General features: G+C 38.9%; 3 protein-coding genes and 1 long non-coding RNA gene across 4 annotated transcripts; all 4 read left to right on the top strand.

Annotated features, from left to right (window-relative positions):
- The first annotated feature begins 2,007 nt into the window (after positions 1-2,007).
- LOC140938434 (uncharacterized) lies at positions 2,008-23,362 on the top strand. The gene is made up of 7 exons (XM_073387913.1): positions 2,008-2,291; positions 5,230-5,301; positions 6,062-6,133; positions 8,235-8,300; positions 14,750-14,946; positions 21,687-21,806; positions 23,021-23,362. Exons 1-7 carry the CDS (start codon positions 2,008-2,010, stop codon positions 23,332-23,334), a joined length of 1,125 nt encoding a protein of 374 aa, XP_073244014.1. The 3' UTR covers positions 23,335-23,362.
- LOC140938652 (uncharacterized) lies at positions 15,520-20,882 on the top strand. Its single transcript, XM_073388152.1, has 3 exons — positions 15,520-15,858; positions 16,904-17,284; positions 19,575-20,882. The coding sequence occupies exons 2-3, from the start codon at positions 16,909-16,911 to the stop codon at positions 20,585-20,587; spliced, it is 1,389 nt and encodes a 462-aa protein (XP_073244253.1). The 5' UTR covers positions 15,520-15,858; positions 16,904-16,908; the 3' UTR covers positions 20,588-20,882.
- Positions 23,363-49,733: 26,371 nt separating the features above from the next.
- LOC140938593 (uncharacterized) lies at positions 49,734-52,298 on the top strand. The gene is made up of 3 exons (XR_012165546.1): positions 49,734-49,784; positions 51,224-51,295; positions 52,242-52,298. It is a non-coding gene; the product is annotated as an uncharacterized lncRNA (long non-coding RNA).
- A 1,955-nt stretch (positions 52,299-54,253) lies between these two features.
- LOC140938433 (putative leucine-rich repeat-containing protein DDB_G0281931) lies at positions 54,254-61,117 on the top strand. Its single transcript, XM_073387912.1, has 7 exons — positions 54,254-54,438; positions 55,330-55,401; positions 56,259-56,315; positions 56,713-56,933; positions 57,517-57,636; positions 58,496-60,001; positions 60,635-61,117. The coding sequence occupies exons 1-7, from the start codon at positions 54,254-54,256 to the stop codon at positions 60,823-60,825; spliced, it is 2,352 nt and encodes a 783-aa protein (XP_073244013.1). The 3' UTR covers positions 60,826-61,117.
- Positions 61,118-72,089: the final 10,972 nt, after the last annotated feature.

Raw genomic sequence — 72,089 nt, 5'->3', positions numbered from 1 at the left:
AAAACGCTGTTTTGAATAATTGGGAGTCTTTTCTTGCCTTTAAAAACATCAATCCATGGATTTTGTCGACTTTCGAAAGAAAGATCTTTCTCTACAAAAACTGGAAAAACACCGATTTTCATTTTCTCTAGCAATGAACTGACCTGTGGTAGCTCGTTGTGGTGACTGTTTTGCAAAAATCTTGTTAAATGGCGATGCTCAAACTTAAGAGGCATTCCCCCTAAAATATCCAGTCGAGTCAGAATAAATACTATACGCTTAGGTTGATAAAAGCATGTAACACAGTCTGACCTGCTTTTGTTTCAAGGATGATGATCCACAATAATTTGAAGGTTATTCCCGATTATGCCTTTGCCGAAACTCAACTGAAGTCTCTGTGAGTGTATTGAAACAATGGTAACTTAATGTTGATGTCACGTTCTTTGTTCAAGTATGTTGGTCGATATATTATTATTGAACATTATTTACAATTATATGAAAGAAGATCATCGCAGTTATAGACGCATCTTTTGGAGTTGCGAAAAGCCTGATTTTTTCAGGCTTTCGTTTCGCAAATGCAAAAGTTGCGTCTATAAAACAATTTTACTGTCACGCCATTAAAATGTAGTCAATGGAACGTGACGCTAGATATCAGTAACCCTTTCGTGGCGGTTCTTTTTTCAATAAAGCAGTTGTGTAGTCAAGTTGCCAAGGTCCGCAAGCTCTAAGATACCATGTATTCTAGCGTAGAACTTTACGGCCTTCTTGTCTTTAGCAGGCTAGTACGATCCACAGCATTGGCCAATTTTTGCAAAGCACTATTCATGGCTAAGAGTTCGCACGTGCAACGCTGAGTTGTCTTGTAGTACAGCCTTTTCTACTGACTATGCCAGCAGACGTTCGTCTAGCTATAAAAGCCTAGAACAACTGTTCAGAGTTCACTAAGGTTCTGTTGTTCAGCAAGGTTAGCGCTAAGTATATTATTCTTGTAAAATGTTTAACATGGCTCGCCCTCGTCGTACTATACCGTGCATCCACCCGAGGCGAACAGGGTCTCTCAGCGTCTCAATCTCCGAGATCTCTCAAACTCCGCCTTCAAGCCCTAAACCTTCCCATCACGGGATCCAAAGGGCAGCCGCTAAATCATCTCAAACTGAAAATTGGCCACGTCAACCACAGCGCAACCAAAGCGAGTTTCCAAGGCTAAAGCTGGAAAGAGGCGCCCCGCAACGAGATCCACCATGGCGACCGGGCGCTAGTCGGAAAGCCTTCCAGCCAACCTCGACAACGTTAATAACGAATTCAATGCCCTGTCAGACCATGGTTCGTTGTCCTCTATCGCGGAAATGATGGAGTCGGATCCTGAGCAGGACGAGTCAAGCTTCCAAAAGAACACCGGCTTCAGCCAATCTCAGCGTGCAGCCATCGAGGCCATCGTGACTGATTCAGTCCCCTCCGAAACGACAACGCTTCAAACTTCGCCAGCCGCTCATCTTCCTTCTGCCTCGACTCAAAACCTCTTTACTCCTGGCATGGCTTCCCCTCTAGGTCTTTCTAGGCCGGGAGACAAGACTTTTGAGGATAAAATACTCAGGGGTGAGTACATTGACTTTGCGTTACTTTTTCCCGGCACTTTATACCAGTCCCAGACCCCTGGAATTCAGCTCCGTTTGGACGACTCGTCCTCAGGCCCCATGGGTTCTCCGGTTACCACGGTCAGAAAGAAAAAACTGGTAATTGATATATTCCCCAAGTGGCTTGACGCTTACATGACCTACATGTTAGTACTTGTGAATGCCTACCCACGACGGGCGCTCAAGCTTATAAAATACCAGCAAATTATTAGCAGAGCAGTCGCTAAATTTAAGGGTTTGGCCTGGCTATCGTACGACTAGCAATTCCGTCGCTGTGCGGCCTATGACTTTTCCTTGAGCTGGGATAAGGTAGACCTTAAGCAATGGACAGTCACTTTCGCAGGCCTCGCTAAGCCCCGCTGCAATGTTTGCTTGAGTCGTTATCACGCTGAGGATGTCTGTCCTTCTGCTGACCTTAACAGAAAATCTCGCCTCCCCCAGACTGTGTGCTTCGACTTCAACAAGTCCTCCGGCTGCCGGCGCCGAAACTGCAGCTACCCCCACGTGTGCCGCCGCAGCTATTCCAGTACCCACACCCCTCCGGAATGCACCCAGCTGCAGCCCAGCAGCGCCAACAAGGCCCCAAGACCCAGCGACCGTCGCAAGAAGTAAAGTGGAGAAGCAACTGCATAATCACAAGCCAGTAGTATCCTCGCCTATTGACATTAAACGTTTAGAGTTAGAATTAGCCACTCATCCCGATATAATGTGTAAATATCTTATTATCCACTCCCCACAGGGCTTTTCAGGGATAATTTACAACACTGGTTGGGGGACTTTGCCAGACTGCTTAAGGTGCAGTTTACAAGTACTGAAGGAATGAGTGATGATGCCACCATACATGAGTGTGAAAGTGAGATAGACCACTACACAGGGCACTACGTGCCCTACTCTTTACGAAGAGTGTGTGGGTTCTTTAACGTCCAAAGATTTATTTCATGTGCAAGGGCTTGTGAGACGGGGCCTACGGTTTATCGTCCTTATCCGAGAAGACTAGAAAGTCTAACCATTTGTAGATGTTATTACAAAGGCAGCACTTTCTCCTCAGTTATTTAAAGACCCTGAGTGTTGGTCCGGCCTGGGTTTGAACCTACGGCCTCCCGCTCAGCAGACCAGCGCTCTCCCAACTGAGCTAACCGGGCGGCGGTGCATAATCTGCTTAGTAAGCTCAAGGAGGGTGCTCACATTGAATATACAAGGCTTCGTTCAGTACCGGGTCTCCCCGAACCTCATTTCGGCAGCACAGCACCCTGACGTTCCTTCCCTGGGAAGGGCAGCAGGTCCCTACCCCTCCTCACCCTTACCTAAGTTTCAATGTCATCCGGTAGGCGTTATCCCCAAAAAGTACTCACCTGAATGGCGCACTATCTACCACCTCTCCTTCCCCCAAGGTACTGGCAATAACGACCACATCCCTAAAGACCCCTATTCTCTAAGTTATGTACGAGTTGACGATGCCCTCCGTATCCTCCAGTCCCTGGGAAGGAGAGCTTTCACGACCAAGACTGATCTCGAATCAGCCTTTCGTCTGATACCCATTCATCCTAACGACTGGAACTTACTGGGCATTTATTGGCAATTACAACATTACGTAGATATGTACCTACCCTTCGGGATCCGTTCGGCCCCGTTCCTCTTTAATCAGCTGTCTGACGGCCTCGAGTGAGTCCTTAAAACAACTACGGCATCCAGCATGTTATTCACATCCTGGAACATTTTTTTACTGCCGAACGAAACAAATTAGACTCTTTAACCAGCTTTAGTACTCTTTTGAGGGTATTCACGTCACTTAAGGCCCCGGTGGTCGCTTCTAGGACGATAGGCCCCCTCCCAGGAGATTGAGTTCATGGGTATAACGCTTGCCCCAGGACAAACTCGTCAGGATCAATCAGCTGCTCAACTGCTTCAAAAATCGTCGGTCAGTGTGCCTGGTCGATCGGGACTCTCCAGTTTGCATGTAAAGTAGCGGTGCCGGGTAGGACCTTTCTATAGCGAGCGATTAATTTGACCAGGGGGGTCCCCAGTCGTTTTCACAATATGAGGCTTAATAAGGAATTCTTTAAGGACCTAGCCAAGCGGAAAATTTTTCTGTCCAAATGGAATGGGCGCTCCTTTTTTCTATGATCTGGGCCGCGTTTAACCTGGCCTTTTTCGCTTTCCTGCGCTGTAGCGAATATACCTACAGCGGGGTGCACAAATTTCTCCAACAATTCGATCTTTCTACTGAATGCATAACTTTTGAACACAGCCTGGCGCGCTCGTTTTGCATAACAGTATATCTAAAATCTTCTAAGACAAATATTGCTAGGGAAAGTCAGTCACTCACTACAGCTCACACCTTGTCGCCCCTTTGCGCCGTTGCTGCTATGCAAGAGTATTTTCTCTCAACTAGGCCGCAGCATGGACCTTTGTTTTATTTCGAATCAGGTCGTTACCTCACCCCGGGCATCGTATCTGACCTCCTTAGGGATAGTGCTAGGGTCGCTGGCCCACCTTATCAAAGCCTCAAAGAGCATAGCCTTCGCATCAGTGCGGCCTCCGTTGCAGCCGCCCCCGGCTTGCCAGATTGGCAAAAGTTCTTGGTCGCTGGTCCTCGGACTGTTGGCTGTATATCAGAACTCCGCAATTTACATAAGAGTCTGTGGCTCCCAGGATGGCTATTGTTCCTCGACGCTTCCAGCCAATCTAGCTTCCGTTTTTTCTACTTGTTTATTCGTTCTCTTGTTTGGGCTTGGGGGATGCTTTGCCTCGCATGCATCAGTAGCGGTTAAGTCTGCACAGCGACTTCCCCTAAGCTTGTTAACCGCGTTACCGTATACACCGAATGCAAATATGGCGGACCTCTCGGCCGGCCCGGGTCTAGTTGCGCGAAAGCGAGGCTAGTTAGGCCTCGAGAGTTTTGTTTTGACTGCGCGTCTTAGCGATCGAGTCGATCGATATGGTTTGCATCGAGTTGTTGCATGCCTGAGGGCCACCAAAAAGAAGATTTTACTCTAGCTGGAAAGGCCTTTACTTTCCCGAGATCTTTTCACAAAGAAACTTAAGGATTCATGCGATTCGGCGCGGCGATGGGAAGCACTTTACAGCGAAACTGTGCTCGCTCACTTGCTTTAGATGAGAATACTCACGAAAGTATTTGAATGAAATAATTTTCACAAGAGATGGTGCTGTTCCAAGATGTTTGCATGGTCTGTTATTTATCCAACAAAAGGTAAACATTCTCGAGAACGGGAGCATCCGCGGTGGACCGTAAGATCTTTTAGATTTCCCGCTGAAAACAGCTGCATTAAAATATAACAACAACAATAACAATCGCCTGTTAATCCTACAAGCGTGGCCTGTGAAACTATGTAAGAACCAGAAGAAAGCGACATATTTCAAGAACAGTCCTTGACCAAAATGCACTGAAAAAACTAACGGAGGAACCGTTGCCAACTAAGAAAGTAAGAAGAAAAAAAAAGGTTCTGGAAGAAAATGAGCGTGCAAGTATTCGAGCATAGTATTTGACCTTGCGCGTGATCTATTTTAGCAACTTGTCGAATAGTTTCGAGATAAACTAACAGCGATCGTCCAAAAATTGCTCCTTTAATGGCACTGCTCAAACTCTTGAACACAGGATCGTGAAGACTGTGAAAAAACATTCGCCCTTGTTGTTTGTCGTTGTGTCTCTGAGAGCGCCAAAAGATTGGTAAGTCGCGACGGCGGATTCACTCGTCCTCGAGGATATTTACCTTTCCTTGGTAAGAGAACGGACAAAGCAAACTTGAAACAGAACCATGAATCTTTCAGTTATTCACCCATTCTAATAATTTCGTGAGTCTTCTCTTCTGAAGTGAAGCGAGCACACTTTCGTTCTTTTAAAAAATAACTCCGTGATAGTAGAGTGCCTCCATTCGCGGCGCCGAATCGCTTGAATCCATTTCTTTCTTCGTAAAGAACTTTGGCAAAGCGAAGATAATCAACTTTCGTCTCTGCTGGAGTTAAATCTCCTATTTGATGGCTCTTAAGCACGTAACAACTCGAAGGAAACCATATTCATCGACTGAATCGCTAAGACGCGCAGTCAAAACAACACTATCGAGGCCTCACTAGCCTCGCTTTCGCGCAACTAGACCCGGGCCGACCGAGAGATCCGCCATATTTGCATTCGGTGTATAATATCGCCTGCAAACGGATACTCTTGTCCGATCCAGCACGTGTTGTATTGCATTCAGCTCGTAGTGCTGGGGAGATAAGTGAGTTAAGTCCCACAGGCTAACCTAGCGCAAGGCAGTGCTCCCTCATTAATGCTAGCTTGTCATTATTTGTTTTATAATTAAGTTAATTCGCGTTTAACATGCATAGTAACGGAACAGAGACATTAAACTGCGGTGATTTTCTTTCCTATTATTCTCCATGTGATGATTTTCATATATTTATAACTTCATTATTTACATTTGTCGTTGTAGGTTTCTTCACAACAATGAGATCAAGCGCTTCGGAAAAAAAGCTTTTTACGGCCTTCAAACCCTTAGTACATTGTAAGTGATGATCAAAAGTGAAAGTTTCACGTACAATTTATGCAGGTTGTTGTAAAGGATACATTACACGTTAATTTTTCAACTTGTATTACTTGGCTGTAAACTACAGTTCATCACCTGAAATGCAGCTTTAAACTTGATACCAAGTGTACCGGAAAACTCGGACATGAATCTAAGTACGGAGAAAACTTGAACAAAAAAAGAAGGCAAACTGTTAACCAAGTGTTTCCGACATTTTGGAAGTGATGATGAATCCGTACCGTGTGTCGGCAGCGCATTCAGGTACGGGACACGTAAGTTGCCATAATTATTTTAGTGTGACTCGACTGAGGGACCTCTGTCGAGTGTCACGTGAATTATACGTTCGAAGGATGGGAAGAATTTATTGCAAACTAACCTCTAAACAATGCAAGAGATGGTAACGTCCACCCTGCCACTCATTGAATTGATGGATACTTATACTACTACTACTACTACTACTACTACTACTACTACTACTTCTACTACTACTACTACTACTACTACTACTACTACTACTACTAATTATTATTATTATTATTATTATTATTATTATTATCTTTTTTTTTAAGCGAATTAATTGTAAATAGGATTTTAATAGTTAGCATTGTTGTTGATAAAATTTCTTCTTCTTCTTGAAATTAAAAAAATATATATTATTAAAATTATAACTACTTAATTATCTTTTCCTCTTATGGGTTTTTCAGGGATAATGAAAAAATAATTCAAATGGAACAAAAGTTGCTATTTACAAGGGTGGTCGAGGATTTCAACTCCGGGCTACCGAGAAAAAATCCAGCAAGCGACCAGGGCGGAACCCGAGCTAGGGGTTTTCGAATCATTGCTCTAACTGCTCCACTAAATGGAGTGATACTATCACTTAATAAACGTGACCTTTGGATACACATGAATTCCCAATCATTAGATCAGTTGCTTTGTTATAGATTTTCAGGCTGTTGCTCATAATTGTCACTAGATTTTTTTCGTGTTACTTAGAATTATCAAATTGAACATTTTTCTTCCAGGACACTTTCGACAACCCGTTAACAACATTGCCAAATGATCTGCTTGATTTATTAACAAACGCATCCAAAGTGTAAGTGAAAATAATAAAATTAAGTGATACAAACAATAAACTTTGTTTGGATAAGATACCAAATAACATACAAATATTTCCTTAGACAAATCAACAGAAATATCGATCAACAAGGAATTAAAAAAAAAACACAAACGACATCGCGAGTATAACTGGCAATCTACAAAGGCAACACCTTTATTCATGGTCGTTCACTATACACGTACAGTCGAACCTCTCTGTACCGACACCTCTCTAATACGGACACACCTCTATTACGGACACTTTCCAATTTCCCGAAAAAATTCTCATATATATTCTTTTAAAAAAAACTATAAAATACGGTGTCTCTAATACGGACAACGGACACTGAATCTCGGCCCCAGAGTAAAAATTCATATAAACTTAAATGTAACACTGCGGTGATCAGGTCGATCCCGAATCCCAATCAGGTGAATCCGCACAGGGTGAATCCCGTCTGGCTGATGAGCTATGCAAGGTGTTTTCAAAAGCCCAGTCGCTGAGTATATCAAACAACGATTTGCAAAAGGTGTACAGAGGAAGATAACCGACTTTTTTAAATAACTACAGAAAGCATAAAGATCTTTTCTATCACATTTTGTACTCAGTACTGTTTACTGACTTGCAAAATAACGCAAGATGCTTTCAGAATTGTGCTTTACGTTTTACAACTTTTTATTTGCAGCATTGCCCTGTAGCTCGTTTGGTTTTAAAAGTGATTTGTCCACTTTGTTGCTGAGATGTACAATTTTGTATGCTACTGTCTTTGAACTGTGAATTAATAAATTTAAATGCGGTTTAAAGATGAGTGTGAGCCTGGTTTTAGTTACTGAATACTTAAAACTGTAAGTGGAGTCATAAAAGTGACGTCATTGTAGTGACCTCTTTTATACGGACACCTTTCTAATACGGATACTTTGCTCTGTCCCTTCGGTGTCCGTATTAGAGAGGTTCGACTGTATAAGTGAGAATATATTTTTGTTCCAGGTCTGTAACATGTAGCAATCTTCATCGGCTGTCATTTCCACCCCATCTGGAATTCTCGTCAGTACTGTATGTATCTCTGTCCTGCGCGGGGTATTCCTGGGAATTCGCGGTGGGGGTGTGCCGCCGGTTCTCCAAATCCTGACCCTTTTTCAGACCAAAAAAATTGTCATTTTCCACACCTGATTTTAGACCTGGCCTCTAAAAATCCATTTCCGTTGTCAGACCTGGCGTAGGCAGAAATTATGTTATTATTACTTAGATTAGAACGCCAACAAAAAGATTTCTTAAAATCCATTTGGAATTTGCATATTACTCTTTCTTTCTTATTCATTTGGAATTGAAACGACAAATTAATACGTTTGTGCACTTCCGTATTCCCTTGAAAGCCATAACCAAATTCAGACCTCAATAGGTAAAGCCTATTTCCGTTTTCAGAGAAAAACGGCGCAAACACCACACCCTTTGGGGCGGCACATACCTACAAGGCAAATATAAGGGAGTACTCCTCCGGGATTTGTATCGATATGAACCATGTTCTCTTTAATAAATAAATGCCAGTCACGTGTGTGACAGATATAGCTATGTGAGCATGTTTGATTATTCCATGCATCGTTTTAGTAACCCGGCAAGAAAGTTGTTTTTTTTATTTTACTTACTAATTAAATTATTACTTATTAACTTAACAAAACTAAAGCGAGCTTTAACTGGTCAATGACCCATTTAAGAATTGGTTATGGTTAGCGTGTCTATATCGAGTTTTATTCATCTGTATACACACGGGACTGGACGCTTGTAGAGGGCAAGACTGACGCGTAACAATTCAAGCTGCTTCAAAAACTAGACATCCCCAGTGCCCAAAGCCGATTCCATAGCTTAATAGACTTAGTTAATAGAACCAAGTTTCTCTATCTGCTCCCTGCTATAGAGCCCAATCGTTACTGTGCTTTTCAAAAACACGCGAATTCTGAAGTTTTTATGCCGCCTTCGGGTAGTTGTCCCTTTCGTAAACGGTCGCTACCGTTTTTAAGACACAGAAAATTTTTGACCTATTTTTGAGAGTTTTGCTATTCAAAAGAAAAGAAATCGCAACCCAGGGTCGAACCAGGAACTCGGACTATTCGTAATCTCTCTCTCTCTCTCTCTCTAGAAGAAAAGTAGGGCACTTTTGTAACACTTTTCACTAATTAAGATAGCTTCAACAATTCTGTTTGCTGCAAATTCTTTCAAGGTCAGAAACGTACTTTAACACGTGTTCCCAATGAATGTCAGTGGTCACCAAATTCTAATTTAATATTTATGAGCTACGCTCCCAAATATACCCAGGAGGTTACAAATGCGCCCTATGTTGTGGTAACCGTCAATTTAAAGACTAAAAACCCCATTTCTTGGTCAAAATGGAGCTATTACTTTACCATTTATACGCCACATGATTCTCTTGATTACCACATTACTTGAAATTTGAGTTATAAAAGCTAGAAAAAATCTGCCGTGTAAGTATATGACTCTTCATGCCGATGACAAGAATCAAAGATCGGAAAAAGGCCATTTTTTGTTTTGCAAGATTGAAGAATCAATTTCATTAGTTATACTTGACCAAACTAGCTCAAACTGAAGTATGAGGAAGAGCAATCATTAGGCAATATACCAACGCAGAAAGTAAGGAGAAAATGCGCTCTTTCATTTTTTAATAAATTTTTAAAGTTATCAATGTGCGAAAAACGCCAACGTTACAAAAGTTCCCTATTTGCTAGATGTTCCAACGCTGTTCATGGGATATTTTTTTTGAGAGATAATAATCAATATTGTTGTCAAATTAAAGGCTATCAAGACAACAACAACTGACGTAAAACACTCGTCCATTCCTTTTAAGGAAAGGGAGTTACAGCTACGGAAAATGTTTGAAACACAAACGCAAGATAACCTTATGATCTGATGAACTAGTTTGACTTACTACGGGGGTATTTAACAGATATAAATTCATCAGTTGTATCCTTAACAACATGAAGAAATTCGCTCTCACTTGAAGCAATTCGCTCTTACCTTATGGATCACAACACAGCTTTTTTTTCGAAGATTGTGCTTAACAATCACTCACAGCAATTAATCGCTGGATAACACATTGAAGCACAATGTTAGTGCGGAACAACTAAACATTCCTTTCTCTAAAACAGTGCTTTGAGTTGTCTTTATAGACCATGCCATTGATCAACGTTGACGCCGATTTCCTCTACTAGCTACAACCAAAAAACATGCCGCATTTAATAACCGAACCAACGACGCTTTTTTAACGGATTTGAATAAAATAACACTCTTTTGAAAACTGCCTTGAGTTTTGTCTAAATGTTTCTCGCGCGGTAGCGTAAAGCAGTCTAGAGCTGGATAACTCAGTCATTTTCCCCCAAAAGTTCCCTGAAACGTAAAAGGGACAGGTATGTTTGTTGAGTATTCTAAGGTTCAAGATAGTGTATTTGGCAAGTTGTGAAAGGATCCGGCGATCATTGAGCTGCGAAGGGACCTCCCGATGACATCCACTTTTTTCGTTGGTAATGCTTTCCGTTCTACATATTTCTATACTCTCTGACTTCGCGCGCCCAAAATAGTCATAACAAGACTGTCCTAGCTTTGGACGTTACAGCGGAATACCCTGCCACTTCAACAATACTCTCCCCAGCCGGCTAGGCGGTACGTAGAAACTAATTTAATGAAGAACAAATTCAAAATGGCATCCTGTATTATTACTGGCTAAGAGTAATATTCCTCGTTCTTTAAACCCTGGAGGGAAACAAGAGCGCCACGTGTGTAGTACTCCTCGTTCTTTCAGCTCAAAAGCGAAACAAGCGTTCTGTTTGACTTGATGTCTTTAAGAGTATGGATCGGGGGTTAACTAAGATCCTAATCGAAAGGAGCTTCCAATCACATCAACCTTTACTCGTTCTAAAGTCGACTGATGTGTAAATAAAGTCGAGTATTCATAGGTGTTTTAAAGTTCACGACACCACCTAATGACCTACTTCACAACTATGTAGTTTTCAATGTGTATAGTTATCTTTGACAACCATTTTTATTAGTAGCTAGGCTTAAAACAATAGATCGCTGCCACTAAACTTTCCCGATCACTTTTCGAAGTTTTGGACCCGCCCAAAAACGCGTGCATTAATGCTTGATTGAACGCTCGCAATTTGTATATTGCGTTATGTAATGTGCACTAAATATTGATCACTTCTGTATTTTTTAGTTATGTATTTTTAGCAAGGAAACAGAAACACTATTATTTGCTCTGAATGGGATATCAGGCTGGGCATCTCATATCCACTTCTACTGAGAGAGGCTCGGAAGTGGCGGGCCTATGAGTGGGGTGTTGATCAGAAGTCCAAATTCTGTTTAGCAGACTGATTTTCGTGCAATTAAGTTGACTGACTGAATTCAAGCTATCAAAGAATACTGGGGCATTCCAGGAAAATGCAAAGTCATTTTCAAACCTGCCACCAACTGAAGACTGTTATCACCCCCTTCCACGCCCTACTTGCATTATTCGGACATTGACGATGTGACACTTCGGGCTCTCATACACAAGCTACCTATCAGACTACGTTCGTCGCCTTAAAATTATGAAAGGGGTGATATTCCCACGAACAATCACATAACTTGCATTGCTAAAAAACGATCGAGTTCTAATTCTTGGTTATCTGCAAGTCTGTCTAGATTGTGCTATTAAATAGCAACAAACTAGCTACAAATATATGCCTACAAAAAAAGGTGATTGGAATAAAAGAAACATGTTTCTGCCGAGTCTGAAACATTTCTTATAAAATTAAGTGTTTCTAGAGGAAAACCACAAAGTTGCATCTTTGTTAAGCAACAAAAAACTGCCAAGCGCAATCTAAATAGGACTGGTTAGTGAGCTATTCAGGATCTGCGGTGGATAACACCTTTCAAAGGTTTTTGCACCCAGAAGTGTTGTAAAATTATTTTCTGCCAATAATTTGCTGTTTATCCTGTTGATCATGTCTAAATCAGTGACGACAGAGTCCTTTTCAAAACTGTTACTAATTAAAACAACCTATAGTAGTACTGTACTGTACCTATAAACAGCGCTATGAACCACTGTCAACAATTAAATTAGTCTGTGTACATCCGCCCCCTCCCCTCCGATTTTTTCTGAGGGGTGGGGGCGGCTGTACTCAGGCTAAACAATTATTTGCTGAGGTTTTTGTGATATGCAGAATAATAATGGCCGAGGTAAGTGTCATCAGCCAAGCCGAAGGTCGAGGCTAATAACACTTACCTTGTTCGTTGTTGTTGTTTTGCAGCCAACCACGTTAATATGGACACTGAAGGGACCACAGAAAGTGTCCGTATTAACGGGGAGTGCGTATTAAGCGGCTCATGTTATTAAAGTCAAAAACCTCTCTTTACTAGAAAAAAAAATAGTAAAGAAATATAAGAGGACATAAGCTTCGTCAAATTAAACTTCTCTTACCTTCACAAGGCCGTCATAACGTGGTTTAAGTCCACGGAAACACTCAAAAATCCCTCGTTTATATATTACTCTATCAAAACCCTTCTCTGCGTAATTCGTTTGATGCCTAAAATCAGTGATGTCTAAAACCATCCTATCCGGAGTATTGTAGCGCTGGGAACATCGACATGCTGTCAACTGAAGAACTTTTTACCTTCAAAAGGGAACGGTCTGTTACAGCACACAGTTGATATTGAAGTGTCCCCATTAGCGAGGCTGGCTCTCTATGGGAATTCGTTGATTAGGCAGGAAATAAGTGTCTGTTGTCCACATAAACGGGTGTCGGTATTAAAAGGATTGAATTTAGAGAAAATGTAACGGCTTTCTTTCCCCGGGACAAAGAAAACTGTCCGTAATATCGTGGTGTCCGTATCAAGTGGGTGTCCGTAAAGCGGGTTTCGGACCGTATTTGCATGGAGCAAAAATAGTATTCGGTGATGTCCCATTAAGGCGTTTTGTCTAGAGAGATTGTTGGGTGTTTTTAAGCTCTTTCTTCACTTTCGTTAAAGTGGCCACGGAGCATTTTAACTCCGCAATAGCGACTCGACATTTAGACAAAACACTTTTGGCTGTTGGACTAAAAAAAATCACTTTTTGTAGCCGCGGGGTCAAAGGAATACCTGAAAATGTATAATAGTTTATGTATTTTGCCTTGCGTTCGAAAAAAAAAATGTTCACCGACTTCTTCACTTTAAGCATGGCGCATTATATAGAATTTGGACGACCGATAACACCCGCTCGTTTCTCATATCTAGTCGGCATCATGTTGTCCTTTATTCATCTTCATTAATATTAACATCAGTGACTTTGTAATGGCTCATTTTATTTTTAAATAAAGGACTGTGTTATATTCTTCCAGGTATATCAGCAACGGTAACTAAATTGAATTTTTTTCTTATGAGTCTTCCCGTGAAAAAGGCCTTTGTGAAATTATTCCTGTCCTTAAACTACAACTAAGTAAAGATCACACAGTAAACAAGTCCCATACCCCCACCCTGGGGTACTCACTATAATGGCCAAAACGAGGAAGCTGACCGCCCGAAAGGGCTTCCTTTTCCAGGCTTCAGGTATATGAAAGGGTAGTAATTTTACTAGTTGAAGTGTATAAAAGGGCAGGGAAATCTTTGATTACTACAATCACTGAAAGTATTTCTTTAAAAAAATCGTTAGTTACAAAAGTGCCAGATTGTTACAAAAGTGCCCCACTCGTTACAAAAGTTCCCTGTTGTCGTTACAAAAGTGCCCTAGTGACGTTACAAAAGTTCCCTTGGTTACAAAAGTTCCCCACCTTGGTTACAAAAGTTCCCTATCGCGTTACAAAAGTGCCCTTTTTTCGTTACAAAAGTTCCCGTTCTTATGGCTCTCTCTCTCTCTCTCTCTCTCTCTCTCTCTCTCTCTCTCTCTCTCTCTCTCTCTCTCTCTCTCTCTCTCTCTCTCTCTCTCTCTCTCTCTCTAAAAAGTATTATTTGCCCTACTGTAACTTAATCCAGGGAATATGTCACATCTATCATTACTAAGGCCATGGATACCAATGGTGGCATCGACCGTTAAAATTGGTAAGAACCGTTTACGAAAGGGGAATAGTGCCGCCTTCACAACTGCGTTTTTTGCTGCCGTCAATCATCATTACGATCACAAACAACGAACCTTGAAACAGAGAAACACACAAAACAGATCAGGATCCACCAATCACAAACAATGACCGTTTAAACGTGCTAAAGTAATCTTCTGTTTCTTGAGAGGTCCATTTAGATTATATACGGAAGAGAAAAACGCAAACGTCAGTTGGCTTTTGAATTTCAGAATTCACGTTTTATTTTTTTTTTGCGGGGGAGGGGAGGAAGGGGAGTGCAGTAACTAAAGAACGTGAAACCCTGACTATTATGGCTTGAAATGTGTCATATTCCTAACTGTATTCATTAGCCTCTACAATCAAACCCTACACGTGGTTTTTTCGACAGAGAATTTTCTGATCTCTTTTATTCTCTTATTTCAGGGACTGTGCTCCTTCCACCACTTTTTACACCATTGTAAAGGATGAAGTGGCTTATGATTTAAAGAGCTTTAGACAATCAGGGTTTATATGCCATCCATGTCCCCATTCTCATTTTTTAAACTCAATGTGCTGGAATTGTACGTTTTGCAAAGACGGATTGAAATCTCTGGATGACTCTTGCAAGGCGTGCCCTGCTGGTAAGTGAGATTACATTGCTATGAAATACAATACGTGTACTACGTACTTGTTTGCGGTTTACAGGGAAGACAAAGGCAGCACCTTCATTTTTCAGTTATTTTAAGAACCCGAGTATTAATCCTGCCCCAGAGATCGAACCCACGACCTCCCACTCTGCAGTCAAAGGCTCTACCAACTAAGCTAAGCCTGCCGCTGTTAAAAGAGAAAAAAACTTATCATGCACGGTTTTGGAAGCCCTTTTGACGAGTAGGCAACCGCGTGAGAAATTACTGCAACAGTGTTTGTATGTGAATCTAATGTCGAATAATTTTCCTTAAGCGGCTGTTCTGAAAAACACTTCACCCCTAACGATTCAACTGAAAAAACAAATTGAGGGCGTTAGATGCAGCTACACTAATGTATTTATCGCAGGCACAAACAGGTGACGTCCCACCCAGTATCGCTTTCCAAGGACACCATTATATTGCAGCACATATTTATAAAGAAAGGAATTTATTTGCCTGCAAATAAAAATGTTTATGTCACCTAGTCACGCAATTATTTATGTTAGTTTGCTTAGAGGTGCACTTATTACTAGTCACGCATTCACCTTTAACATAGGTAATCGGCAGGGAAGAACTGTGAGCAGGGTCGAATTTGACACAAAATAGTCAAGTATTGATCACACGATTATCACGAGATCAATCGGAAAATTACTAGCCGGGAAATCACTAGCTGGTAAATTACTTGCCGGAATATTACTTGCTGTAAAACTACTAGTCACGAGCTCGTTCGGAAAAGTACTGAGCCTCGACGTCATTTAAGGTTAGGGTATAAGACAAGCTGTGTTCGCCGAAGTCTTCCTCTTGGTCTCCAGACGTATCAAGCTTTGCGAATTTGACAGCCACCTACCTCCATCCTTCACTTCCAGAGTTGAGTATATCTTTCTTGTTGCTTTTTAAGTTAGTCATGTCTCCTAAACCCCATGTTCTCATTATGGGCCACTCCTTTGTCCGTCGTTTTGAATTATTTTTGTCTAAAGGCGTAGACGCAAGGGTACGACGGGATCTTAACTTGTCCCGTTCCGCGCAGATAAATTTTCTCGGAGTTGGCGGTCGCACTGTCGACAAGCTATCTAAATTTGATCTACATTTAGTAAGGCGCCTGCAACCCCAAATTGTGATTTTGGAGATAGGTTCCAACGACCTTTCCCCACCGGACGCTAGGCCCGAGGTGGTAGGTTCGAAGATCGAGACCCTCGTTCAGCGTTTACACGCTGAATGTCAAGTTGAAACAATAGTAGTTTGCCAGACCATTAACCGCGCTGCAGGTTTGAGGGATCCACCCTCCTTCACCGATCGTGTGGCCCTTCTCAACCAATATCTCAGCGTGGTGCTGGAGACCCTACCTTTTGCTGTTTTCTGGCGTCACAAAGGACTTCGACAACCCACCGTTCGCATTTTATGCAGAGACGGGGTACACCTTAATGCCAAAGGGCAATATGCTCTCTATCGGAGTTACAGGGGCGCTATTCTATCCGCTATTAAGCTCAGTTGCCTTTCCTCGGCGGGTCACGCTCCCAGCTTAAATTAGGTCCTTTTTTACACCCACATTTTCTTTTGTCTTACATGTCTAAATAGACTGTTTCTATATGTTTACTGAGAACTCTATGAGTTCCCAAGCTTTGCGGCACATAAGCATGTTCCTTGCGGCAGCTATCATTATTTGGGCTTGCCAAACATGTTGCCGTTTTTCTTATATATTACGGTTCGCTGGAACCGTTCTTTCTATTATTAACTTTTATTTAATTTTATTTACTTTTCGTTTTTCTTCTGTTTTGTTACGTGATCAAAAGTGGGGTATGGACCTGCTGGGCATAAGCGGTTTCTTTAGCCATCGCGCACATACCCGCAAGTTTTCTGGTTCGCATCCACGGGTTACTTTCCTTGCTACACATAAGCTGTTTTTGTTTTCCAGTCAATATGATGACTCGTCGGCAATCTCGTGCTGCCCCTACCGTACCTCCTGTACCACGCCCACAGAAGCGTGCTGCCCCGGCCACGCGAGAATCTCACAAAGCAAAGAGGTCAAAATCAGCTGCCCGGGCCACAGTTTCTAATAAGGACAGCCGTCCACCCGCCTCGGAACATCCCTCCCAATTGGTCACTGTTCCAATTGCCGGCAACGACGCAGCCCCTGCCCCGGTGGACATCGCTGCCATAGTCTCAGAAGCCGTGCTAGGAGGACTTCAAGCAGCCGGCATACTCCCTCAAGCTCAGAAGGAGCCAGATGGTTCGAACGCCACTCCGGCTGCTGCTGTACAGGGGTCAGTAGCGGCCGTAATCCAGGACATTACCGGTGAGAGACCTCCTCCTACGAACCCGTCGACTATAAGTACCAGCCCGCTATCAATAAATAGCATAGCTCAGTCTATTGACCGGCCCCAGCTGATTCATGAACAAATCGCTGTACCTCTCGCCTCCAGGGTGTCTGATAAAATTCAATCAAAAATTTGGGCAAACGAGTATATTGATTTAGGAACCCTATTGCAAATAGCATCCCCAAACCAGTCACAGTACAATTTTGTTGTTCAAACGCAACACTCTTCAGATCGGCCGATCATTAGCCTCGAGCCAGCACAGAAGCCTAAGAGAATTGCCAACATAGACCAATGGATATCAGCCTTTCAAACATTTGTAGCTATTTATACGGTCCGATCACCGACCGACGCCCCAGCTTTAATGAAATATTCCGAGACAGTGCGGGACCTAGCGGCTAAGAACACCCATTGGCGTTATTACGATGAAAACTTTCGCTTTTTGAGGCAAAAAACTCTTTTCCCCTGGGACCAGATCCATTGGGAACTGTGGTTGCAGGCGCACCACATGCAAAAGTCCCCTACGGTAGTTTCCTCGGACTCACGCAACAGGCCTACCAGGTCGCCCTTTCCGTCCGGCTATTGCTGGAGATTTCACAGAGGGGAAAAGTGTTCCGGCTGTAACTTTAAACACGACTGCTTTCGATGTGGATCTCATCATCCGGCCAACCAATGCCACTTTCCCAAGCAACAGGCAAACTCCACCAAAGCTGTACTCCGACCGAAATCCACAGCAGTCACCGCAAATAACTCAGCCCCTACCTCCCGCACTGTCTCGTCCATTGGCAACGCCAATCAAAATAGATAAATTACAGGCCTATCTGGAGGGCTACCCTCCTCGATCTCGGCAATACCTCATCGAAGGTTTCCGTTCTGGTTTTTCTATTGATTATGTTGGTCATCGCAGTAATTTTGTATCCAAAAATCTTTTGTCAGCCACCACTAATCCTAAGGCGGTAGACGAAAAATTAGCTAAAGAAATTCAGTTAGGAAGAATAGTTGGTCCTTTCGATGGACAGCCCTTTCCAGTCTTTCATGTTTCTCCTTTAGGCTTGATTCCTAAAAAGGTGCCGGGGGAATTCCGCCTAATTCATCACTTGTCCTTTCCAGAGGGGAAGTCAATTAATTCCCATATCCCGCAAATTGCTTCCAGCGTCCACTACGCTAATATTGACGATGCCATCAGGCTAATTCGACGCACAGGCAGGGGCTGTGCGCTAGCGAAGACCGATATCAAAAATGCTTTTCGGCTGATTCCGGTCAGCCCCTCTGATTACAATTTGCTGGGGATTTGCTGGCGTGATCGATTCTATGTTGATAGAAATCTTGCTATGGGGCTTTCCAGTTCTTGCAAAATATTTGAGTGTTTCAGTTCCGGTCTGGAATGGATTGCTCGTTTTAGGTTACATTATACCCGGTATATTACATTTGTTAGATGACTTTCTGATCGTCAGCAAATCGCTTGCATCGTGCGCTAATGATCTGCAAGTTTTTCTCAAAACTTGTGATGAATTGGGCGTTCCAATGGCTCCCGAGAAAACAGTAGGCCCTAACTTCGTGTTGTCATTTGCGGGTATTGAGCTTGATACACAGAACATGGAAGCACGGCTCCCTAGCGACAAACTTACTAAATGTCGTGCCTCTATTCAACACTTCCTTCGTCGGAAAAAGATAACTTTAAGAGAACTGCAATCCTTAATTGGTCTTTTCAATTTTACTTGTTCTGTCATAGTGCCCGGTCGAACTTTTTTACGCCGTTTAATTAACTTGACAGTCGGGGTTAAACGCCCTCGATATTTTATTCGTCTAAATCGGGAAACAAAATCTGACCTTAAATTATGGCTTAACTTTTTAGAATCATACAATGGCAAGTCTTTCTTTTTAGACTATAATTGGCTCTCGTCAGCCAAACTAGATCTTTACACTGATGCAGCAGGTTCTTTAGGTTACGGTGCAGTTTTCGGCTCGCATTGGCTTTATGGTCAATGGCCTTCAAACTGGCTACATCGTAACATTATAGTGCTAGAGATGTTTCCGATCGTTATAAGTCTTTCAATATGGGCGTCAGAACTGGCCAACAAATGCGTCCTTTTTCACACGGATAATCTAGGTCTAGTTGACGTTATTAACAAGAAAACTACGAAAGATAACAAGCTCATCGTCCTCTTGCGTGAACTAGTTTTACAATGTGTGAAACATAATATTTTATTTCGGGCGGTCCACGTGCCTGGGGTGCTAAATGTCAAGGCTTACGCTCTATCGCGCTTACAGGTCACGAAATTCAAGTCCCTGGGACAGGGCATGGACCACGAACAAACCTTAGTTCCACCACATCTTCTACCGGAGAGCTGGCTTCTGTAGCACAAACACTTCTGTCTGCTAGTCTCACTAAGTGTTCCAAGGAAGCTTACAAGCGCTCGTGGAGCTTATTCACGAGATGGGCTCAGTCCTTTTTAGGTAACGAAGTCTTATGCTTACCTTTACAGCCCGCGATTATAGTACTATTTGTTTCACATCTTTATTCGCATAATTATGCTTCCTCCACTGTGACTAGTTATTTATCTGCTATCGGCTATGCCCACAAGTTAGCAGGTGTGAATGATCCAACGGAAACTGCGATCATTCGTCAAATTCTTAAAGGTTATCGCAAGTTAGCACCGGTACGTGATGTACGTCTTCCTATTACACTACCAATCTTGCGGCAGCTTGTTGCCTCATTTCAGCACACTACAGAGTCAGCCTACCAGTTTAAGATGTTTTCAGCTATGTGCTATATAGCCTTTTTTGCATTTTTACGTATCGGCGAGATAACAGTTAACGGAAGTGATCAGAGTAATCTGATTAGGCTTAATCAGCTTTCACGTTTAATGACGACCCAAGGGCAGGTCGTAGCTCTTCAACTGACAATTTATAAATATAAGCACAGTACTAATGGGCGCCCATTTGTTATTGACATCTTTCAAGAAGAATCTGGTTGCCCGGTCAAAGCTGTCTTAGCATTTATTTCTGTTAGAGGGGCCACCAGTGGCCCCCTGTTTTGCTGGCCGGGCGGGGAGCCAATAAAAAGATCAATTTTTGTGGAACAACTTAATAGGGCTCTTAGATTTTGTAATCTTGACCCTACCTTGTACAAAGCACACAGTTTTCGCACAGGTGCAGCCACTTGGGCTGCTGCTAAAGGTCTTTCTGACGCACAAATTCGCCAGTTAGGACGCTGGAGGTCCAATGCATTTTTAAGCTTTATTCGTACACCTAGTTTATCAACACATGCAGCTAGTTCATGAGTAATCTGTCCTCAAGCAGGTGCTGAGGAACTGTTTACTCTTCGGCTTTTTCTGGGTCATCCGTCTTCGGGTGGGGCGAGCCTCCCTACAGGAGGCTTGTGGCCTTTTTTCTCCGCCTTCACCTTTGCCAGAGCGTAAAAAATCAAATAATCATAGCTAATTAAATTTGTTTGAAGATGTTATATTTAATCAATAAATCGGCCATCTTGCGTGGCCAAAATTATACCCAAACACATCGTTGTTCCTTATTTCTTTAAGCGCTCTTGCAAACATAGCTCGACTAATGACCCCAGAATTTAGCCAAAGGTTCTCTTTATAATAAGGGTATAAAGGACAAGCGGGCAAGGAGGCATAAAGGAATTTATTTGCCTGCAAATAAAAATGTTTATGTCACCTAGTCACGCAATTATTTATGTTAGTTTGCTTAGAGGTGCACTTATTACTAGTCACGCATTCACCTTTAACATAGGTAATCGGCAGGGAAGAACTGTGAGCAGGGTCGAATTTGACACAAAATAGTCAAGTATTGATCACACGATTATCACGAGATCAATCGGAAAATTACTAGCCGGGAAATCACTAGCTGGTAAATTACTTGCCGGAATATTACTTGCTGTAAAACTACTAGTCACGAGCTCGTTCGGAAAAGTACTGAGCCTCGACGTCATTTAAGGTTAGGGTATAAGACAAGCTGTGTTCGCCGAAGTCTTCCTCTTGGTCTCCAGACGTATCAAGCTTTGCGAATTTGACCCTCCTCCTCCCTTCCTCCGCCGCTTTCTTAATAGTCGTTTATTTACTCTGGGTGCCTTTTTTCTCCGCCTTCACCTTTGCCAGAGCGTAAAAAATCAAATAATCATAGCTAATTAAATTTGTTTGAAGATGTTATATTTAATCAATAAATCGGCCATCTTGCGTGGCCAAAATTATACCCAAACACATCGTTGTTCCTTATTTCTTTAAGCGCTCTTGCAAACATAGCTCGACTAATGACCCCAGAATTTAGCCAAAGGTTCTCTTTATAATAAAGGTATAAAGGACAAGCGGGCAAGGAGGCATAAATACGTTTTAATAAATGATTTCATTGCTATCATTTCTTAAGGAGGTTTTTACCAGGACCAAATGGGACAGATAACCTGCAAGCACTGTAGCATTGGAACCTACGTATCAATAGAGCGACATCCTGATAAACGTGCCTCGGACTGTTGGGCATGTCCGTACGGTAGGAAACATTAATCATTACAATTTGGACCATTAACGTATTGACTAGACGAAACACATCCAAACTTTGTTATTTACAGACGTATTGCAATGTACAATTTACTTCTTTGACCCTTTCCTTCCAGTTTAAAAGAGATGTATACCGGGGATGTATATTCTTTCTCAATAGTGACTGACAGTTTTCAAGCAAGGATGACGTTCTCGTTGTTTTTAAATTTCCGTGTAGGATTAAATCTTTTAAGTGATCGAAGATAGACGTAAAGCTCACAATAAACCCATTAATACTCTTTCATGCTTGGTCCATGGCAGGGAACGTTTAGGAAATTTATGAACTGTCGGTCGCGCGGCTACCGACTGAACCAGATGACCATACGATTCTCTCCCTGCTCGTAAGGTGTCTTTTCATCGGTCGGGGAAAACATTAACACAAAATTGTTCATCATTATTTCCATTGTTTTACATGACCCCTCTCCCCGGAATGAAGAAAAACAATATGGCCAACGTTCTCCTTTATTAATAACGTTGAACATTTTTTTTCGGCAAACAAACAGTTAAGTTGAAAAAGGGTTTTACAAAAGTCTCAAGAGTAGGTCTCTTTTTCGACTTTAACTCGCAATATCGGTCAATTTACGCAACTTTTAAACTTCTGTCTCAGTTTTCGTTTGATTCTGCTTTGAAAATGGAATGATAATTACTCGGAGACAATACAGTGTAAAGAAGTGTTGAGAAAAAACGCGAAAACGTGCCAATTTCTGACAAAAAAGGTACTTTAAAAACGAACTAAAACATTGAAAACGCTTTGATCACAAGACTCATGACGTCATGTCATGTCTCTCTTTTGGTCATGAAAAAATTATCAGGCAAAACATTAGTTTCCCGCAAATTTTCTCTGCCGTGTTATTTAAAGTTGAATCTCTACAGCCCTCGGCCTATTCTCCCGACTTTTTCGCTCATATTCATTACCCACTTAAATTTTAAATGCCGGACGTCAACTAGTTGTTTTTAAATGCCCCACACAACTAAAACCTAAAATATGCTATTTGTTTGTCAACGCAAACATAATGTTAATTTCATTGTCACTATCAGATGTAAATCGTCTATTTTTAAGCCGGGTGACCTCCTACCCCTAAGCATTGTAATGTCACGCTGTGACATTACTCTAGTTTCTGTCAGCAGGAATATATTTTGACGAAAAATGTTACTATCTTTTTGTAGGTACGCTTTCCAATGAATCCGCTGGTTATCGTGCTTGCAGATGCCTTGAAGGGTTTTACCGCTTGGATCGTTTTGGTCCATGTTCAGAATGTCCAGCTCACGGCATCAACTGCGTCAACGACACAGCAATACTTGCACCTCACTATTACTGGAAGTGGACCAATCAAAGTAACAGCTTTTTTTATAAGAATTTCGTGCAAAACATCCATTCTTACGAAGCTGATTACAATCAGAACTACTCCAGATTTATCATGCCTCTTCCAAAGCCAGTGAAATGTCCGTATGCTGGGTCTTGCAAGGGAGGAATAGACTGAGATTGCAATGAGGGATACCAGGGAAACTTGTGTGCTATTTGCAGAAGTGGCTACTACCTAAGATTTAACACGTGCATAAAATGTCCGAGTCTTGCAGTTGCTAGCGTCTCATCCTTTGTGGTTGTAGCTTTGTTTGTTATTGTCTTCCTAATGATTTTTTGGGGCGACTCGAAACAAACTGACAATAATCGTACTATCGCAGATGTCATTATGTCGTGTTTTAAAATCGTTATAGGATTTTATCAAGTTATATCCGGTATCTTTACGGCATTGGTGAGAGTGAAATGACCAGTAGCTTTGATCCCAATGGGACAATTTCTGAAGGTGTTTGAAGGAAATATTTTTCAATTTGCTCCGATAAGCTGTATCAATTCTCAACTGCGACTAAATGCATATTTGAAGTTCATTCTCGTTCTTTCAGTTAATTTTTTTGTGGTTTCTATTATTCTGGCTTACATCTTTCTGAAAAAAAGACGAATCAACAAGAGGAAGGATTGGTCCAATGGCGAAAAGCCGTGTGAAGTTTCGTGCTTGAAGAAATCCTGTTACCGGAACATTTTCCTGTTTTTGCTGGCTTCATACCCAGTGACAAGTAAAACAATCATCCAAATCATTCCCCTCCCAGGCGCATGCGTGACGCATTGCTTCACGGATCACAAGAACCAATGTATCTCTCTTCTGAAAGATGACTACTCCCTCCAGTGCTTTACTGCCCAACACAAGATCTTCTGGCCAGTTGCCGCAGTGTTTTCCGTGTATCCTGTTGGATTTCCTATTTTGATGCTCTTTCTTATTTACAAATACCGAAAATCGCAGCGAAATGAAGAACTTGCTTTCGGATTAAAAGTCTTTTTTGAAAACATAAGAACGAATTTTGGTTTTGGGAGGTAACCGAAATGTACCGCAAACTGATACTAATCTCGCTAATTTTCCTTTTTGGTTCTGAGCGAGTATTTCAGATTGGACTGACTTTGCTGGTTGTGAGTGTATTTGGTGTGACCTATACCTTATTCCGTCCGATAAAGACCAAGTTCGAGGACCTACTAAAGAACGTTGTGCTATGGGTTATTTTCTTTGACGTTTGTCTTGGAGCAATTTACAGCACTTGTGATGGGACAAAAGATCATCAAGGAAATGATCATTCTCTTCCCCAGAGCCACTCGGCTTAATTTGTAACCGATCAGTGGCTCTGGACGCAACGGAAAATACGAATTTTTTCATTGGCTGAAGGCAATTGAATGCGCAACGCAAATTAAAAATATAATCTACTGCGCATAACATTTTACTTCGTGCCTGCAAACATGAAATGCGTGTCTGAGTTTCGTTGACTGCGACAATCCTGGTTTGTTTATATGCAATAGCAGTGAAGAAGAGAATTGCGGGTAAAGTTCGAGAAGTTTCTACGAAGACAACGAGCCTTGACAAAGAAAGTATTTCCTTCGTTGTGCCCTAAACTTTGCCGACCATCGCATCTCTTGGGAAACTGAAAGGAGGAGTAATAGTTAGTTGCTGTTGCTCCTTGCTCGTTAAAAATCAAGCGATTAATACTGTACTTGTATGGCGTTATTAATTAACCTAATCAGTTTTTCTAATTCCTCTGGATATTCGTCGGTGCTACAGTAGGAAAGGAAATCAAGCTCCGACTACATTTAGTACAGAAATGATATGTACGTTAAGTTTATTGCAGTGTGCTTTTAATTTATGGTATTTTCTGCTGAAAGAATATCTCCTTAAGCTATACTGAGGTTAAGATAATATTTTGTTATATGCCTTTATTTCATTAGACCACTGATGGCAGTGCACAAAGCCAGAACTGAATTGCTTATGAATCATTTTGGGCTGCATGCAAAAGGCAATTTTTTAATTGTGTAAAGATGATAGAGCAAGTACTCTTTCCAATCCACGTTTTCTTCCACTTAATTAATGCTTAAGTCATGCTTAGATAATTCGGAGGCTTTCTTTTAATTTTTATTTTAACAGTAAGAATTGGGCCGTGAAAAGAAAGGCTATGTGGCCGACTTGTTACAAATGCTTTGCAAGAAGATATTCTCATCCTAACTGTCCTTGCTTGGCTTCCAGTCGTGTTGCATTTAGACAAAGATAAACAAGGGGCTCTGGGGTTATTTATAACTGATGAACAGTTAACAAAGGTGCAGCTTTCGTACAATTTTTCTTGATAAATAATTATGTTATCTGATCACTACATAGGGTAGCACAATGTTCTCAACCTTTTTGGTTTAAGAATTCTAAAATACAAGAAAACTTGACTGTTTATGCTAGGCATACATTATGTCAGCGACAACTGAGGTGTTAATAAATAAACTGGTAAATGAACAACAGCCTAGAGTAGTCTATGTTGCATCATACTGGGATAAGTGGTTGTTGATGATAACAACTGGATTTTGCAGTATGTCACCTTTGATAGGGTGGATAACATTATAGCTTGATCAACAGTAATATCATAGTTTACTTGCCAATCCTAACCACACCTGCTCTCCACCCCTCCCTGGGCTTGCACACAGCACTGGCTTACTGAAGCATAGGGCATCTTAGTTTACTTGTTATTGACAAATAATGACGAGCCAAATTGAAACTTGCTTCTGCTGGTCAATGATTCAGTTCTGTTTAAACCTTTTTCCTAGTTGGAGGCCTCATGTTATAACACAAAATAATGAATTTTAAGGGAACTAAAAAATTGTACATTATCAAAACCTGTGAGCAGATATTGTACTTTAATTCTATAAAGCAACACATTCAGTTTCAATACAACTGCAGAGGGTGGGGATTAGGGGTGGGGCACTACCCTCCAAAAATCATTTCAGATTCACCCCACGGTATGTTTCTTGCCTTGCCAAATTTTGACCAAACTATGTGATTTTCACTATCCTATTTCAGGCCTGATCCAAAGTTCTATCCCCAATTTCAAACCTTGCAGGTCTTGCCCTCCAGTCTCAAAACATGATGAGAGCAGCTACCGAAGAAAATGCTTTTGGGTTGTGTGTTATTCAAAGCCGTTACTTCTTAATGGGGGGATCTCTTAAAGCATACAGTCTATATACAGTGTATATATCACTCTACCTTTTGACTGTTCCAGATAAGAAAGTACAGCTATATAGCTTATGATAACCCATTCTAGGTATTCAGATAGTGAGAAGTAGAGCATTAAAAAAGCAGGGTTTTTTTAGTTTTGTTCTCTTTGCACCTTCCCAATACTTGAATGTCTGGCACAGGCATAAACTACTGCTTTTAAGCCTTCCCCCCAACTTATAAGCCCCCCAGTTATAGGCCCTGATTTACCAGTGAACAAGAAAAAATGTCCCCTTGTTTGTAAGCCCTCCCCTTAGAAAAAAAAAACGTTCAAACCCCTTACAAAGATGTGTAACCCATGAGCTCATAAGTGATACTTAAACAGGTTTCTCTCTGGATGCATTTACATGATTACCATCACTTCCTACTAAACTAGTGTCCGGTAGTAACCGGTAATCAAAAGTACATATAACTGTTTATACCCTTACAACAGAGGTGACAAGAGCTCACCTATACTGTGAAAGATACAAAACCATAAATACCAAAAATTATTTAGGAATGCTATTGTGTTGCAAAGAAAAAGCTAATAAGGGGTGAGAAAACAAAACCTCAAACAGCAATGGTAATTACTTTGTGGTTTTGAGGTTTGGTCGTGCATGAGTACTGAACATTATGGTGATTGGTCACTACACAATCAACATTTTTCAGGTATTAATGGTTTTCTGAGTCTTACAGCAAAATTATTGAAAACTCTCTCTTTGAGGTACTGTCTGATGATGATTTTTAGCTAGGAGATGATACCTGAAATCTTTAAGGAGGATAAACCCTTTTAGCAGAACACTGAATGGCCCCCATAAACACCAAATGACCCAGAAGTTTTATGATTAGGGTTAGGAAACTGGGGTTCAAGTTCTGAACTGGAATTTGATTCACTCCCTCAGTACTGTATAAAGTTGCCATGCATGGAAGCCCATGGAACCAGTGTTTTTTTCCCTGGGTCGGTAAAATGATTAATATTGATTTGTTTCGACGTAAATCCTTCGGTTGTCTAACACGTGGTACGGTCTTTATCTTTATCTTTATTCTTTGTATTAACTTCCCTCTGAAGTTCTACATAGTTGCCAAAAATGGGTCGAAACCCCGAGGGGATACTTTCTTATAAGAGGCTAATGGGGATGTGCCGCTGGATGGGGTGGCTGGATTGACAACAATCAGTGGAGTTGCATTTTAAATACAGTTACTAGAAAAGAGTCGCACATTTTCGGATTTTGGGGGTAAGAATGTTCCCTTTACATTTACGGTTAGCGAACGTACCAGAATGTTTGTACTGTAGTTGAAAAGTAAAATGTTCTTTATGCAATTTAAAAGATGGGTCATATAATAATAATAACAATGGCTTAATAACAGTGTCAGGGGCACCCAACGAGAATATGGTTCAAAAGCACTTAAACATAGCATTTTTAAACGTATTTTAGTATTAAAACGGTAGATATAAGCATATTTTTGTCCCCTAAAAATTTTTCATCTGTTCGGATTTCCCAGCTGCAAGTCTAATGATCCGAAAATTATAGGGATCAAAACTTACCTTTTCGAAATTTTCAGCCAGAAAAAAGGCTCCCGAAAATTCTAGGTGACCTTTTAAGGGTAAAAATCCGTTAAAAATGGGCAATTATACCATTTTTTAGGTGTTCGAAAATCCTAGGAGAGGCAGAACCAGTGACTCCACTAAGTGCTTTCTAAATCTATAACCGGCAAAGTTCTTCAGTTTCTTATTATTTGTGTTGTTCCGTAACAGCTCTTTCACGTCGCTTGCACGTGCTCACCCCAATCAATCCATTTTAGGATGACCTAGTTGTAAGGAAGATAAATAAATAGAAAGTGAATAAGTTGGGATAGACCGTTGTACTGGAAGAAATGCCTCACAAATCAAGAAAATAGAGCAACCCACGTCTCGCGATTCATAAACCATGCCAATGACATGGCAATTGCTCCCAGCTTGAATATTAAGAGTCAATAGAGACTTTCTGTTTGCAGGCCGGTGGAATGAATTCGAAAATCTTTCAGTTGAATTCCTGGTTACTTTACTACTATCCCTTTTTTTTTATTTGGCAGAAATCGCCCATATAATTTGGTACCCCTTAATTAAAAGTATTTGCGAGAAGGAACCAAAAGGTAAGCGAATATCAAGATTAGCTTCGCCTCTTTGCAGAAAAACCTAAATCACCAAAATGTAATACGCTACCTGGCCAGCCACCCATCCCATTACACAAATTTTACGTCTCCTCCCAGACTCCCTTCGATGCTGTGTGATATCTATTGCACATACTCTGAAATTTGCACCGATCACCAATGAGTTATAAGTAAGCAATCACTGGGAGACATGTTCTTTTTTTCTAATATTAAATGATAGGGGACGTCAGAAGGTTAAAAGGACACCGTCCACGAGTTTTCCTTCTCGGGTGCTCAGTTTACTTCTTCCGCCCCGGAAAAGCCTGGTTCTCTCTGCTCGGCTGAGGCGCTCATGTGGGTCCCCAGTGGTGCCAACAGTTGACCTCCATGTGCTCCCAAGCTTTGCGGTCCTCCGCCAATTGAAAGAAGGAATTTCGTGAGGAAGGGGAAATTTTCGGGATTGATTATTTTTGTTACATATTGGTTGAATAGTACATATAAGCACATCAGATCACTAATATTAGCCCCACCAGGTCTTGGTTTACCATGTGTCGGGTGGTACAGAGCCTATTTAGAAATAAGGCCCTTCTGGGGGCGCCGAAGACAATGGCTCAGGAATCTGATCTGTCGGGCTTTAACTGATTGAGAAAGGGGAACTGTCAACGACGATGTTATTGGTCGTCTGTCAGTTAAGAGGTGATGTTTTTGGCTATGAAGACTCGTAATGTCATTGGTTTGTTTCGATTCGTCCGTTGTCGCCGTTGAAAAGTCGTTTATTGTTAATCAAATTGTCAGTTGTCCAATCAATCTCTCGTAGTTAGTTTTACTTGATTCCGTCAATGAGTCCTTTGTACCGTGTCTAACTGTTGACTACGATTCAGTGGCGTTTGTTCTAAGTTAGTAAAGCAGCTTTCTAAAGTGAGTCCTTGCTAATATTCTATAGAATACGTAATACATATCGCAGAGTCCCAGTCAAGTTGATCTTTTGTCTCTAAATGGTGCTCAGTAATTGTTGACGTCACCAGTTCTCGTCGCTTGTTTGTGTTCGGTCAGTCGGGCGCTAAGGTTTCTGCCGGTTTCACCAATGTAAGTAGCCTTGTATGGCGCGTTATTAAGGTCAAAATTAATAATGCAAACTTTTTTTTAAGATGACTTTCGAATTGCAACTCTTGTGGCATGATTAATTGCTAATGTAGTTTATTTTGACATTTTTTGCGAAACCTTGCTTCTTTCTGCATGGCAACTCTTGTTACATGGTTAATTGCCAATTAAGTTTTTCTTCACATTTTCTGCGAAAACTTACTTCTTTCTGCACGGTTCTTGGCTTGAGACATAAACATACGCAGGCTACTTTCCGAACATAAGAATGACTTTACACGCAAGATTATTTCCGAAATATCAAAACTCTTACCATAAACATTCTTTACAAAGCTCTGTTTCTAATACATCAACGTAAGACAGCCGCAAGCGATAAAAAAATACCAGCATCGAATTACTATTACCGCAAATTTTCTGCGAATAAACTTACCACGCAAATTTTCTGCAAAAAATCAACCAGGCGTTCCAGTCTTGAAATGTCACGTGATACTTAAAAAACTTAAACTTAAAACTTAACTGGCAATTAACCATGTAACAAGAGTTGCAATTGAGAAGTCATCTTAAAAAAAAGTTTGCATTATTATTTTTGACCCCAATAACGCGCTATAGCCTTGCAGTTGCAGCATTTGATCTTGTATATACTGCTCCCTGTCTATCCTCCGGTTTGTCTTTGTCCTTGACATTAGTAAGTAGTAGTCGTAAGTGGTAATCGTTTTGTGTGTAACACGTGTATTGGAAGGTTGTCAGTACCCGTGCAATGGAATCAGTTGTTTTCACTAAAAACGTTGTTTAGGAAAACAGTCTCGTCTTGTAGGCTGTCAGGTGAGTCGCAAACTAGCTGCACTCGTCTCGTCAAAGTCCATATAGTCGTAGCCTTCTGAGAAGTCGCCGGGTTGTACGATGGCTGGTCTAGTAATCGGTCGGTATGTGTCGGTTTTCTGTAAATTGCTGTTGTCTCGAGTGACCAAGCAGTCTAGAAAAGGTATTTTACCATTTTCCTCGATCTCCTTGGTAAACTCTATATCCGCTTTCTATCTGTAAAGGTTTTCGTGAAAATCGTCGATTTCGTCTTTGTGTAAAGCAGTGAATGCGTCGTCAATGTAAGGTAACCAAAGAAGCATAGTTCGCGCGTAGGTAGCTAGGGCTTGTTCCTTGATGTTTTGCATAACAATTTCTGCTACGACAACAGAAACTGGAGAGCCCATAGCTGTACCGTGTAACTGTTTGTAGTGTTTGCCGTTGTACTGAAAGTACGTCGAAGTCAAACAAAGGTTGAGTAGGTCCATAGTTGCCATCAGTGGGTTCATAGGCGTACGGGAAATTTTTTGCCAGGGGGGCGGTAAATCATTTGCCCAAAAAATTCTCGCAAGTGTCCCAAATTTTTACAAAAGAGCCGAAAAGAAACGAGGGCCATATTGCAACAACATAGGCCGTACTAGCGTATGAAGTTGGCTCGATACAGTTTTCCTGGTTTGAACATAAACTACGTCGCCATAAACAAACATTAGGAAAAATTGCCACCAGAGTGAACGAAAATTTGTCATGTTCAGGGTTGCAATGACATCAAAGTTGTCATAGCATCGAAATCACGCCACTACCTATTTTACTTCAGCAAAATTTTAAAAACCTCTCGATAGATTTTTTAAAAGAATTAAAAGATTCTTTTCGTAATTCAAATTAAGAATTAGTCAGCCACTCCTTCGTTTTCAGACCCACCCTGTTCTTGGAGTGGAGATGGTTCTAGAAAGTTATGCGAAATTTTATTCTAATCAATTCACGACTGGATAGCCCATTCCAGCTAGCGCAGTGCAGTACGATGCACAACAATAACAAAAAAAATAAATATGTAAATTACTCATCACATGTTAGGCGATTACTGTCTCGTGTGAATATAACTGGATTATTACGCCGACTTCAGGTTAATATTCAGGTCTTCAAAATAATTAAATAAACATGGAGATGTCTTTAAAAACAGGCCTTGCACAAATTTTCTCTTGCTGCCCAAAAAATCTGAGTTGCCCAAAATGTGGGGGGGGGCTGCACCCCCTCGCCCCCCCCCCGGCCCGTACGCCTATGAGTGTGTTAAATAATATATAGATTTAGCCACGCCTAAAAGCGAAGCTCCCATTGATAAATTTATAACTTAAATCAAACAATAGTTTTGTATTCCACAAATCAGTTAACTTAAGGGCACATTCATGTGACTTTTGAGGGAAAAGCTAAGTGATTTTGGAGTGAAACAAATCTTGTATCGAGTTGATATAGCCTTATATGTACACCCAAAAAATATTCTTCGGTCACATGTAAGAGCAATAATGGCTCTTGATCACAGTACATAAGGCGTGGAAAAAAAATTCTTGGAAAACAAATCAGGCCGAATTTTTTGCGTTCGACAAGTTTACAAATTCTTAACAATAAATCTGGGTGCGTGCAAACTAATCTTTTATTTTTTTATACACCACATCTGAGGAGAAAGAGTACTATGAGGCGCTGTTTTTATCATACAGACCTCGTACAAAATGCAGTATTTCACAATTTTTCAAGACAAATTGCATTCATTCAGTATTCAGGACCATCGAAGAACGCGTGGACTTTTAATTAGCGAAACCGTTCAAAAAATTTCCAAAATCACCTATACGGCCAGCCGGTTCTAACTTTTGACAAGCGCCAAATTTGCGAAGAAACTTTAAAAGAGTTACGCTTCAACGTGATAAAAAACTTATTGAGTCTATTTATTATTAATAGTTTTATAACGATGTGTAATCTTAAAGAGCGTTCGTTACGCTCGGCATTTTGAGTACTCCTGCAAGCGATGTTTATGAACGGCTGAAAACAAACGGCAAAGCGATGAAAATTACACTTTTGAGACTACCAACAATCAATAAAGAAATATAATTCGGTAGAACATTTACAGAGACAACAATTTTCATTCACGAAAACAAATGAATATTTAAGTGTGTTTAAGAATCCTCAAGTCTTTGCTAGTAAGCTTAAAGATTAAGTTTATGTTTTAAGCCGCCGGTTTCCCGGTTTTTTGCTGTTTTCAAAGATGATCTCACGACAAGAAAATCGCTCAAAGCTTTCTTTCTACAGCCAAAATTATAACTAAATATATATCTGAAAGTTTTTCCTTTCTATTTACGGTGAATAAATATCGACTAAAGGCTTTTTAAAGTTCTGTAAGCTTAAGCTTATTTCAAATTAAACCTCATACTAGGTCAGATCAGTATCTCAGTCAAATCTTAATACAAACGTGCATAAACTAGCTTCATAAACTGCGCCGCTGGACTTCATGAAATTAGATATAAATACAATAATTACTCAGGCTTACCATATTTCGAGATGCAGCTCCTGAAAGCTATCAAGTAAGGCAAGGATCGCTTGAGCCTTTATAATTCTCGTACGCATCCAGCAAGGTGAAAAACAAAAACGATGCCATCCGAAATCGGATTATCGGCTTTGACAAGCGACGCATTTCACAACCAAAAACCCAATAAACAAACCAGCCATGAATAAGAGAACACTCTTGATAGCAGCTGTATTTCATTTTGTACATCCAGTGGAAAAAACAGTTAAAAACATCACAAGTTGACTCAAAACTCTGTCAGCTTCAGCTGTCAAAGTAAACAACTTTCAAGATGCTGCATAAAAATTACGCATGAACTCACCTGTCAAATTTTAACCAATCAGAGCATAAAAATTGGACGTAGAGCGTGACCAACGCGTGACCATAGTAAGAAAAGGTCTTCCCCGCCTGTATTTTTAAATAGCTGGCTGAATTTTCGTGTCCGAGGTAAGTTTGAAGTCAAAATCTTAATAGTGCTGGGCCATAGTGACATAAACACGACATATTTCATAAAAATTTTTAAAACACAAACTTGAGCCTGCGATCATTTGAAAAGTAGCAACTTGTCAGCGGATAACTTCAAACCTCGATGGGTCGACACCTGAGCCCGCGATACCGTCAGGTGATACTGGTCAGCGGATACCCTGTTTTGACAGCTGTCAATTGATCACTACCAAACTAGCTAGAAAGTGCGAGAGTAAACATTGGTATGCCTGTGGTGCGGACGGACGGTCGTTCGTTCGGTGTACGGTCATGTGATAACCAAATTTTCTGGGATGGGTAGATTTACTTAGCTATGGGGCTCCGCCCACGCGCGCGCGCTTCGCGCGCGCGTGGAGCTCCGCTATGATCGTGTCCTGCGGAGTGTAGCGCTGAATAGGGCCGGGTTGCGGTTAACCAGAATGATCTCGCCGTGATACTGGCTGTATGTCAAATAACCAGTGATGTTACTGGCTGTGAAGAGTAGATAAATAAGAGTGGTGCGTTTCGATCTGTATTTTTGTCATGCATTGTTAAACCTGTAACTGTATTGCTCGTCTTTTTTTTTTTTTGGGAGGCCAGCCATTTAGCGTTAGTTTCATTTGAGTTCTTCAAAAAGTCGGTTGTAGTTTGTCGGTATAACACTGACGTTGATTCAGCTACTTTTGTTCTAAGTTAAGCTAAAGGGAGTCGCTAGAAGCAGATACTAATTAAATAATTTTGTGAACTTTGGCATGATTTTATCCAAAAGAAAGTGATAAACAATTGTGTAGAGGACCTATATTTCTGCCAATCACGAAATGGCCCTTCCAACCCATAATGAATCCTTTCACTGTTAGTTAATGGTTCCTTTTTTTTACCTGTTTACCTTTTCTCTTAAAGAAATCATGTATTACGTATAATCTGCTTCTAGAATCATTTTGCCAAATTTGACCTGATAAAGCTCAACTTTGAAAAAACATTACCAGGTTCGAACCCCTACTCAAATTCCTCTTAGACCAAGATTTTGACTCAGTAAACAGGCCAATTATCAACCACTTTGTTCCACTTAAGCCTCGTTGCTGTCTGCGAGATCATGCAACACGTTAATAGACCATATAACCTTCGAAAAGGTCGCAACTACCAAAGGGCAAGATGATAGTGTTCAAAGGTAAAAAGATTTTGCTTGCTCTAGCCAGTGCATAAGGAATCGGAATGCTTCACTGAAATTCTTAAAAATGCATCTTGGAGTAATCTTTTCACTTCGATTTTAGCAGCTTATTAAGTAACAGTCTCAATTACAACAAAAAAATCATATATATTTTTTTAGTTATGACTTATAGTTGCGAACCTTCAAGACTACTATATATTTGGAACGTTTTTTGAAATGTAGTGCTCTTTAGTATCACGTCAGAACTATCAAGAGAATTTCAATGCAAGGTAGGGAAAAGCACAAGTAATAAATGATAATCATATCCTACAATCATTGAGCACTGGTCTGTATCTTGCAGAGAATTGTGTTATTTTTGCTAACTCATATCAAAGTTGCAATACTCTAACTATAAAAAGGCTTTCTTTTTATTTATTTATTTATTTATTATTTTATTTAACGTTTGTCTCGGATTCAAGTCTCACCTTTGTTTCCTTTAAATTGCTCGTGGTAGGTGATCACGTAGACTTTTTCCAAACAAATATTCGCTAGATAGTCAAAGAAATTCAAGTCGGACGAGTACAGATATAAAAAGCAATCACGGGTGATCTTAAACGTATACCGTAAAATAAGTACAGTGGTATATTATGAAATAAGAATAAGGTTCAAGAAAATATATAATCATCATGATAAGATGATATAAACAAGATTTTGTAATCAAATTGACGAGAAATATACTTCAGTGCTACACAATTGTTTTTACTTTAAAGGTTAACTACATGTAGCTCCGTGACCTTCTTGGTAATTGTTCCGTGTAAGTGTTGGCTTAGAGTGGAATACTCCACGATACATATCCGCGTGTCAATAAACAAAATAAAAGAGAAATGAAGATGATATAAATTGACAAAGTTAGAAGTTAGCCGTAAATGCCCACGCTGAATTTGGCAACTCTTGTAAACGACAATATAGAGGTGTGAACGGGCAGCTGAATTCGAACGTTTCTGTTACGAAAGCTCAATGATGTATGAGACCTAAGCTGTTGTTTTAAAAGGAAGATAAAACGAAAAAATTCAAAAAAAATTACGTCTCCGAAAAAATTAACAGTCCATTAACAACCGAACCACACTGGGCTTCACAATCGGCAGATTGCTGTACCTTAAGTCGTCTACCATTATTATTTTCGGTGCTCAATTAATGCCGTTTTGGAAACTGCGGATGTTAGAACGTTTTTCCAAAAACGTTAAGCAAAATTCGCAAGCATAAATTACTGTTGCAACTAATTTTTTGGTGATTTTATTTAACGTTTGCAAAAATTACAAACTCTTGCTGTCCCAAGCGATATTAACTAAAAGTATGCTATTGCGTATTTCAATTTACTTATAGTTTTTGTGTTAGACTCATCACATTTATTAATAATCTAGTTAATTCCTTTTAGAAGACAGTCATGTTGTGACATTTATATTCCTTTTTTGCAGAAGTGAGAATAGGAAAAAATTGCACATGGACGTTGACCGCTTTTAAATGAGCAGGATAATCAGGCTTTTGCACATCAAATCTTAATTTGCTTCAAAAAACATTTCGTGAGAAGCCGTTTCGTCCGAAATCGTTTTCTTTTAGTCTGAAAAAATGTCTTGGTTTCGAAACATTCCAGAAATGAGAATACTCTCAGACCACGATCAGTAAAAACAAACCATCTAAATTATAACCTGCATATTTAAGGTCACATTTCATAAAACTGCATTGAACGTATCCTGATAACCGCCTGACTTACATCAACCTCGTTCCCAGGTTTTCTCTCCTACACGTCTCTCTCGCTCCGTAGGGACGGGTAGGAGAGAACCCAGGGAACGAACTTGGACTCGGGTGTGAATAAGTACATACTCATTTCTCTCTCTCTCTCTCTCTCTCTCTCTCTCTCTCTCTCTCTCTCTCTCTCTCTCTCTCTCTCTCTCTCTCTCTCTAATTTCACTTACATATGTAATAGAACTGGAACTCGAGGGTTTTTTAATTGGGGTGTATTGGTTAACATCAATTAAGGCTACGAACCTTCAAAGACAGGATGGCCTTCAATAGTTGAGAGGGCAGCCAAGTAACTTTATCGTCATAGCCTTAGTGTAATGTACTACCACAAAGCAAAAAATGTTTAACACAAAAAATTAAAAACAGTCGAACAATGATGAAAATCCAAAGGAAAATCAACCATATTTATATGTTACAAATACTAAAACCCACCAAACCCACCAAACTGGAAAAAAATTCTGAGATTGGCAATTTTGTGAAGTATATATGAAATAATACACAATTTTATTAAAAATATTAGCACTTCTAAGAACTAAGTAAAACTCACAGAAAAAATGGCTGAGTGTATTGACTTTTTATTTTGGTGTAATTTCAAGTAAATCTAAAAATCCTCAAAAAGCTTTTTAGAGATTGAAGTTTCTGGGTGTAGCTAGCTAGTTAACTTTACCGAGTTAAAAAGTAGCCAGCTCACTCAACTTTATTTCATTTAACTTTTTTTAAATTTTTGATGGCAACGAAAAGCTTTTAAATTAATTGATAGTTTTTTAGTCATGGGTGTAAAACACATTGCCTGATTATTTTCTGGCTCAAATTAGGCTTGTCTTCTCTGCCTTTCTTGCTTTATCCAAAAACTATAAAGTTTAAGTAAATATTTCCTTATGAGGGGCTCATTAATTTAAAAAAAGAAAAGCCCAACGGCTGAATATTTAGCGAGGAAACTTTTCTTGTGACAATTAAAAAATAGGTATTCCTCTAGAGAGGCTTGATATATTGATGAACTCATTTTTTACTTAGATTGTCACTGATGATGCGTGTGCTTCAAAGTCGAATGATTTTGTTTTTTTGGATTGCCGTGTCCTGCCAAAGTACACAGTGCCCACAGAATTGTAAATGCTCTCCATTTTGCGAAAAAGTCAGAGTGAAATGCCTTGAAAGAGTCGTAGTCAAATGCAATGGTGCTCACAAAGTACCAGACAGGATTCCTTCAAATGCGGTGATGCTGTAAGTTTCTGCAATGGTTAGTCTTGAGATACCAAATTTACTACTCGTTTCTCGTCTAATTAGCACCGATGCATTCGCGACGCATTATATGTAATTGTAGACATCGGCAAAGTTTAAGGCTTGTCAGGAACTACTTTTTTAACATTTCTTCTCAAAAGAAAAAACTAGAATTGCGTCTATCGCAGAACCTCGCGTGGCTCGGATCAAGTTTGTGTAACATTCCCGATTTGTTAATATACTCGATTTAATCCTCTTGTAGTAATCTCTCTGGAAATTCTCTAGAATCCATACAAGAAGATGCTTTTGAAAACCTCGTTTTACTGAAGAAAATGTAAGTACCATAATACTTTGATTATAAAATTTCTTCAGAATGTAACGAAACATCAAGATAGCACCTAAGTACAAGGTTTTCTTGAGAAGCTGTTTGTTGCTTTGTAACCCATAATATACCGACTGTATTTTTTCATGCGGTAAATATCTAAATTCATATATTTGACGGTCAGTAGGAATCATGTATTTTTCACTTTCATGACGTCTGACATCTTTTGGATGTCAAAGTCAATCCATTTAAAACAAAGTCTACATAAAAGCATTAGGTGGATTCACACTGGACTTTTCAAGTGCACTTGAAGTGCATTTGAAGTGCACTTGAGACTAACTTGTATGTGAACAGGTCCTTTTTCACTTGACTGATCTTGACTAGTCGTATTTAGTTGCCACAGAAACTTCAAAACTTCAAAGTGCCGAAGTGCGCTCTCAAGTAAGAACAAAACCTTCCTTGAGACTGCACTTATCCAATCAAAGCGTCCGAAGTTTATTATCAAAATGCCAATCATTTCGAGCCACAAATTTAATTTCACTCTCGCAAGCGAGCAAGCGAGCAAGCGAGCAAGCGAGAAATGATTGGTGAATAAGGATGCTTTCGACCACGAAATGTAGGTGGGTTTTTCTCAGTTCTGATTCATGAGCTAGTTCAGAAATTTCACGATTCCCGTTTTTCACTGTCTTCGACAGCGGAAAGGACGTTAGTGCAAGATCTGGCTGTGGAAACGAAATGAGCTAAATTCCACAAGAGCGATTTTCCTGTTGCGCGTTTCGTTGAATGCAGTTTATTCTTTTTTCAACTCGTTCAAGCCACTTTTTGGTGTCCACCTGCAGCAATAAGCAGTCATGATATAAGTCAACCTCGCGTCTCATGAAAGATACAGAAAGCAACCGGCTACATTCACTCAAAAAGAATCAAGCGAGCCAGAAGATTGCATACGAAAGGGAAGGAACAGAACAGCTCTAGCGTGAGAGTGGGGACAAAGTAAAAATGATTAAAGCGCTCATCGACTAAAAAGAGAGGAGAGATATGGAGTGACATTTACGACTAGCATAAAGATCGGTTTGTTGAAAGCGTTAGAACATCAGCCGATAGAAAGAATAAATAATCTGGAATACGATTTTAAATACTTGAAGCAACGAGCTGAAAATTCTGGCAAGGAGAGCTTGTAGAACGTCAAAGAAGGTTTCCCCTTACTTCGATTACTTAGGTAGAATCATCCGGCAGCCGTATTGTTATCCTTTTATTCCGACACTGTTCAAGAAGACTGTTGTCAATAAACGGAAAATCACGCTTTGTAATAGTTCTCCGGCTCTTGTCTTCGCAGACGTTTTGATTAAACACATGTGCGGCAGCGCTTTTTCTTGTGCTTATTAAATAATTAAACTCCTAGAGACGGATTAGTAATCCCGCCAAAACTGCTCACTTTAACTTTAGTGTGAACGCCATTTTTTTTACCAAAAAGCTTAGTGCACTTCCAGTGCTTTTGAAGCACACTTAAACCCAAGAGCACTTCAAGTGCACTTTAGGGACTAGTGTAAACCCACCTAATATTTCTTAACCCGCTATCGATTACTGCGTTTTTCCCCATGTTACGGAAACTGTGATTTTGTTTATTAAAGGATGACCAATAAAAACACATTCTTTTGAAATACCTTTATTTTTTGGCTGCGTATAACGCAAAATGTATATTTTTATTTTAGATTCATAAAGTTCTCCTCATCCAAACAACCCGTCCATTAAAAGCGGTTTAGTACTGCCCAGGCTCTAACTTTAAAATGACCATTTTTGACTGCAGTAATAGGAAAACAATCGCTTTACTAATTAATCAGCTTTAATATTCCATTTCTCTTCTCAGGGTCCTTTCCAAGAATCATTTGAGGTTAATTCCACCAAACACCTTCCGGAAACTAACATCACTAACGGTTGTGTAAGAATCGAATCTTTTGACTGTGTATATTGAGTTGTAGTAGAAATAAATGGCGGCTTCTAATAATGGACGTGAATCACGTGGATCATAATTTCCCATTAAAAACATTTGTATATATTTTTGAAATATTTGTTTTTCATTTCTACTGGACGGTGGGAGCCGGAGTGGCTTCTTTCATAAAAGCAACCTATTTGCATATAAAAGCCAACACTAGCTTAAATCCTACAACAACCTTGTACTACATGCATATTCACATTTTTTTTTTTTTGCGTACCTACCTATGACCTATAATGATAAGAACAAGTACTTTTAAAATATAACACATTTTGTAATTTTCCAGTTATCTTCAGAGAAACCTTCTACAAGGAGGGTTTTACCTTCCAAAAACAGTCACCTGGCTGTAAGTACATAGTTAAAAAGCAAAAGATGTAGTATCAAAATGAGTAAAGATATAAGAAAAATACATCCACACATACGTTTTATTGAGTCTCCCTTTACAGGCTTTTCAGACACAATGAAGTAATTAAATGCAATTAGATCTAGAATCTATGTATTCATTGAAAATTCTAGTAAAACAACAGAACAGATAAATAATAACTAATAACATTAAATATACAATTAATACACATTAAAAATACAATTAGCCAATCTACAAACTAGAAAGCTTATGAAAGATTATGCCTCGTCGAACTATGGATTACAAGTGAGCTATGATATGGTGTAGATTCTAAGGTGTAACGCCTAAAAGAGGTAATTTCTGATTTTTAGATCATGTAAGAATATTTTGGCTCTGAAAAATAGGCTGCCTATTAAAATTTTACTAAAGCATCTCTATTACTTGAACCGCGAAACAGATACTAATAAATAGTACAAAATAGCAAGAGGCAAAAAAAAGAAGACAATGGAATTAGTGCATAATAGTGCGCAGTATTCTACTACCTATTTCAAAGGTGAAGTAAAATCACTTAACCTTTGGACCATTCCGTCTTATCTGGTGTCATGCATATTTATTTTTTTCTCCTCAACTGGACTAAACAAGTATACCTTACTTTTGCATTACATTAATAATCCTTAAGATTCGGTCCTTTTTTTTTTTTGCAGTGAGCTTCAAAGGAATCGTTTATCGTACGACGATTTGCAAGTCATTCTAAAGGAGTTAAAACAGCTGGTCTTTCTGTAAGTTTTGACTTAATTAAGTTATGCAACAATTATTGAAAAACAAAACAAATAGAAACTGCTTTTTAAAGTGATACAGAACAGCATATAGAATGAGAACAAGACGTATTGAATGCAAAAAGGACTCATCTACTACTTACCTCTGTCAGCACTTTGACATGATCGGAATATTCGATACAATATAAGAGAAGCCTTTTAGATTCTTGAGGGACGCTTTAAATTTCTTAAAATTTCCCTGATAAGAAATTTTTATTTTGACGAAGTGGGGAACTACTCCAAACACCCTGCTTCAGAAAGCAGAGCGATTGAAGTAATGCAGAATAATGATGCCTTTTCTTCTCTCTCTTCGTGTTCCGCACAACACCACCAAAAATAGCGGACGTGCTCGGCGAAAACGGAACAGTATTAGACGAGGAAGAAAAGGCACTTAGCATAAAGTAGTTTTTGAACTAGAGAAAAAAGTCTTTGGTAGATTTTCTTTACGAAGAAAGCCAGAGGACTATTTCTGAATTTCTTAGTCGACATTTAGCTTCTGATGAGAACACCTTCCCTGTGCTTTTTGACATTTTATTCTCCAAAAAACAAGACTATTTCCAAATTTTGTTTTATGCTTTCTTTTATATGAAATAAATAAAAAAGAACAAAAACAAAATAAATAGTAAACAATATTATTTAACTTAGTAAACTTAAAACTTTATTCTCCAAACAGTTAACTAGTCTTTTAGATAAAAGCTAATCCGGAATTCCAGAATAAGGTAAATCGATTCACATGTACAACGCCAAATGCAAACGCGAATGGAAATGCAAACGCAAGGGAAAATACGTGGGAGCTACATTAGCGGGAATGCAAATGCAAAATCTTCTTTACTCAACCTTTATTCAAACATTTCTAGTGTTGCCGTGCTGTTAGATCTGACTGCAGCTTGGCGGCATTATTATAAGACTCAACAGTGCTGTAAATCAAAGTATCATCAGCGAAAGGGCGCATCCTTGACGTACAATTTTCTCCTAAGTGGTTAATGTATAAGAGGAACAAGAGGGGACAGAGGACTGTCTCATGGGATACACCTGATAGATCTGGCACTTCTGGGGAGTTGCACCCATCAACGACAACTGACTGGCTTCGACATGTAAGCCATTGTGTTAGCCAGTTGTTAAGAACACCGCGTATATGGCTTGCCATAGTAGCGCAGTTTCATTAATTTAGGAGGCGCTGGTGCGAACCCGAATCGAATGCTTTCAAAAAAGTCCATGAAGTCAGTTTGCTCACCTTTGTCAAGGGAAGCAGCTATTTCTTCTACTGTAGAAATTAAGCTGAGTTTCACATGAAAATTTTCCATAAAAATGGATCAGTCGGGCGATGGGAAACGAAGCATTAAATTGGGATGGCCAGAACCAAAAAATAACGAGACCATTTAAGGATCTATATATCTTACTGGATTTGATAAAACGCGGCTAAAGAAATTTCAAGTGTATTTTAACAATTTGATATTTAAGAGGAATGGGAAGCAGTTAAAAATCACTAGCTAAGGCTAAACAATGACAACATTATTGCTGTCAATAGACGGTAAAGTTCTCTCGCAGAAGTAACAGGATTTTGCGATGAAATAAACAACATTTGAGACGTCCAGAAATTGTAATCTTTTAGTCAGTCAAACCGTGATGCCCATATCTCAGTGTCGGCCGAAAACAGATTAAGAATCCACAATCTTTGAGCACAGAATAGGCTTTCTGAGACAAAATCCCCTAAACTTAACACTCACAAAGCGTTTTTATGCTCGGCACAAAGTATTCTAGTAACACGAGCTCAACCGCACATACCTGAGATTTGTCTGTCAACACTTTCGGTAAATCACACAATAAATGACTTTCGCGGCAATCACAACACTTCTCAAAACCACTCATAATATTTCCACACCTAACACGGGCGAAACATCATCAAATTACTCCGTAAAACTATCGCTTTCTCCACATAAATTTTCACACGAAACTTTCCTCGACTCACTGACAGTCGATTTATTCAAGATCCAGGATGTAAACCAGCGGTTGAAAAGGAAACATAAAGCCCCCGTCTTCAAAACAATTTTTTACTAAGTCTTTGGCCTGGTCAGAAATCAGCATGAATTTCCATCTCGCCGAGTAGATTTCAACCCTAGAACCTACTTTGTGAGGCCAAAGACTTGTTACTGCCAAAAACAAAGCTCGCAATATCCAATCTTTCCGTCTCAAGCCCGGGATCAGTCTTTCACCCGTGTAGCCCGAATGAGACGAAATGCGAGAAGATATTGGACGCAGCAGACTTTGCCAGATGTGAGAATTGTTCCTTCATAAGGCATTGCCCGCTCGAGGGACCAGCAATGTAAGAATTGCCCATGAAATTTTAAATTTGAAAGGTTTAGATTAAACTGACGTTAATTTGCTCTCTCCAGGAATCTTGGCTTTAACAACATCGGACCAGTTCTGACATCAGATATATTTGCTGGCTTTTACAAAGTGAACTTTCTGTGAGTTGCAAAATTGATAAATTTCAACTTCACAAAAAAGTACACGTTTCAAAGTATGTAAGGGATATAACGCAATAGGCTCTTTGCATGACTTGATCACGTGATCAACTTTAGGTAAACACGAAAACAGTTAACTTTTGAAAAATTTTGCCACCATAAGCTGAAAAGCATATTAAAATTAGGTAACCTGAGGATTTTCAGCCGTATACAGCTATTTTGAGAAAGGTTGTCGGATAAAGTGCACGCGACAACCACGAAAGTATTGTCGGTTGTTTTTGAGTACACTGTTTTTCAAGGAAATTTGAAAGAATGGCAAGAGAGGCCATGGACACATGCCTGTGAGTGCTTAAGGAAAGCAACAAAAGTAGGTTCCACAGCTGCAGTGTCAGGAACTGTGTGTTGATCATATCCCATATTACCTTTCGGGATTGTCGCGTGCACATTTTTTCCGACAACCTTTCTCGAAATAGCTGTATCTCAAAAGCAGCGATTGCAACTGCCGCCGAAAGTTGGAAGCATTTGTTTGAGAAAAACAACTTTTTTTTGCCATCCAGTCACACTTGCCTGGTTTCCATACAAATCCTTGTAATTTCAAAACTGTCATGAAATATTTCTTAAGCATTACTGGGCTCAAAACGCCTTTTAATTCATAACAGGTAATTTGAACTCTTAAATGCGTAAGGGAAAGATATAACAACAGTTTAAAAATTTTAGAATTTACAAGGATTTGTATGGAAAACCATGCAAGCGTGACTGGATGGCAAAAGTTATTTTTCGCATACAAATGCTTCTCGCTTTCGGCGGCAGTTGCAATCGCTACTTTTGAGATATACTGTTGAAAATTCTCAGGTTACCTAATTTTGATATGTTCTTTCAGCTTGTGCGAACAAATTTTTCAAAAAGTGAACTGTTTTCGTGTTTACCGAAAGTTGATCACTTGATCAAAGTCATGCAAAGAGCCTATTAAACAGTACTTTTGAATCTTCACTCAATTTGGTGCATTTGATAAAAATTCTTAGTCATTTCTGGCTTTTAGCCGTGTGTATGGTATAAAGGCGAAACGCACTTAAGAGCCAGGTATAAATGACTGTGTTGTTTTTTTGTTTTTTTCTCCCTCTAGAAGTTTACGTCGTTGTCGCCTTGAGAGAATCGAGAGTGGAACTTTCAGAGCAATGCAAAATTTAACATCCCTGTGAGCACATTTTTCATGGCCTATTTGTCACAGATATACCAAACTTGTGGTATTAGAGAGGCTAGGAGTCACGTTTACGGCAAATGGCATACGAGAATTTGAAACACTTGAACAAATTTTTTCATGTACTTGTTGTAAATACAGGGGAATCAGTCGATTCACGCCAGCTTTGTCCATACGAATTGTTCTGAGCTCCTTTTATCTGCTAAGTTTCCATTTTGGGAATTTCTCAATCTGAATCTGATGCGTTTTACCGTTTGCCGTAAAAGTGACTTTAAATCTCTCTATTTTTGCTTAAAATGGCATCGGCCGAACGTTTTCCACTCATAGTGTCGTGGAAGTAAATCATTTCGGGTTAGCCCAGTATTATATGCTTCAGGCCTGTAGCAAGGTTTTTTTACGGGGAGGCGCGATCTAGGGAGGAGGCGGACCAAACGAGAACGGAGGAGCAAGTCTCCAGGGGAACAAGGTTGTCTGAGACTGTATTGCGAACGTTTTGAAAAACATGATATTTCTGAAATTTTGGATCTTCAAAATTGATTTTTTTGGCCAGGAGATAACTTTATCATTATCTGTTAGACGGTGAATATGCATAAGCCAGTGAAGAGAACCTCTATTGTGCCGCGAGTATTACTTTTCTGGTAACAAAAACAGCAGATATTTTAAACTATGCTCAAAGACAAAGGGCTATTCAAAAAAAGAAGAATTCAAAGAAAAGACCCTTTAGTCTGGTTTGTTCCGCCTCAAGGGTTGTTCTGATACCTGGTAACTAAATTTCAATGTGAACAAATTTGAAGTTAAAGTTTGAATTAAATCTTTAACTGGTCAAAGCTAAGCGTAAAGCTCACAAGAAAACCATTGATACTCTTTCAGGCTTGGTCCATGCAAAGCCGTTTGAGGAATTTATGAACTATCGATCGCGCGGCTACGGACTGAGCCGTATGACAGTACGATCTGGCTCTCTCTACTCGTAAGGTGTCTTTTCATCGGTCGGAGAAAACGGCATTAACACAGCATTGTTTGTCATTATTTCCATTGTTTTAGATTACGGTAACAAACCATTTCGTTTTAAGGGTTAGAAGAACTGCTACATGACCTCTCTCTCCGGAAGGAAGAAAAATAACATGGCCGCAAAATAGATCCTTTTGGGTTTTAAAGTTCTCCTTTATTAACAACCGTTGAACCTTTATTTCGGCAAACAAACAGTTTAGTTGAAAAAGGCTTCTACAAAAGTCTCAAAAGTACATCTCCTTTTCGATTTTAACTTGCAATGTCGGCCAATTTACGCAACTTTTTAAACTTCTGGATCAGTTTTCGTTTGCTTCTGCTTTGAAAATGGAATAATAATTACTCAGAGGCAATACAGTGTAAAGATCTGTAGAGGAAAACAACAAAAACTTGCCAACTTATGAAAAAAATGTACTTTAAAAACGAACTAAAATATTCAAAACGCTCTCGTCACGTGACTGATGTCGTCATGCCCCTCTTTTGGTCATTACAAAAACTATCAGGTAGAACATTACTTTCCTACAAATTTTCACTGCCGTGTGATAAAAAGTCGACCCTCTACAGCCCTCAGCCTAGTCTCCCGACTTTTTCGCTCATGTTCATTGTCCCCTTCAATTTTAAATGCCTGACGTCAACTGGTTATTTTTGAAATGCCCCAAACAACCAAAACTTCAAAAATGCTATTTATTTTTAATTCGAAAATGACATCTTTTCACAGCAATGAAAAAAGCTAATTCGGCAATAGTTGTGGTCTGTCATTCTTCTACGTATAAAATTGTAGAAGTTATAAAGCTTTTTAGAAAAATTGCCTTAAAGGATTCTGGGATAGTTTTTATGATAATTATAATTTACTTTTATAATCATAATTATTATTATTATCATCATCATTATTCATTCACAATGTTTCTAGTGGGTTCTGAAGGAGAATACCTCCACTTACACTTTCTTAAAATCTTTGGCCTATTTCTCGGCAAAGATTTCCTTGCAGATACTCCTCCAAAAGTAGATAAAATCCATCGAGCGATATCCATAGCGTATTTTTGTATTTCTTCCGATTAGATTTAGCAAAAAATCAGCTATTTCGTCTTCGAATAGCACTCGTGAATAAACAGCTTGTTGGCAGCTTGGCGATGGTTTGTTGCCTTAGCACTTACCAACCTCGATCGTTTCCAATCAAGCATACCATCGATCAATCTCGTTTCTATTCAAATATACCATAGAATCGATGGTATATTGCTAGCATCTTCCAAATATGGTAAGTGCCAGTTGGTTATGAAGAATTAGCTGCGGGATTGGAGCCAATCAGAAAAAGGCGAAATATTTTGAATGAATAATGATAACGCTATAAATCCTTGAAGCAATGTAGAGTTGATGAAGGTTAACAGTAAGTAAATTCAACTATTAAAAGCATTTTGACATCCCAAAGTTTACTTTGTGCAACCATTTATAACGCTCAATGTCTTTTCCTATTTGCAGTGACCTGTCACATAACGACTTGTTTGAAATACAACCGGGAATGTTGGAAGGAATTGGCGATAAACTAACCAATTTGTAAGTTAAACAACTCAACGCTCGGGTGGTGAGAGCAAAATCATTCCCCCGCTGATATGATATTGGACACACTGAATTTTTTGAGGGTTTGAAGATCGTTTGAGCGCTGTTAAATGAGCGCAAAATGTTAGCAGTAACTAGTCCGTTTTCGTCACGAACCATAATTAACAAAGAAAGACGCCTTGACTAGCAATCACAGCGAACAAAACGACCCCTACAAAGGTTCTCATTACATTGTGTTCGTCTTAACTTCAATTGCGAGCCCATGCGATTTTTCGCTCTGGCGAAATTTCGGCAAAACAAAATTTCAATTCTGCAGAAGGAAAATTTCGCCAAGAGAGCAGCGAAATTTATGTTGTTCAACGAAAGTTCGCTGGCGATTTAACGAAATTCGTAGCGAACTTTCGTCAAATTTTCCAGGAAACAAATGACAAAATTCGGCAAACTTTGCTTTCACTTCTTTTGCATAGTTTTGCACATCATAATAACCTACGGACGATAGCCGATGGGACATTTAGACGATTTGGTGGATTTGACACAATGTAAGTAGTTACAGACTGCCGCTGCAAAGAGCACGACTGTACTGAATGATACATAGGCAGGAGTCCATAAGCAAATAACCCATGATTTGTTTGAGAATGACGAAGCAGCAGTTGTCCCTTTCGTAAACGGTCGCTATCATTTTTAAGACTCTAAGAAAACTTTTGAGAGTCAGTTTCTATTAAAAAGAAAGAAAATCGTAACGCAGGGTCAAACCCAGACCTTTCGTATCCTTATCTCTCTCCCTTTAACTACACTTCCACTACCGCACAGACCCGCCAAAATTCCAAAAAATTTAGCAAACTGTTTTTCTTAACTTATACATCAATAACAGGTGATCCTAGCCTTTTCCAAAACTTTTAACTTAATCCAGGAAATATATTACATCTATTATGAGTATAGGCTTGGTTACCAATGGGGGCATCAACCGTTTAAAATAGCAAAGACCGTTTAAGAAAGGGAAATAGGCGACCCAGCACCATATCACCCCCTTCAATTTTGTTAACGACAAAGCACCCTTATTCTAAGCCTTAATAATAACAATATTGTCTTTATTCACTCGATGGAGTGTGTCAACAAGGTTAAGTAATTAACGCCCTTACAGTAAGTTTTTCTCATAATGGTATTCATTGAAAAAAAATCCTATTGAAAATAGTACTTGTAGTAAACATCTACTGTAACCGGGACCACCTAAAAAAAATTTGACCAATCCGCAGAGTACATTGAGTATATCACTCCTTCATGAACTTTCTTCTGCGAGATCAAAAGGTCACGTCGTCAATTTTGTCTTGGTGGCGCCAGTCACAGTAGCCGCACACTAAGACGTTCAGTGTACTCTTAGGTAACTGATCATTCCTTCCTCTTAGTGTAAGGGAGTTCACTTTGATTTGGATCAAAATTGAAAGTACAGAAGGCAAGAGATAGCACTGAACCTTATTCTGTGCGACTACTGTGGCTAGTTTTCCTGAAAGTCATGGAAAATGTTCGTATCACATTAAGAGAAGATATCCTGGATAATGCCAAACCTGTATTCTTTCTTAAAATGTACACCCCTTCCAAAGCAGACACAAGAATCACAAAAAACAATAATAATGAAATAAATAAATAATCTATATTTTACAACGGCCTTTTATGGAGAAATGGCACTTGCAAAGATTAGAGGGTTTAGAAACATTGTTTGTTTGTTTTTGTTTTTGTTTTTGTTTTGTTTTTTTTCAGACGTTTGAATAATAACCAATTGAGGTCGGTACCAGACCTCACTGGCCTCACTTCTCTTAAAACAATGTATGTATGTATGTATGTATGTATGTATGTATGTATGTATGTATGTATGTATGTATGTATGTATGTATGTATGTATGTATGTATGTATGACTATAAGAAAAAAAGGAAATTAAAGTTAATATCGTTGCTATAATAGCAAAGTTTCGAAGAAGTGCGAAAGATCTTGAGGTTTAAACTGGTCAAAAGATACTTTTAGAATACACCTTCTTACAGTTCAGAACGTATAATGTAAAAAATATATCATTGCCCGATCTGTAATCTTACTTCTTGCAACATTCGTACTCACTTAATGTAGCAACTGAAGATGGATGATGTTGAAAACAATTTTTGGAGTTGCAAAATTCTAAAATCGTGGGGCTTCTTAATAACTTACATGATTAAGGATTTAGAATACAGGACAGGGCTGCTCGAGAATTTTGATGATTATCTATCAAACTACTTTGAAAACTCTCACAATGCCAAAGGGATGGTGAAAAGTCTAAAGTGGGGTACCACATACCGACCCAGAATTGATAGCTAGTATAATAGTGTACTTGCACGCTGTAAGACGTATACTTCTAAGAGTTCCTTCTTGCCTTTGTATTTTTTTTTCCAGTGACTTGCAAGAGAACCAAATAAAGGATATATCAGCATTCGTAGAGTCAGGAAATACAATCAACTTTATATACTTGTAAGACAAATGCTTCAAAAGACTGTTTTTACTCTGTTTAAAAAAACTCACTGCACGGTAGCGCAGAGTGTGGATTGTAGAACTTTCTTGCTATTTCTCTTTCGTTAAAAAAAATATCTCGACTCATTTATGTCACACCATGATCACAGTTTAGGATATGAAGAAACTCCAATTTTTAAGGTGCTACTAGTAAATTTACTTCTAAGTTACAACCTTATAAAATACACCGACAGTAACAAGAATTTTCATACGTCTGGACTGTTCACAAACTGAAATTAATATATTTTTGCTACATTCCTGGACACTTGAATTTCTGGGGCGTTTTCCAATTCACACAGGTCCATCCCTCCCCTCACCCCACAAACTGTTGGACACTTGTATCCAGAATTTTTTTCGAGTTTCAACTTTGTAAAGGGTGGAGGAGGGAGAACTGCAAGAAATTTTCGAAAAAGATGCACCGTTTAAAAGGGAACTTAGAAGGGCTAGAAAAATATGAATATTTCAGCACTGCTCCAAGGACTTTTGTCCAGAATTGTAGCTTGTAAACAAAGGTACGTTTGCAGTTCGCTAACTCACCATAGATTTGGCCCCGTGCAAACGAACGCAAAATTGTTCGCCAACAACTCTCTCATTGTGGGATATTACATGTTGCGTCTGTTTGCACATCGTGTTGCATGTTATTGCATGTTTTTGCGCTGCAGGTCCCAACATTGTTGGGAGTTGTTGCATCCGTTTGCACACCAATGTCATCGCGAACGCAACAACTCCCAACATTGTTGGCTTAACATTTGTTGGAGTTGTTGCGTCTGTTTGCACGTAGCTTAAAAGAAACGTTACGTTTTAACACCAACTGCTAATAGCACAGAGGGCAATCGCAGAGGGTTGAATTGTGGCAACAATTTATTAAAAGCCTAGAACTGAAGTTATACGTCAAAATGTCTATAAAGCACATTAATAAATAATTAGAGGAATAAATAAAATACAAAAAAATAATTACTTGAAGCACACACTTATTTAACTAGCTGAATTACAGATAGGAACAGGAACAAGACATGATTACAGACGACGCTGTTTTTTTTTTTAAGAAGAATTGTTGAGCGAGGATTTTCGGAAATTTACTACTACACTACTTTTATTAATTACTTTATAAAATAAGCCGGCTTAAGGCCTTCTGGAAATGTGCAGGTGTTAAACAAAATTTAAAATTCTGTCAATCAGAAACTGTATGTTTTGCGTTTTTGCACCTGTTATGTAATCACTCGACAGTAGTCACATCCGGGACATTAAACAATGTTGTTTACCATGTGGTTGCCTAGTTCAGTCGTGTAGACATAACAATACCCGATTGCAAAAATACTTTTCTATGTGACAAATGTATATGAAATACTTTTCTTTGCCCAACATTTTACTTATAGTTCATTTGTAACTATCTCTTCCAGGACACTGGCTTATAATCAAATTGAACAACTGCCGATCAATTTGTTTCGGAAAATAAGTGTGACAGAAAGTGTGTAAGTACTACATGAGCAAACTACAAAAGTAATATATAAATACGACTTGGAAAGGAACCATGAACTCGCAAGCCAGGGGCGTAGCCAGGATTTTTCAAGTCGTAAGCACAAATCCCCCTGCTTCCTACCACCCCCAAAAACAACTTTTTCATATTTTATACATCCAGCTTAAAAATTAAAGTCTGGTTTATTAATAAAATCGTCGCGGTTAGAAATAAGCGAATTACGAAATTGTTTTACAAAGATATAGATATTAATTTTAAAAAAAGTTTTTTTTTTCAACTTAAACTAATTACACCGTGTTCAAAATGGACTGGGCCTTACAATTATGAAAAGATAATACAATAAATTAGATAAAAAACTAGAAACTAGAAATATATATCAAGTTATACATTAAATTCCCATAAGTTTCTAAATTACATGCCATGAGTATAAAGGCACATCGCCTTGCTGCTATCAGTGCCCTTTTCTCATCTATTCGCTAAATGTGTCGGTCCACCGATGAGTCAAGCGTCTTTTCTTTGGAAATTGACATTTCGGTGTGAAAAGGAAAAAGGTCGTTGTTTTAGAAAAAATACACTACTTCAAAGAAAATAGCAGAGTTAATTGAAGATTGAGGATAATTTAGTTTTAATTTATTTTCCTCTTTTTATTTGATGTAATTATATTTTTTTACCCTAGGCATTTTTTTAGGTACGTACCCTATGCCCCTGCAAACTATTTACAATTTTACTGACAAATGCAGTTACGACAATTAAAAACTCTTGTTATGTAGCCATCTGGAACATTTTCTCATTGGTGCAGAGATACGCAGTTTGATCATCGAAGTAGGTTTTTGCCACGAAATAGTTGATCAAAAGACATTTCTAAGAACAACACCAATATTAAATCATTCTTTATTTGTATCCCGATATTAAATGTTAACTAATTTGATACTTTGTCGTAGCGATCTTTCTTTCAACAAACTTACCGTACCAGACAACCTATTTCTTGGAGGCCAGGAGTTTCTCTTTTCGTAAGTAAAAAAAAATTCAAAGTATATCTTTTAAGTGCAAAATGAAAAGGAATGAATAAAAATAATGAACAGTCCAGGAACGTCAAAGTTGTTGCATGTACAGTCAAACCAGGTCAAGTGTCCTCCACCTCCACCCCATACATTCTAGTATGGACTGACTATTTCAAAGAATGTTTTCAGCATTCACGCATGTGTAATGATTATTCTTCTTGAGCTCAATATAACTGTTTTCATAGAAACTTAAGAAGATTTTTTAATCCACCGAAGAGATCATAAATGCATGCAATAAAACAGATTTCACTTCTATGCTGGCTCTTTGGGGCTACGCTCCACTTGGTTTGATTGTAAAAAGTTTTTTTTATTCATAGTTACACAGCACTCTCGTCTGCGTGGTTGAGAATGATATGTAACGGTCTGACTGACTGACCGACCGTCTACTTGAATCTGTTAACTTAAAACTTTTGCAAAAAAACACTTTCAAATTACTTGACTGCATAAAGTGTATTTTAACATTAACCCTTTGGGCACGGTTCCTCGAACGATGGTGAAGTATAATCCAAGATTAAGCCAGATTTCAAGCACGGTTTTCGCGCCTAAGAACAAGCAACTCGAGATTACAAAATACTGTCGAGCTTTACTACGAGAAAACACAAAAGTTACTCTAAGAAATCCATAGGAATGTAAAATACAAAAACGGAACAAAAATTTAATCCTGGATTAACACTAATCGGCCTTTTAGAAACGTGGCCCTGGTGCACGAGAACGCAACATGCTTACTATTATACATATTTTCAAATTTTAGATTAAAGCTTGAATTAAAGTGCTCCAGAAGTGGCTTTGTAAGGCAAAGATTTTTATATTTTTTTGTACAAGCTATACCTAACTTGCTCCGTTTTTTCAGGGAGCTGATTTTAAGCTTCAACCATGTTTCCCGTATAAGTCGCCAAACGTTTGCTAACCTTTCCAGGCTATCGACACTGTAAGTTTTGCTCATTATTGCTGTAAATTTGTTTATATTGAAAGCAGCAGCTGTAAGACCCAAAATAGCTTTTAACATATTTTAATGCACCTTCGCAGGTCAATGATAAATAATTATCTGAAGTTTATTCCCCGCGATGCTTTTGCCGATCTCAGGAAGCTAACTTCTTTGTAAGTAATAAGACTATAAAGTGTTGATAAATTCTGGAGGTAAACTTTTTCCACATCCACCTTTCTCACTTTATGAAGAACTCGCTATTCGCACAGATATTAAATAACTCAAGCCAACAGGAGAGGGGAAATATTCTTGCTACCAGTCAATCAGCAAATTTAATTTTAAAAAAAAACTTTATTTAAATGGAGGGCTATTTTCTTGCTGGTTACGGTTTATCACTGTATTAATGCGCTCCAACATATTTCTCTTTACACAGCATTAGAAGTTTTCTACTAAGATGTTCGAAAACTGAAAAGATCGCGCGAATTAAAGCTGGCTTTTCTATTTTCCTTGATTCATGGAGGCACCCTGATCTGATCAACTCAACTTCCAGGCATGCCACTGCGGGGTTCTATCTAGGGTATTTGAGGGGTAGAAGCTCCCCCCCACCCCGCCCCCAAAATGCCCAGCTTTCATCCCAAAAAATATTGTTATCATTACAGTATATAAGTAACTATATCGGAAAAATCATCCAGACGCAACGAGGTCAGTGCACACTCTGTAACATTTCTCAAAATTGTGTTTTAAAATGCACCAGATTGCATCTCAGCGCATATTCATTTCAAAAACTTTCCGGGAGGGGGCATGCCACCGGAGCCCGGTTTTAAGCTCGTGGCCTTCGGCCACTGGAGACTTCTCCCCCAAACGATAAATCCTAAATAGAAACACTGGCCAGTGATAACAACTGGGATGGCCTTTGTTGACCTTGTTGCCGACGACGAAACAATATCCCAGGTTGTAACGGTGGAATATGCCGCAGGAATTTTGGCGGCATATCAGAGCCAGTCTCATGTTAAGAACCACCCATAAACGCAACGGTCTGTGTAAAAAAGCCAAAATATATTTTAGGTTCATATTTTACAGGTTTCTACACGGTAATTCCATCAAAAGCATTGATCTCAACGCATTCCGTGGTCTCAATAAACTCAGTTCACTGTAGGTATTTATGCTTTAAACATTTCCGTCCCCTGCCCGTTGTGCAACAAAACTATTTATAAACAGTATTCCTATAGAGCGTTTGCCATGAAGTCACCTGCACCATATTGGTTGCCCAATGCAATCCTGTGGAAGTTGAACCTTTTTCTTATGAAAAACTTTCTTTCTTTTTTCCCAAAGATTTGCATAGCTGCTGGTAACGTGAGTGAAAGGCTCTATTTATATTCCGATTCGTAAGAGGCCTGTTTGTTGTATATCTTACAGGTTAAATTTGATTTCATGTTAAAACTTTTTAACCTAGGTTAATAGTCCAGTTTCGAATTAAAAACTACCGCTGATTACCTGAAACATTACGACACATTCATACAGGGTTAACCTTAACATAACGTAAAATATTTGGAAATTTCGGCAAGTAAGTGTTTGAAATTTGAATAAAAACAATAGACAGAGTAATAAACAGGTCTTTTTCTCGTTGGAATTTGTGAATATATTACTAGCGAACTCGAAACTGGACTATTCTCAATTTCTTTTGTCTCCTAAGGCTAGGAGACAAAGGAAGTTACGAACCAATCTAGGTAAAATGAAAATTTTCCAAAATATTCCAAATCGTTACATTGGCCCTAATTATAAGACAAATACAATAACACGCTAGCTGGAAATAAATACGTCCACAATGTCTATAGAGTTTAGCAAAAAAGAAAATAAAAACCTTGGTATTCTAGTTCTGTGGGAAATGCTTGATAGAGTTGCTGTAGGCTAGATGGTTTGCTGTATTACCTTCACCTCCATTCTCTTTTATTGAACCCAGACGATAAGGAGTCCAAATCTTGAGACAAAAGCTGTTAACTTGGTATTTACTCTTCAAAATATCCCTTAATTGTTATCTTACAGGACACTCTTTGATAATCCTTTAACTTATATACCAGATGGGATATTTAGGGATATGACCTCCAAGACTAAAGTGTAAGTTCCTATATAGAATCCAGTTATTACTTCTTCGTTTAGCTAATAAGTATTTTAAAATACTAAAAGTTTTTGTGGTGTTGTTTTAACCTGTTTCGTTTTGTCTTTTGCTTTGTTTTGTGTTTTTTTAAATTGGTTATGTCAGGATGTGGGTTGTGATTATTTCTAAGGCCTGTTTCAAACGTCGTGCTACTGCCGTGCCAAGCTGGCTCGACTGCACTCGACTGCAGCTCGACACTAGTACGACTTAGTTTCAGACGTGGAATTTAATTAGGTCGAATAGAACGGCAGTTGGCGAAAACAAGACAAAAATTAAGAAGCGGTTTAGCAAACATTTAAATGTATTCTAATGTATTTATAATTTATGAATTGAGTTCGGCACGGCAGCTTGCCGTGCTACACGGCAGTAGCACGAATTGGTTTCCAACGTCGCCTTACTACCGTGCTAACTTCGAATTTAATTCGATCAATTTAGTTCGGCACGGCAGTAGCACGACGTTTGAAACGGGCCTAAGGTGTTTTTATTTTATGGCGGCTTGTTCAGGAGACTTGAATTTCGAAGTGTTTTTTGTGGTAAGAACGTATGCCTCCCGACTTTTCTTGACGCTCACTCGTACCTAGCCACCTGTAATTGCTAACCCCACACTTCTAATTTGCTCCGAGGTCCCTAAGATCAAGATAGTGTGAATAAAAAAAATTATTGTAGCCATGGTACTGAAAATAAACATTTATAATAAATATATATATCACACGAGCCTCAGAACGGCTAACTCTCGCAAAGAGAAAGAAAACTCCATGCAATTCCAATGACAATTGATGTAATTCAGTAGCAACTTTTACAGTGTTATTTCTCGCAGGTCTGTAACTTGTGGAAACCTATATCAGCTTCCTGCCGGAAATTATACATCAGTAATGTAAGTGAACAAAAAGAGTATCGAAAAGACCACCCAAATTCTCGTCCAGGTTTTCGCGTCTTCCAAGGGTGACTTTTGTAACCCTCTTTGCAATAATTTGCCGAAATATGACCTGAAAAATCTTCGATCTATGCAAATTCAGTCGCCCTCTCAATTATATGCTCCCACAAGTATGACTACTTCTGATCGAATTACATTCAAGATTCTATTTCTAATCTTTAAGGCTCTACGCAATCAGTCTCCCTCATTCATTCAAGATTTGGTAACTAGCTACTTACTGCTTTAAACTTTCTGGTCATCTTTTACAACACATCCTATTCCTGTTAACAGTCAATCTGTAGTAATCTGGTCATGATCTCGCCGAAATTAATACTGTTTCTTATTTCTTGTGCTTCAGTGAGTGCGCTCCTTCGGCTGTTTTTCACCTGCTCCGCCTTGATGAGCAAACGTTCAACCTTGACAGTTTTGCACGTTCAGGTTTTGTGTGCCCCAAATGTACACCAGGTATTGTTATTGCATGGAGATGTTCTAACTGCAGTCTTTGTCCGGTTGGTTACTATGCCGTCGATACCTCCAAACAAGTAAACATGTTTGGTTCTTGTGAAGAGTGTCCTGCAGGTGATATATTTTACTAATTTTAATATAATATAATTTTTATTTAATATCGTTAAATCTATTTTAAAATAGCATTGATCTGTTCATGAAGGTAGCACGTTATATTGTACTTAGTGTTTATACAATCACAGTCTGACTTTTCAAATTGGATTGAACTTTTCCACAATGGCTACCTTTCACAGAGGCACGTTTCTTTCGTCCGTGCTTGCAACAATAAGCTTTATTTGCATGACCATAACAAAGTATTACAGTATTGCAAAAGCTACTTGAAATTACTTATTGATTCCTTGTAAATTAAACATTTAAAATAATTTGACATTTAACTTGCATTCCATACATACTTGTACACCCTAGTTTAACCTCTACAACGGCAACGGCAACAGCCATTTAACTTCATAATGGCCTCTCTATGAAGACCATCTATACTATATAAAAAGAACTTCACGGCGCGGCTCATTTCGGATTACTTCTAGTCAACGCACCTGCACGCACAAATAAGTATTGTGGCGTTAATTTTCTTTTATCTTTAAAGACAACCGTTCAATACAAATTTTTAGTACTTTTATTTTTTACAATTACCTAACAGGAGGCTTTTACCAAGACCAAATGGGGCAGATAGACTGCAAGCAATGCAGCTTAGGGACTTTCGTCTCCAAAGAACGACGTCCGGGTATCCGTGCAACTGACTGCTGGGCATGTCCGTACGGTAGGAACCATCATAGTCAATATTATTTTCTCACTTAGCGTAAGCGTCATCGTCATCACCTTACTATAAGCAAAAACACCCTTTTACTATCGCTCGCTATCACTTTTAGTTTATTATGACCAGCTCTCCGGGCAATAACTCAGCTTTTTTATTCCTCAATGTACCATCGTCATCGTAATAACCTCCCTTTTCTTACCAAACTTGCCTTAATCACCTCCATGTTAATTATCTCTTTAGTCTCCACCTTTTGAGAGTTCAATAAATCAAATTGCTGACGAGAAAGTAATTTCTACTTGTAGACTAAAAGAAATTGCTTATTTTGTTGTTGTACACAAGTCAAGGACAAATTAATCAAACTCGGGAAATGCAATTAACCATTTTCACATTGCCCATAATACACACTGTCTACCCCTCAAAATTTTGCATAAACGCTGCAATATCTCTTGGGACGACTACAATATCCAAGAGAAATTGGAAGACAATGGTTGTGGAGAACTGGGAGATAAACAGGGTGTATTTTAGGCATTCTGATAATGACATATTCCTGGGTGTTTCAATAAAAGATACCATTAAAAAAACTGTAAATCACACAACATCACATCCCGGGAAATAATTTCTCTCTTTGATTCGATAAGTTTTGGTTTTCGTGATACTTGAAATTAACTTTTTGAGTGTTATTGTGGACGTCGTAGGCTTTATGAGACCCTTTCTCGGTGGAATCACCTGATTGAAATTTTAAGTTTCATTCCTGAATCAGATCGAGATAGCGACAGCAGCTTTAAGTTTTCACAAAAACATTTTTATCTAAAGTTTTAGTTTTTCCGAAATTATCCCTTATCAATTGTTTTTCTTTGAACAGGGACGCTCTCGAACGAACATGCTGGTTATCGCGCATGCAAATGCCTGCGTGGATTTTACCGTTTGGATCGTTTTGGCCCATGTTCAGAATGTCCAGCTCATGGTATCAAATGTGTTGACGATACAGCAATACTTGCACCTAATTATTTCTGGAAATGGGCCAATCAAAGTAGCAAAGAGTTCTACAAGGAGTTTGTTCGCAACATCCATAGTTTTGGTCCTGGTTACGACGATTCATACTCCAAATTTACTATTTCACTGCCCAAACCAGTAAAATGTCCTTTTGCTGGGTCCTGCAAGGGAGGAATAGATTCAGAGTGTGAAGAAGGATACCAAGGAAACTTGTGTGCTACGTGTTCTCATGGCTACTACTTACGATTTAATTTCTGTTTGAAATGTCCTGGATTCTTGGTTTCCATAATTTCATCATTGGTGGTTATTGGAGTCTTTATTCTGATGTTCGCAATGGTTCTGTGGGGAGACTCCAAAAAGACAGAAAATAATCGTACTGTTGCAGATATCATCATGTCCTGCTTCAAAATTGTCATCGGGTTTTACCAGGTTATTTCCGGTGTTTTCTCGGCACTGACCAGAGTTCATTGGCCAGTTACTCTGATCGCAATGGATAAGTTTCTGAAATTGTTTGATGGCAATATTTTTCAATTTGCACCATGGAGTTGCGTCTATTCTCAACTTCGACTTAACCCGTTCTTAAAATTCATCTTGGTTCTTTCTGTTACCTTTGTTGTCGTTTCTTTTGCCTTTGTTTACATGTTCCTTCAATTGCTGTACATCAAAGGCAATAAGGATCGTCCAGAGAGCGAAAAGCTACGTGCTCTATCTAGGTTGAAGAGGTCCTGCTATCGGAACATTTTCCTGTTTCTGCTGGCATCATATCCCATGACAAGTAAAACAATTATCCAAATTCTTCCTTTTCCGGGCGCATGCGTCAAACATTGCTTTTCAGATGAAGGAAGCCAGTGTATCTCTCTCATGAAGGCTGATTACTCCATCCAATGCTTTACTCCCCAACACAAGAAGTATTGGCCACTTGCTGCCGTGTTTTCCATATACCCTGTGGGATTTCCTTTGATGATACTGCTACTTATTTACAAAAACAGACAATCGCAGCGTAATGAGGAACTTTGTTTTGGATTAAAAGTCTTTTTTGAGAACTACAAGAATAAATTTTGGTTCTGGGAGGTAACAGAGATGTACAGAAAGCTGATACTTATCTCACTGATTTTCCTTTTTGGTTCTGAGGGAGTATCCCAGATTGGTCTGACTCTGCTGGTCGTGAGTGTCTTTGGTGTGGCCTACACATTCTTCCGCCCGATAAAAGGCAAATTTGAAGATCTTCTGCAAACCTTTGTTCTGTGGGTTATCTTCTTTGACGTTTGTCTCGGAGCAATGTACAGCACCTCTGACGTCACCGAAGATAATGACTCCTTGATCGTTAACATCCTGTTCGTCATCCTCAACAGTTCTGTGCTGCTGGTTGCTGTGGGTAAGTCTCATGATTATTCAACTGCTAGTTTCTGATTGACTCAATGAGCATTGCCCCTTCTGGCTCGTTAAAAATTAAAACCTTAGCTTCTCTTTAAGATTCGCATAGCGGAAGCTAACAAAGGCAGGAGAAATAAAAAGTTCGAGGAGGAAGAAAGGAGAAGAGAGAAAAAGTAATATTCGCACTGTTAGTTTTTATATTGGCCACTTTGCAGATAGTTTTTGGCCAAAAGAAGACCCCTTGACAGAAGAGGTCTATTTGCTGGAAACGTTTTCGAAAACCAAGGTAGACAAAATTAAACAGGGATTTTATGCCCCAGCACGAAAAAAAATTAAATGCCACTCTTTTATCTAGAACGATTGCAATTAATCTAAAATTTTTAATCTTGCTAATTTAAATATCAGTATGATGTCTTAGCTTCCATTCGCCAAAATTTTGTTTGTTGAAGCTAAGAAAGTGTTACTTAACGTTATGTCAATAGAGAAAAGAAAATCTAATCGTGATCCACTTTCAACATACTAATTTGAATGGTCGATTTTGTAAATCGTCTAGACAAATTAGTGGTTGAAAGTGGATCCCAATTAGATTTTTCTTTTCTTTATTGACGTAACGTTTTTTAACTTCCATTTTTAGGCAAAGGGATTGCGCACTTATCGTTTGTTTACAAGAAGGTGTCATCATGTGTGATACATTGCATCAAACTGATTCAGCGTGGATTTGCATATATCAAGAGAAAAAGTGCCAGCTGTTTTCAGACGGTCTTTGGCCCAAGATCAGAGCCATTTGACTTACAAAGGCATCTTTTGATCCAGGAGTTCACTTGATAAACACATGACGGCGTACCTAACGGGGTACTACTGAACGCCATAAAGAAACGAACTCTTAAATGTATCTTGGACGCTAAATAAGGCTATTTTTAATTGTGTCCAATATAACGAAATTCGTGTGGTTTATTGTTTCGTAATCATAGAAACACATTTGATAGCGTGGGTTGTATCCTTGTTCAATGGTAGTTTAAATAGGGCATTGCGAAAAAGACCATAATATTCTCAAATTGGCTTTTAGGTAGTGCCTCATGTAAACGTCACTTTTGCATTATCTTGCATTAACAAATATTAAAAAGACAGGCAATAACACTAAAAATCGTGTCAAACACTAATGTGAGAAGTACGTACCTTAAACTACCAAACGTAACCATAATGAGACTCATGGCACGTGTGGAACCTCGAGCAGAAACAGACAATCAACGAAATTCCCAATGAACTACTTGCATCACTGCAAAATGCGTCACAACACTTGTTGCCTCAGCTCCTCTATGTATTTGGTAACTCTCAGTCAGGTTAAGAGGTGTTGCTTTCATTGCAAAATTACAAATTGTGTCACTGAATAAACAAGATACATGTATCATCTGCATTAAGGCCTAGTTCAAACGTCAAACTTTACATGTGCCGAGCCTAATTATTAGGTTCGGCACATGTAAAGTTGGACGTATGAATCAGTTAGGAACGGCACTTTTGTATTTGGGTCGACTCTGCCGTTCTATTCGACTGAGCTTGTCGAATAGAACGGCAAAAGATCGACTTCGATTCATAAGTCGAACTTCACATGTGCCGAATCTAATGCATAAATTATGTTAACGTACGTGTTTTTCAATATAGCCGCCCTTCTGATTGGCTGTTTAGTGGGTTTTCGCGCCTGTGGGGACAGAACTCACAGAGGCGTAACGACGGATACCAGCATTCACGTTGTAGGTTTTTAGACTGAAACTGGACAGTTTAAAACGGCCTTCTAAAAAGTTTCTTTTCTTTATATCCATAAAGAAATCGTAACGTACTATAAAATTTATGGCCTTACTTTATTTTGTCCAAAATCAGGATCACGATCTCCTCAGCTTTCTCCTTGCCATAACAGAACACAAATCACACTAAAATCAAAACAAGAATTTCCAGGCTTGGTGAATTTTATTTTTTGGAGTTTATTTCCCTATTTTAAGCAGTGAGGGCGATATTTCTTTTCGCCACAAATTAGGTTCGGCACATATAAAGTTCGACCGTCTGAACCGGGCCTAAGAAAACTTTTGTGAAAAGAAGATCAAGTGAAAATGAAGAAATGATCGTCGCAGTGAACACAATTTATACAATTGCGTAAAGAAGCCTGAAAAAAATTCAGGACTTCAACGGGGTTTGAACCCGTGAACTCGCGATACTGGTGCGATGCTCTACCAACTGAGCTATGGAGCCATTGACGTTGGGAGCAGGTTAATTGTGGCTTCATATGTTCCCGTGAAAGAAATGAGTGTTAATGATATATGAAATAAATCATATATGAACTGCGGAAATGAAATGAAAATGAAGAAATGATCGTCGCAGTGAACGCAATTTAGGCAATTGCTGAATTTTTTTCAGGCTTCTTTACGCAATTGCATAAATTGCGTTCACTGCGACGATCATTACTTCATTTTCATTTCATTTCCGCAGTTCATATATAATTTATTTGATATATCATTAACAAGAAGATCAAGGTCAATGCATTCGACTTAGATTATCCTTCAATTTCGAACCCGACACCAGCGAGGTTCGAAACACTTCTAAACAGAGCTCCCAGACTATAAATTGTTTTAGTGGACCAACCAGTTATTAACCATTTTGCCACAATTAAACTGTATAATATTACGTGGACCTTTTTGCTAAAACAATTTTTAAACATGCATCTCGGACTACCTTTATTGTGCCTGATATTTGAGCCATTCATCACAGACCACTTTTCAATGCAAAAAACTTTATTCCAGGTTTCAACTTTACAATGCGGCTACAGAGGCGGGATACTTAGCAGAAAGTCATGAATCAAAATCCCCTTTCTTCCAAAACCGTCATGATTGGACGACTTTCTTTTTAGTGTTCCTTTTCGAGAAGTCGCATTCTAAGGTTGCGAACCTCATGCTACTACTTAGCGCGTTAAGTTCAATTTCAGTTTGGCATTTGTTATCACATCGAGGAGCGTTATCACAAATAACTGAGAGAATTCAGCGCACAGTAAAAAAAAGGTAGGCTAGTAAAGATTATTTACGCCTTAGAGGGTAAAATGTTGCAAACTCGAACTATGCATTGTACACAGGCTAGAAATTAACCATGCATTAATCTAGCTATTCTTTGACTTCGGGACTCAACTGCTGCGAAAAGGTTGCCCTACATCTGTCTCTACCTGGAATGATCTAAAGCTTTTTCTGGTAAAATGTAATGGCCCGATTTTTAGTTTTTTAGGGGTGCCCATTATTTAAGCACTTTATATAACAAAACAAAGTCATTTTTTTTTTGGCTAGTGTGGGTTCATTTTACTTCAGTCCTTAGTCATTATTCCTCACTGAGATTTTACATTATTCAGAACATTACTGTTATAAAACTGACACCTTGATTGTGAAACAGTTCAAATGCAGAGAAGGTGAACTGGAGACATATGGAGACATAACTGTCAATAACTTTAAGAAAGGAGCTACAGGAAATTGAACCCCTCCCCTGGTCGCTAGGAGCAAAATGATAAAGCCAGGTATGAATAGGGTTGAAGCAATATCTAAGGCATTCCATACATCTACAACAAAGTTCAGGGTAGTTCACTTTACCCGTCTTTTAGAGGCAAACAGTTTACGAATATTGTGCACTTTGATCTAGCACTAAAATCACGAAAACTGCCATTCAACAAACAGTACGACATTAAAAGGTTATTAAAGGACTTTTTGTACAAATAGCTTGGTTTTCAGCCCTTGGGCGCTGTTTAGGCTTCCAGTAGACCCTTTTAAGCGCGTCGCTTGCAGAGAGGCTGCAGTAGGATTTGACACAAGTAGAACTGAGAACACAACACTTTAATCACCACTAGACGGACTAATCTATTCTGGTACAGACGCTACGCGCGTGTTATTCCCCGGAGCGGCTCAGACCGGTTTTTAGAATTATCTACTTCATATATAACAGCATGAACTGTTCCACTAAAGGGCGCTTGGAGGGAATTAGACTAATAATAACAATAATAATAATAATAATAATCAACTTTATTTAACGAGGGTAACGCGGGACAGTACTTCAACTGAATAACTAGTGGCCCTCAAAAATCGCACAGCCTTAGTTTGTAGAACTTGTAGCTCGGCCATGATAGTAGTGTTGCCAAGGTCTCGCCATATAATATCGCCGTGGTCGAAAGGAGTAAAATAAAAGACTAAGTTGTTGAGGCAACAAACAACTAAAAATTGGGCTAAGGCGTTTTATAAACTTTTTTATCGAGCCGAATTTTTGAAAACGAACCTAGCGAAATTTACAGCCATTTGGGTGAAAAAGGGCCAAAAGGCGGGATTTTTGCGCTCAATAAACTCGAAAATCTACAAGTGAAGGAAAAGGAAAGAAGAAAAGGAAAGAGGAAGGACGAAGAAAGGAGAAGAAGGGGAAAAAGGAAAAAAACAATGGTTGTACGTTTAGTTTTTATTTGGCTACTTTTGGCCGTAAAAAAAATGCTTGACGCAAGAGGTCGTTTTGGCAGTATTTGACTAGATATATTGTATCATAAAATGTACCTAAGGGGTTACATAACCTTTATAGTGAGAAAATTAGAGTTTCAATCTCCGTCTCTTTATATCAACCAACAAGTCCTTAATTCATATTAAGCTATCTGTATCTGCAAAGTTAGAATATATCCTTGGCCATCTTCAAGCCCTCCACACAAAGGTTGAAAGAACTGGCCTTTTCTGTTGAAGGTTTTGTGGATATAACAAGAGTACATACATTTCTCCGAAACGCTCTGTTATTCCTGACTAAACTAGGACTTGTTTCCTGGTGAGTGTAGTGAACTTAAAAGCTTACTACACTACCTATTTCCTCTGCGCAGACAAGTTTAAAATTCCGTGTGTGCAGATTGAAAATTTAACTAAAAAACATTCGTTATGACACTAAGGAGATCATCTAGAAAAGCTAATTTATTATTTTATTATTTACTTGTGTTTACTTTTCATACAGCTTGTCTATGACGATGCAAGTTCCTCTAAGCCCGATCATTTTGGTCCTGTGTCTAGCTGTGTCCTGGGAAATGACAGAGTGTCCAGCAAAGTGTCTATGTCCACCCTTTGGCAAAAATGTCGTGGTGAAATGTCCTGGCATTGACCAAATACCACACAGGTTTCCACAAAACACAGTAATGCTGTACGTATTTAAGATTGTGAAGCCATTAGAAAAGAGATAAGTTATGTTGTGAGTGTTAAATGTCATTCGTTTTTTTCCGAATTTCCATATCAAGTTGAATATTGTTGGCTTTTGACGGTGGAGAGAAAACAGGATTACATAAAAAACAACCTCTCGGACAACCTCGCATCCCTAGCGGGTTTTCCATAATAAGATGGTCAGGCTTCTGGTACTGTTTTTCAAGGAAAAAGCCCTGGGAACGCTGTTGTCTCTCAGAACAAGGACGAACGAGTGGTCACAGCGCTGGACACGCAATCCGTAGGTCCCGGGTTCCATTCTCACGTGGAACACTTAATTTGTTCGTAAACAAGCCAGATTTCAATTCTTCGTCGTTCACGTTTGACACAGGCTACTGGTCTCCTTGCTGCCATTTGGATTCTTAACCTTGTTATATGTTTTCTCGTCCCCACTAGCTTTTGGGCAACCAAGGAAAAATAAAGGTGGTTAATTCATTTAATTCTGTTTATGTGTTCTAAATATTATCGTCTTTTTTCTTTTGCATTTCTTGCAGAAATCTGTCAGGAAACACCCTAAAATCCATACACGAACATGCCTTTGAGAATCTCTCTCTATTGAAGAAAATGTAAGAAAGAACCTATCATAATCAGAATAATACTACTGTTAGCGACAAAATTTTAAAAAGTGGCCAGCCCTGAAACAGTTAAATTCTTACCGTTTACACTAATGAAACTTTAATCTTTATAATTTAACAAACAGATAATTCTGATTAACATGCATTAAGTCGGTTTTGACGGTTTACTCTTCTTATTCTTCTTTGTTCTAAAAAAAGAAGAATGCCTACCGTTATATTGAAAACTTTTCAATAATACAAAAATTAAACATGAATATAATTCGAATTGCACAGGGAGACAATTATTTAACTTGCCATATTAATTTTTATTTTCATTTATTCCACAGAGTCATTTCCAAAACCCTGCTGAGGTTCATTCCGCAGAACACCTTCAGGAAACTAACGTCACTAGTAGTTGTGTAAGATATTGCTGTCAATGAATATATATTGAGTTAGTTCCCTATACGAAATGAAGAAAGGATTTGAATAATATATGTCGAAATGCTTTGAACGTTGTATTTTCGTATCAAATTTGGAAATAATAAGTGTTTTTTATTGGAAGCAATGGTCTTGAACACATTCATTGAACAGGACAGTCCAGCTAAGCATGAAAGTTTTTCTAGTTTGCCTTTCCCTACAGTTTTTCCGGAGTATTAAGAAGCGGACCAGATAAGAACGATAGCAATAACGGCAACGAACATGTTGGAATGCAAAAAAGGTGCTAACTTTTCTATTGTCTGTACTTACTTCTGATTGGCTTATACAGCAAAGTTAACAAAACTTCATAAAGCGGTACTTATATTCATCCTTACTTTCCGACCATCTTCCATATAACAAAATCTGGTCTCAGTTTGAATAACAAAGAAATCCTATGTGGGGAACATGTAAAATTGTAAACTTTTCTTGGCTGTTGTTTTCAACTCTTGTGATTGGTCAAAATCTCTTAACACAAAAAAACATCCTTTCAAAGTGGAGTGTAAATGCATTTTATTGCGTAAACGGCCTTCATGTAGGTTTATGCATTCTCTGTGTAAAAATGAGAACGTTCCTATGTGGGGAAAGCACCGTTGCCGCATAACAAAAGAAATTGCTATCCACCTTACCCGGATCATTACTTAATTCATATCTAGTCCTATTTATGCCCTTTATTGAAAGACGTAGATGATAAAGTTTAGAACAGTAAAAGTCTTAAACTTCCCTACTTCCTAATTTCAGCGATCTTCACCAAAACTTTCTAGAAGGAGGTTTTTATTTACCACACAGTGTGACCTGGCTGTGAGTAGTAAGCAATAATATAACTTTAAGTTGACTAGTTTAACTTTGAAAGTACTTTTCTTCCAACATTTCTATCATACGCTGGAGAGCATGCTTTTTAAAGCCTTGGCATCTTTTCACTAAACTTTACAAGCTTTCATCCCCGTACATTAGGACCTTGGGTACTTACTATTTATATGGGAAAACCGGAAATTCCGGTTAGAAAAACAAACGGTTCGCCCTATTCCTTTGGGGAAATATGGTCTGTGTTTTGAGGTGATGCAATTTTTCTAATCATGTCAGAAATGTATTGCTGATTTGGGTATACTTTGTGGCGGGTCATTCTCCCACCACGTCCAATTCTATAGTTTTATATTTCTGCACAAGATTTCCACCCGGGTGGTTTGTGTAAATAAAATGCACCCCGTGACATCTCACAATTCAAATGTCTTATTAAAAACATATTTTCCACTGCTGAAAAAACATTGCCTTCTCATATAAGTAGTTTATATAGTTTCATTGATAATAATTAAAGCAGGGATAAACATAGGCCAATACTTTTTTTGCAGTGAACTTCAAAACAACCTTCTTTCATATGATGATTTAAAGGTCATTCTAAAAGGAGTAAACCAGCTCGATCGTCTGTGAGTCATTTGTTATTACATGTTATTATAGTTTAACCACCATGATAATTAAACTTATTATATCCATTTTGAAATCACTGGTGATCCCTGCAATCTTATTGGCCCTCACCAGTGTGATTTATTTATTTTTGCTCTAAATCACATCTGTTCTAAATCGCTTCATTCATGTTCTAAATCACGCCATTTCTGTTTTAAATCACACAATTTTCGCTTTATATTGCATCATTTCTGTTTCAAATAGAAAAAGAGATGTAAAAGCGTTCCTGTTTCCGCTTTTCAACAAACCGGCTATCAGATGAATAAAATATTGGTATTGACTGAATTCTGGGATTTCAAAATGGCTGTAATAGAGTGGTTATTCGGAACTTCGTGTCTTGCAATTGTGGTCTGAATTCATACGGACACGTTTTTGAATTCTCCCGCATTTCGCGAGAAAAATCTAAGCTACCACAATATGTTGCACCTTATCATTGGCCAATTAATAACTAACTATCCACGAGGATAACGCGTATCACACATACACGGCTTCGATTAACCGTCGTGAAAGATTCGGTGGCTACAGCAGAAAAATATTGACATTTCCCAGGAAAATGATTCGTGTTCAAGTAGACCAGTTAAACCTTTGCATATCGTTTCTTTTACATTATTGTCGCTGTCGATTGTATTTGTGATGTCAGGTAACCGTCTTAGTTAGGGAAAATGAAGTAAGAAGTATTTATGGCGGCGCGCTGACATAGAGGAATTGATCGAAATTGAAACGAGTGGAATTTTATGTTTATGAGCCATAGACATGTCAGTCGACGTTCCAATCCCAGTAAGCTTTTTCTTAGAAGAAATTATCAATAGCAAGAATAATACAACTCTCTGTTGCAGTACAGAATACTCCCAGAGGTATTGTGATGCAAATAAAACAACCTTCAACTGCAGTGTATTGCATATGAATTTCCTCTTCTTTGTTAGGCAGATCGGGTCTCCCACGATTATGACAGATAATAATTTTTTTTTCAATCACATTGCATAGAGTCCGAAATAATTATCTACATCTGTTAACAAAGATGATCTTAGCTGAACTGGAACTACTCCGTAACAAGTATTTTTTCCGTCTCTGATTGTATTCTCGTTGGCTTCATTTGTTGTTCAAACGACGGCGCCTTTTGATTCATGTACTAGAACAGCTGTTTCCGAATATTAACATTTCTAGGTCGAGAAACGCTCTTACACAACACAGTCGTTCCATTTAACTAAGGTACTTTGCAACAGATGTTTTAGAAAGAGGATAGGAAGTTAAGAACCAAGCGAAAATCAGTAAATATTTAGGCTCATTTGACTCTAAGCCGTACTGCGAGCGACGATCGATATCACAGGATTCGCCATTCGATATTTTTATAAACTCTTTCGCGCAAAAATCATAAATTACACTTTATAACAACCTTGCGTAAGTTAATACTTATTTTTTAGAAGATATGTTTTGATTTTTTACAAGAAAGAGAGTAAAGTGGATTCTCACATCGCGTAGCCAACCGTCGACATGTTTCAAATCTTTCATTTGATTGGGTTGGGGGACCTTTTTATACCGAGCCCCCGCGTTTAAGGGTAATAAATACCAGCATTTATAAAATGAAAAATGACTTGCATTCCAAAATTAAGAGGTTTGCGCATTGGGCGAGATTAATCACATACAAAAAACTTGATTTAAATGGTCACACTAGAGATGGATTATCCGTCTCAGTCGGATAAACCATCTTCAAAATCCGTCAGAATTGACCAAGAGACTATAAAGGGGACAGATAGGGCATCCCCCATATACACCCCATTCCACAAGTAATTCGTCTCGGGTTATTTTTAACACCACAGATCTCAAGGGGGATTAGACAACAGCCAATCAGATAGTGCGAATGTGTTCCGCGTGGATGATCCACGATGAGAGCCACGCGTCCTTCACGAACTGACGCAGAACAAAATGGGGGAAGACGCGGAGAGCGATTTTGCTATTCCTTTTGTCGACGAAAACGACTACAGCGAGATTTCTGCGAAAGCTGTGTCAGCAAAACCGAAATTAAAAAAGAATCGCCCTTCCTCTCTTGTATGGAGCTAACAGTAGAGCAGGGAAATCCTTAACACACTGAATATTCTCTCAGGATCATTTATAAATTACAGTTTGAAGAGAGCAATTTCTGGTTTGATGTTTATTTTTTTCAGTCTTTGTAGCGATTATTCCTACCCACTTACTTTGTGAATTGTAGGCGAACCCTCCTAAAGATGAATTTCAAGGGACCATATTCAAGCTCAGAAAGAGAAATAAAATTTCGTCGTTACTTATTTACGTCCTCCATAAAACGCGAAATTAGGCATTTTCACGTCGTAGTCGTGCAAAAACGGGAAAGAAATGAACAAAAAAGTGTGTTGCACGTGCGAAGTTGTTGTTTTGCTAATTAAACCTATTGTTTTTTTGACGTTCTAGTTGTCGTCCGCGTCGTTGGATCTTAAACTCCCTAAATTGTACAAACGACCGGTTTCAATAGACCTGCGAAATTTCTCATTTTATTAAAGCACTGAGGTTACGACAACTTCGAGTTAAACTGATTTCACGGGTTGTCAAAGAGTCAAGCGATTCCTTTTTCCCAGGTGAGCGCCGACTCATTTCGCTTCAATATTCAGGAATGCTCTCGATCTTTTTACGCTTTCATTGCCTCTCGCCCGACATGTTTTGCACGGTGTTTGGTCATGCGAAACCTCCACGAGACATCCACGCCTCGCGCGAGGTAACTTTATCCCGATTCTAAAAATAACTCGAGACGAATTACCTATGGAATAGGGTGTATATGGGGTATGCCCTCTCTGTCCCCTTTATAGTCTCTTGGAATTGACCGATAAACAGATGGATAAAGTCGGGCGGATTATTCATCCAGTTCTCAAGATAATCAGTGACACCACCAAATTCGAACCTATTAACGAAGACCTTATGTTGTTAAGAGGAAGTCAACTCTTAAGGTTACTGAGGAATCGTAAAGCCAATGGACGTGTGGACGCTAGCATTTACTCCAATATTTATGGACTACCGGAGATGCATTATATAAGCCCCTTCGACCCGATTCTATGCCTCCGTTCAGACGTATAGTTTTTCTATGTAGGGAATTATAATCATGAACTAGATAAGTATTTATGTAGCCTTTTACAACCCCCCGACACTCCGTTTGATCATTGCACTGAGAACAGTTTCAGTTCCGTACGCGAAATACATCATATACTCATTTCAGGTAAGTAAACTTCACGGTTTCTTTTGACATTGAAAATTTTATTTTCCAACATACCCAACAATAATAGCAATAATCTACAGTTAAGTATGCCTCTGAAAGTAATCCAGACATTAAGTCGTGTATTGCTGAGCTTAAGAGCCTTTTTTCCCAAAACCATTTCAATGCATTGTAATCACAAGCCATAACTCCAGTGCCAATTCGTATCATGCATCACCATTTATTGCAATTTCAAATCATAACGTAATATGCCTTGCTTTAAATTCAAAGTTGATGTTCATTTTTTACGACAAATTCAGATGTATTTCTCTCTCTGGATGAAAATATGATTTTTTCCCTCCGTATATTAAGAACAGGCCAAGTATCAAAAAATAAAAAACAAGAAATAACGAACAAAAGTTGTAAATAACAAAAGTTGTATAAATAACGAACAAAAGTTGTATTTCCACGATGATGACCACGTAAAATGGCGGTCCCGTCTCCAGTTGGAGACGTAAAATATAGTGTCCCCAATTAGTACTTTCGTGCTAAATACATTGCCACTCAAATAAAGTGCATTTTTTTTTTTTAGCGTTCTGTTAAGCTGTATAAGGTCTAAAAATTTGGTTTCGTTAAGGGCGAAGACATGTCTAGACAATATATGCTAGTCTGTAATGTATAAAAACGGAGGGGGGGTCTGGAAAGGTCTGAAATATATATATAACCTCCAAAAGCCTACGAAATGTTCGTTAATTTTATTCATTTATGGCGTTTGCACGAATATCCCCGTTTGAATTAATATCTTTGTTATTGTTTTCCACTGACTGCACTGAATTGACGTAAAATTTACTTTCTTTAGGAATCTTAACCACAATGAAAACATTGGCCCTGTTCTGACCTCAGAAATATTTTCTGGCTTTCACAGAATTACCACTCTGTAAGTCTTGAAAATTAGACAGAAGTACACGATAACAACCGTAACAATCTAAAATAAGGAAAACGTTTTATAATTGCGATATTAAAAGATTCTGTTAACTTTACTTTTACAGCGAATATTTTACAATCCACCAGATTCAATATGCTTCATCCATTTACAAACGGCTCTTAAAGAACCTTATCTGATCCCACACGTGGATCTACATTTTGTATTAGGAGACTTTCAACACA

This window comes from Porites lutea, chromosome 5 (genome assembly GCF_958299795.1).
Source record: "Porites lutea chromosome 5, jaPorLute2.1, whole genome shotgun sequence".
NCBI classification, from domain to species: domain Eukaryota; kingdom Metazoa; phylum Cnidaria; class Anthozoa; order Scleractinia; family Poritidae; genus Porites; species Porites lutea.
This window is presented reverse-complemented; position numbering and strand designations above follow the sequence as displayed.

Excerpts from the sequence above, each read along its gene's own strand:
- LOC140938434 (XM_073387913.1), top strand. The coding sequence starts at position 2,008 with ATGTCTGTCCTTCTGCTGACCTTAACAGAAAATCTCGCCTCCCCCAGA. Across the intron at positions 6,134-8,234 it reads CTTCAAACCCTTAGTACATT|GTCTGTAACATGTAGCAATC; the intron begins GTAAGTGATGAT and ends TTTTTGTTCCAG. Across the intron at positions 8,301-14,749 it reads CTGGAATTCTCGTCAGTACT|GGACTGTGCTCCTTCCACCA; the intron begins GTATGTATCTCT and ends CTCTTATTTCAG.
- LOC140938652 (XM_073388152.1), top strand. The coding sequence starts at position 16,909 with ATGATGACTCGTCGGCAATCTCGTGCTGCCCCTACCGTACCTCCTGTA. Across the intron at positions 17,285-19,574 it reads CGTAATCCAGGACATTACCG|GTCACGAAATTCAAGTCCCT; the intron begins GTGAGAGACCTC and ends TCGCGCTTACAG.
- LOC140938433 (XM_073387912.1), top strand. The coding sequence starts at position 54,254 with ATGCCGCAGGAATTTTGGCGGCATATCAGAGCCAGTCTCATGTTAAGA. Across the intron at positions 56,934-57,516 it reads TTGTGAAGAGTGTCCTGCAG|GAGGCTTTTACCAAGACCAA; the intron begins GTGATATATTTT and ends ATTACCTAACAG. Across the intron at positions 60,002-60,634 it reads TGTGCTGCTGGTTGCTGTGG|GCAAAGGGATTGCGCACTTA; the intron begins GTAAGTCTCATG and ends TTCCATTTTTAG.